Source organism: Apteryx rowi, unplaced genomic scaffold, assembly GCF_003343035.1.
Source record: "Apteryx rowi isolate R43461 unplaced genomic scaffold, aptRow1 scaffold_222, whole genome shotgun sequence".
Classification (NCBI taxonomy): domain Eukaryota; kingdom Metazoa; phylum Chordata; class Aves; order Apterygiformes; family Apterygidae; genus Apteryx; species Apteryx rowi.
In genome coordinates this window covers 652,047-714,763 of record NW_020448553.1, presented here as the reverse complement: position 1 = coordinate 714,763, position 62,717 = coordinate 652,047, and the positions used below count along the sequence as shown (strand labels likewise).

Sequence of the window (62,717 nt, the reverse complement as noted above, 5' to 3'; positions counted from 1 at the left end):
GGCCCGGCCCGGCTCGGCTCAGGCCACGCACGCCCCAACAACGGCTCCGCACTGAGGGCAGGCGGCCGCGCCGGCCCCTCCCGGCGAGGCCACGGGGAGGGGAGGCGCTTTCCGCCGGACCAATCGCCGCCGCCACGGTCTGTGACGTCGACTGCCCCGGCAACCGGCGGCGACCCCGGCGCGCCCGCGCGGCGGAGGGGGCGCGGGGAAGGGAAAAGGGGCAGGGGCTCGCCCTGCCCTGCCCTGCCCTCCCTTCCGCTGGCCTCCCCGCGGCCGCCTGTGGCGAGCCGGCTGCCAGCCCTTCTCCCTCCCTTTCCTGCCTCGTCCTTCCTCCCTCCTCTCCCCCACCCCCCTTCCTCGGCCTCCTCTTCCTCCGCGCGCCGCGCCGCTTGCGGGGCTCCGCTGCCCGAGCCGTGACCCAGCGGAGCCTCGCCGCCTCCCCGGGCGAGCTGCCGCGAAGACGCCACGTCCCGCCACCCCCTCCCTCGGAAGGGAAATGCCCCGAGCGGCCGTAGCTCTGCCCTGGCCTGAGGTGCCGAGGGGCGGAAACGCGGCCGCGACGCCGCGGTGGAGCGGGCGGGGGCGGCGCGGGGGCAGCAGGGCCGGAGGTTGCCCCCGGCGCCCGCCGCAGGGAGAGCGCGGGAGCAGCGGCCGCCCSCCGAACGATGCGGGCTTCCCGTGCTGCAGGTGGAGGTAAGGCGGCTGCGGTGCCTGCCGTAACTGCGCCTTGCGCCCTTACACACTGCGGCGCTCCTTATAAATGCTTTGGGTTTGCTCATCCTTTAAGGATGGGTAAGGTTATCCTAACCTGTTTTACCACAAAATCATTCCAGTGTGTTTCCAGTCTCAACTCTGTTTTAAGCTGTTTTGTCCAGCCACTTCATTACTTGCTTGTTTAAACTAATGTTAAACATGAAGGCTAAATGAGAATTTAAATTAAAAACTTATAATGACTTGATACAAATTATCAACATTAAGTCACTCGTTTCATTTTTACATGTACAGTCAGATTCCCTGGAACACTACATTTATTTTATCTCACTTGAAACTAGGCCTGGTTAATAACTCATTTTGAGAATTTTCTCTTTAAGGAAAGATAGTTTCAGTCATCCCCAAAATATCCGTGAACTGAATCAAGTTAAGAAAACAGTTTTTCCAATTAAAAAAAATACCAAATGCCAAACCCACATGCACCTAGATTTACAAGAGGAGTTAGGCACCATTTACAAAATTACTAYTCTATAGAACACTGCCTGGGATACTGCATAGGGATAGCGAGATGTGGCTTTAAAATACGCTGTTTGCTTAATTCAGAATAAAGGTATGAACCAACCTTTATCAATTTTCCAACTCATAAAGTATACAGTAGTCTTAGGTACTCTCTCCTATTGAAACTGTTCCCATTTGTATAAACTCCTTAAATATTAATTAGATTGATATTTAAACTTACTGACATCCCATATGCATGCCCACTGGGCTGTTAGGATCATGATTCTGCCTCTGGCTGTTTTCTGAAAGACACCTAAACCCATTTGCCAGGAAATAATCATTTAACCAACAATGGTTGGTTTAGAGTCTTTTTGTAATTCACAAAAAGAGCGTTTTTATCAGCCAAAAGAGATATTTCCCCCACTTTGTCACAGAGACAAAAAAATAGTCGTTTTCTAGAGAATCACAAAGTCATTAGAAAAAATGGGCTAATTAATTTATCAGCTGCTTTGTTTTGCTGGAGTAACTGAATCTGTTAAAGTATAGATCAGTTTCTTCCCTCTTACTTATTTTCTTAATCTGCTCTGTTTTGCACACCTGTATTCACAGCATAAATTCCCTTTGCTGCCCACTATATCTCCCTTCATGTTTTCAAACCTCATGTTTTATTGCATAAAAATACCAGGTTTTGATTCAAAAAGTTACAAACTGTTCTGGTTGTGGAAGAAACCTTAAAGATGTTAAGTACCCTCAAAAGCCAGTGGCAAATAGGGAGTTCAAAAAGGTAGAATCATTTTTAAAGCAGGCTAAAGATTTTTTTTTCAATGTTTGTGATTAATAGTACTCCAATCCCCTTCATATAAACTTTCCAAATTCTTCCCTTCTGACTCTTTCTATATTTTTCCATATATATTTCACTTTGCCATATTAGCTTCTTAGTCTTCTTAATTAAGTTGATCTAGTGCAATGATCAACTTTGAAAAGAATCATTAGTCATTTTGATACTATTTCTCATCATACAGAATTTATGAAGAATGATCCCTTTCAAAATCCATCTCTGGTTACCGTTGCTGAAACTGAAGTTAAAACGACTTTCAAAAAACCTGATAAAAGCAGGTAATATATTCAGTTCTGCTGAGACTAAGAGAAAATGTCCAAACACTGACCACCAATTGCAGATAGCTTGTGGCTTCAATACTTTTGAGAGCAATATAAAATTATAGCTATTTTGAAAGAAGTATCTTGGAATTCTTCAAGTAAAATCCACTAATGATAATGTGATTATGTTTATTTAAAATACATATTTAAGAGATATCTTACATTTAAGTCAATATCTAAATTATTCCAATCAGTTTTAACAATGCAGGAAATTTGAACAGTCATTTTTATTCTATTCCTTAAACTATTGGAAGAGAAGGCCTGATACTATCTGTAACATTCTTAAAAAGGATTTCTTTTTATTTCTAGACTATGAGATGAGTTTAAATGTTTTCATTAAAATCATTCAGTACCCCAAGAGTAAATATGGAAAGTTTGGAAAGAAAATGATGTATTTTATAGCATAATACAAAATTCAACTGAACTATGAACATGCTATAAGCACCTCCATACTTATGACTTAATCTCTTCTCATTCTTCCATTTTCATGTCTCAAAGTCATGAAGAATTACTTTTTCTCGATAAGGCATTAGAATCCTTCCCTCTTCTCCAACACTTTAATTAATCCAGGTCACACTAGACTGCCAGAATATACAATAAATCAGATAAATAATTTTTAAAAGACAATACTCTCATGGTTTCAGAGAAAGCCTTAAAATACAAAACAAACATAAACCAATTCAGCAGTGCTTGCCTTATCAATAAGCCTGAACCARTATGCCAGAGAAATTTCCAGTGACATGTGCAATGACTGGTAAGTTAGATGACCAGCGATGACAATTTAAATCTTAGTACTGTTAACTTCGACACAAGCGTAAAGAAGAAAATAGAGGTTTACACGCAACATTCCCATTATGATCTAAAAGTACGCATGTTTGGGAGATATTAGTATTTTTTTCTGATTGAAACATGACATTTAAATGGCTAGAGGATCGGGTTTTTAAGTGAAACACCAGATTTTGTATATGGTTTCCCCAGCTGGGCAGTTCCTTTATTTTAAGAATAGCAAGAGCTACAAAGGTAAGTATGGCATTTCCTTTCTCTGCCCTGAAGTTGCCTACACATGCCAGCAGCTATCACTGAATTAGGTACACTAAGTCACTAAGCTATGCTTTGCAAACTGTAGAAGCATATACAAGAATGTAATCTGTTAAAATAAATCTATGTTCTGACACTAATTCACAGTAGCATCCAAGGCCTGAGGCATGAACCAGTTGTTATTAGCATTTTTAACACCACTGAAAGACCAACATGCTTTACAAGCCCAGCAGAATTCACATGATCGTAATCTGAATAGCTAAACAGCCTGTGATTTTGGTGTCTCAAATGAATACAAGTAGACCAGTGGAAAGAGCTTATTAAGGGACCACCTCTTTTTTTTTTTTCTGAAGATAAAGCCTTATCTCCACCAATTCAAGATTTTGATTGCTCTTCAGTCTATTCCAGTCGTTTTTTCTGCCTGTTTAGTTCAGGTATTCTGTATGGGTTTGTATAGTAACAGTAGTTTTCTCTGTTAACAAAGCTGGCTTAAGGGTTTCCTGCGCCCTCCCCCCAGCCCAGATGCTTGTTCCCACCTCTGCGCCACTGTTCGCTGTTTGCTAATTCAACTCTTTGTGGGCCACATTATAAATCAGATGACTGAAATGATCCAGATTAAAAAAAAAAAAAAAAAGCTGTTCACACACATATATACACATACACACACACAAACTCAGATTTATTTCAGTGATCCAATTTACAACACAACCCAGAAACAGCTGCATCGGCACAATCAACAGACAGTGAACTGCGATGCAGGAGCAAAAACAAGAGGGCATAGCAGGCAGGAAACTGCCTGGCTTAAACTGGCTTTCCTATTGGAAAAAAAACTTTGTATAACTATACCCTGAGAGCTCAAAGAAAACTTCCCCAAGCAGTGAGGCTAAGCAGAGCKGAGGGAGGAATTCTGTTGCACAGCTGGCAAGACTGTTTTGAGGACTAACACAGGAACAGAGGGCTCCACTGCAGAAGCAGTGAGCCAGGAGGCAGCAGCCTTGCTCTGAGGTGCTGCCTGGTGTTGTATTCTGTTAGGCAAGTGATCTGGTCACTGGCTTCCTAACTGTTCTGTTTTTAAACCAAATTATTTCACAGATCTAGTTTAAAATGTGGCCACACAAACAGTTGGACCAGAATGAAGTGGAGAGTGAGAAAAGATAACATCCAGCATAAGAGTGGGAAAAATAAAGGGGAACAGGATCACTTTATAGCAACTCTGCCCACTGAAAGATTTGTAAGGAATATGCCGTTTGTGTAGACCAGCTGTTACCTTAGGCCAGACATAAGTCAAAGTAATGAGAAAGAAATGTGGGAATGGAAAGAGAAGTAAAAGCAACAGAGATAAAAACAGAAAGCTGGTTCTGTTATGGGGCATGCAATATAAAAGAATATTATTTAGGAAACAGTTATGTCATTCCTGGCCTTGGCAGCTCAGTCCTCCCTTTTAGTTATGCTACTACTCTTTTTTTTTCTTATGTTACATAATTAGTGCCAAAACCAAAACAATCCCTGCCTACTCAGCATGCCATACACTGTGATGAGATTTTCCAAACCCAAAAGTTACTTGAGGCCACATTAATATCATGCAAGATAAGGCTGTGGGATAATTAAGGAGGGTTCATTTTCAGAATATCAGCCAAATCCTAATAGTATAAAGTCAACATATGAAAGGCTTGATCTTTATAAATGGACTCTTTCCAACATAAATACATAAAGTTTTGCTGCATGACATGATAATAGTCTGTCATTATACTTTAATGCATATTTTCTTGTAAGAAGAACATTGACATGGAGAAACACTGTCTCAGGTAGAACTTAAGGAGGCACAGGAATTAAGAGAACAAAATCAGTTATTAGAAGGCTGTTACATTCTTATTAAATAATATATTCCGGACACCTTGCAAAATGATCTGTGACTTGAATTGAAAGTGGATGACTTTCCATGTCAATTTTGTTATTACTATTCCAAGAATGATATTCTGGTATGTTATTCACATATGGAGATGCTCAGTGTACTCAAACTGAAGATCTCAAGATGATTTATAGACATATGTACAGCTCTTTCAATATTTTCATTCAGGGAATGTTATTCTAGTCTCCCAGAATGGGAACTCTCACTGTATGGATGATATTACTAATCTCCAGAGAGGGGCATATCTGAAGATGCTGTGTAGATTAATGTAATTCCATCAGTCCATCATTTACGGTAATCAGGGATTCTCAGGATTGCAGTATGTTCTCAAGACATGTGGGTTAAACCCCCAAAATAAACAAAATAAGAAACATGATACTGAAATGCTGAAGGTCTCATACAGTTTTCAAATGGTGATGTTGATTCCTTTTTTTCTTTTCTGCAGTGACTATCTAAGATCGATGGTGCTTTTTCATTTCAGGATCTTTATCTGACACATTAAGCACTGCTTAGCAGTTTACTGTTATTTGTATTCACTGAAGCAATTAGTATCTCTTTTTAATTTCAAGTACATTTTCCTAGAAGTGTCTTATAATATTTTTTAAAATTAATTCACCACCAGGGGGCAAAGAACTACTTCTCCAGAGAGAACATTTTATATCTCGGTTTCATAGATGCATGACCCTAACAAGGTCCTTTACTACTTCACAATAATTGCAGATGTGATAACAAAAAGCATGCAGATCTGGAAATACACCAGAGGGAAATCTTTACTATTTTTTTCCAATTTAGACTGCTATAACTTTAAGAAAATAGCTAGAAGAGCAAACTGGAGRACCATAAAGAGGTGGAACAAGATGGCTGCTATACAACAGCAGCTTCAGTTCTTTTTGTGTATGTGGTTTTATCATCAGCCTATCAGGTCCCACACTATGCTGTTTAAAGCTGTATCTTGTATATGAAAAACAGAAACCGTCCAGGCACTAAAGGAAGTAACAATAGTAATTCAGTAATACCTGTAACCAGTATCCTAACACTTACATTCTATTTCAGTTGATTTTAATTCCCTGAACAATTCTTTTCTGTGCTGCTTTGTTCCTGCTTGGTCCCTCTTTCTTGTATTCTTCTTTGTTTTACCACAGAAAAGCTGGTATTAGGAATAAGAAGAAAAGGATTTTATATGACAAAGRAAAAGAATGAGTTTAAATAACACCAGATAATTTGCTTATTGCTATGAAGAGGTAAAATCTCAGACAATTCAATTCTGCTCTTCAGTATATAACACCGATCTTCCATTTCTTAAAATGGTAGGTATGGATATTTGCAACATTTGCTAAGATATCACTTACAAGACAGGAAGATAGTAGCACCAAAAGATGCTGGAGAAGAGAAAAACACTAAGTCAAAGTCAAAGACAAAAAATACATCTTTATAAAAGAAGTGTAGTACATATAACTATGACCATGCACAGAAAGGCTGCACAACCACAAATGCAACATACCAAAACTATAAAGAGAAGGGTTTGTAACAGCAAATTTATGCAGGAATTAATCATGGGAAACATTTGTTTTGGGGATATCACTTCAATAAAAGATTGAGAGTCCAGTCAGGGAATTTAAAGATACAATGGACAAACATAAACTGCAATATTTACTCAAGGTTGATATATCTGTACCATGGAATTTTTTGTGATAAATTACTATCCAGTTCAAAACTGAGGTCAATTACTCTGAACTTGGCTGGGGATGTTCAAAAATGTTTTCTTTATAAAATAAAAAATAAATTTCAAGTTATGTAGTTTTTACATTTCAGGCTTGCTTTAACAAGGTTGGTACTCTGTTGTTATACAGTGCAAGGACAGCAGAACTAACTAAACACATGGAAACCAAAAACATGATGCGTTTGTACACAACTTTCTAAGGACAATCCTGTAAAGACTCTTCAAATTTCTGTATTTTAATGATGCACTTAATTGTGATTGGAAAAAACATTTCATTGACGTCAGAAGTACAGAAAGATCTAGATTCTGTATTCCAGTCTATACAGACAGAGAAAATAAATTACTATAAAGGCCACTCTGGACTGGTTAATCATAAATACACACATAGCAGAGAAAGTACATAGCTAGAAACCAATATATGAAAATGAGGTTGCATTATTCCATGATTATATTTACCAAAAGCACACATGTTGAAATTCTACCCACAGACATATATGCAAAGACATACCTGCTAAAATAAACATTATACTATCTGGTGTAGCTTTTCTTATATGATGACAAGTAGAGATATATTTACTTCTGGCAGTCACTTTTATAAAATAAAAATTCAATATTAAACATATTGCAGGATCTTGCTGCTGGTAGATTAYATTTGATTTTTCCTCAAATCACTACATAAATGGCCAAAATCCTTCCTCTGTCTGTACAGGTATGACTTCCATTTGCCCTCAAAGAATATATTTCAGAAAACAAAGCAAGATGTGTTACTTTTATTACAAGTGTAAACCATTATTTGCTATATTTTCAGAAAAAAAACTACTGTTTAAAGCACCTTCTGTGTGAAAATTCCGCAGCAGAATTTCTCACAAAATCCCATTGCCCTGTACAATCTCTCCATAAGTAAACTCCTCAGAACTGCCTTGAGAACTTTAACAGCTCTCAGCAATGTGCAGTTGTTGTTGTTGTTAGATTTTAAGTTCTGCTTACTAAAATTACATCACAGGCTGAAACAAGAGAAAAATAAAAATAAAAATTTCCCATACTAAGAGCCTCTCAGTGAAGACAAAAGTTGTCCAAACATGAAGATCCTGAATGGTCCAGACCTTAGAGAAATAGGTCACTTCTGGATTTTTCCTGAAGCATGTATTTTTGGACAAATCAACATGTATGCTGTGAATATTCATTTACAGTCCTCCTTAAATATTATTTGTTACTTTAAATACTTAACTTTTAAAATCTAAAATCCAAATATCTAAGTTTGTCTTGCTGTTTATTTTTCTCAGAACGACTGTAGTCATGCAGGAATATTTTGTGTTCTGTCCATGTCACTTAATCACTTTTTCTTCCTCCTGTATTTGCATTCTCTCTCACCTCCTGTGCATCTACTGTGTCGTGCTACCAAATAAATATTAAATATGTTGTCCTCATTTAGTTCTTCTTAACCAGGCATTCAATTCAAACAACAAATACTTCTGTGGGCAAATATTAGACAAGGAATATGTAATATAGAGTGTTATTTAGCAAAATATATTTAATGAATTCTGTCAACTACCAGATATAAATATTGACTTCTTCTTCATGTGGCATGTACAGGAGGAAATCATTTAGCTTGTGGATGTTCATAATATGTACTCTTTCAGTCACCGACAAGCTGAGAAGATAGCTTAAAAAGCACAGAGTTGGAACTTGCACAGTGGCATTATCCTTTTTATGTGAGTGATACAAGACAAAAAATACTATATCTAATAGCATGTCAGTCCTCCCAAAATCAAGACTGTCCATGAAAACTGGGAAAAGCAACCGTCTTTAATGGCTGTGATAGACAGATACAGATCCACGGATTTTTTTTTATTCATGTTGCAGAGGCCAAGCATATAGTCTCTTCTAATTTAGCCCATGATGCTAGCTCAAAAAATCTCTCATATCCTGCAAATATTAAAGAATTTGAGGTCAAAGTCCTTTGTATGTCTAGGATATCCTTCAATACAAATACTTAAATTAAAGAACAGCCCCATAGCCCTTATTCCATTTATCCCAGACTTGATTTTATAGTCAAATTCTATTTGTCAACTTTATTTTAGTAGTGAAATATTTATTTTGAAACAGTAGACAAACATCAGACTAAAGAAGTTTAATCCATACTAGATCAAAGTGCTGTTATCTATATCTACAGGCCAATGAAGGAGTCCATTATGTCACTTAAGCACCATTCAATGCTGAATAGGTGAAATATTCTTGCACCATGGAAGTGTGAGAAGGAAATCTACCTGCAGAACCTCCTGCTGGGTACAGGCTGCTCTCCTGCAACTCTCATGTCATTGACAGAGAGGTTACTGGCCACCAGCCATCAGTGATTGCTGTTATATCAAATGTAGGGCTAGAGATTGTGAGTATAAAGCCAGGACAGTCCTGGTTAACTACATTGCATGCACACAGCTTTGTGCATGTGCAGCAAATCATATGCCTGGCCAATGAAGCAGACACACTGAGCATGTCCAAATGAACTGCAGTTGTGAAACTAATTGCTATCAACAGAAAAATTTGTGTCCTATATGATTATTGTACAAGACAGAACTTTCATACTGGACACCCCATATTATAAGGGATGTCTGTCAAAGCCAGTCAAGAAAGACATGACCCTGGCTCTTCTCTGCCCTATGTGGTGAGAGATTTGCCTGAGGGGAGTAGAGAGAATACAGTAGCTGTGCTCCTGATAGCACAGAAACTGCAATTCTGCCTGCCCTCCAGGTTCAGGCACAATGAGCAGCTGCAATGGCCAGGCGATGCTCCCCCTTTCTGGCACCCTTCGCCCACCACTTGTACAGTCACCAGTGGCCTCCTCTCCCTCTTGCTCTACATTGGCCCCTCATCCCTCGGGTCCCCTCGGTCGTCTGCTCTGCCTGACAGGGGTGCCAACATCAGCAACAGCTACTTGGCAGCAGTTGTGGAGCAGGGACCTGGGTGTGTTTGTCCTCAGCTGGCATCTCCACATGCTGGGCAGCACCCTGAGCAGGAGCCCTTCTTACTCCCTCCTGTTAGATGCCCAACAGCCACTTCCAATTTCTCTGTCTGGGAGCACAGCCTATTTAGGCCACAGAGCTTAGAAAGGAGTGTTTGGTAGCCTTCCCAAGGGTAGTCATACCGGACAAAGTCTGTGCAAAAGACCTGCATTACCATCTAAGTTTCCTTTAACAGGGTAGCTTTTCCTTTTAAAAGACAGGACTTCGGGGCAAAACCAACCCTGTTCTGTCATCAGGTCCAGCTGAGAATGGGTCAAGTATTCTAACCATGAAAAAACAAGCAAAAGTAGATCAGTTGAGTAGGAAATGCATCTGTGACTGCCTTCCCTCTGCAGTACTGACAGAGAGAAGGAAGAACCCTCTGGATGCTGCAGCTCATGGTAGGTAAAGAAATTCTAATATTTTTCCAAAGTTTTAAGTTGAAGAATACAGTCCAATGGCCAATCACAAGAGGTATAAAATAATGAGGTTTTCTGCTTAAAACATTAACTGTGGTTTTGGGGCTCTTTTTGATTTTGAATGATTCTTACTTATCTTGGGTGTATATACAACTGTTAGTGTAGTCTGCCTTCCCAGCAGTAATCAAAAATGTAATTTAGGCCTTTCTGCAATTGAAAGCAAGCTAACTTACCCCGCCTGTTCCCCGTGTTCAGGCCCAATAGCAGACTCTGTCTCCACTCTCCACGTTACTTTTTCCTGTTCCCACTGCTTACAACAGTTTTGATCTCCACCAACTCTCCCTTTGCCGACCCACAGGCAGTTCATCATTGCTGACAATCCCAAGAGCTGACAGTTTTAATCCACACACCTACATCTATCTAGCTGCCTTCCCCTCTGCTTTGCTGCTTCTTCCTCCATTCCGTGTCCTCACACATTTCTTCCTAAACTTGGGAGAGGAAGGGGAATAGACAGTTGTAGTAGGACAATTTACTCCTCTTCCACACTTAGGGAGGCAGGGAAGCTGCTTTGAGAGCCTGCATCCCCATTTCCAAATTCAATGTTCTTTCTCCATGGCTCTTCATGCTCTCCTATCCCCTACTGCTGGTAAAAGTGGGAAGCAGCTCCGGAGAATTCCTAGGAGACACCTAGGTTTGCTTTCTGAGAAACCAAGACTGCCTACTTCTACATAGGAAGCGGGCAAGTGGATAAGGCTCCTATTTAGCAAAGTCATCCCATAGGTAGGACCAAAAATTCACCAAAATGGTGTTGCTTCCACAACTACAGTGCTTCTGGTCTGTGCCAAAATCCCATCACCTGTGTGATATTTTTAGAGTGCAGGAATATTGAAATCAAAACCAATCTGGAAGGGGACATGGGTGTGACAATGAATCCTTCCTGAGTCTTCTTGTCTTTATAGAAAATGTTAAGTACTATTGTAATCAGCCTTCTAAAATTAATTTCACTCCATGGCTCACTGTTAATCAATGTCAATTTACCTGAAAAATACATCATTTGCCTCATGGAAAAGAATATTCAACAAACATTTTGCAATAGTACCTACAGGACAACTGGACACATTGTCTCCTCCATATTAAGAATTATATAAAATACCAAGGGCAGTCATGATCTTCTGGCCACAATTTAAGTACAACTTGTCCTATGCACTAGGCTACTTTATAGATGATTCTGTCTCACTCTTTTACCAGTATTTTGGAAGATTGTCTCCTGAAACTACCTCACTCCACAAAACCTTGTACACACTGCAAATCTATATGCCTGCTAAGAGAGTGATCTAGACCTAAAATGAGAGGTATCAGACTGGTCAGTTTAAACGCCTAAATTGCCTTTAGCCATCGGCTCTCTCAGCCAGAGAACTGTAATTACCACGAAGGTTGGGAGGCACTTACTGTTGCTGCTTACTTTTTGTATTTCTCTGTTATATTTGGAGTTATTACAGATTATACTCAAGTTACTACAAAGTGTTATTTCCCAAGTGAAAAGACTCTTCACAAACTATTGTCTTACTTCCTGTTTTCATTTTCAATAGCAAGTTACCAAAACATTTGTTAGAGAGAGAAGAAGCATAAAGATTTATTTTGGAAAAAAAATTTTGCACCTGAGGAATAAGTAAATAGGCTCTTGTTGTCTTCTGTTTCCATTTTGTTTCTTTCCTGTACATAAAGTGAAACAAAATGGTGGTATCTCAGCTATGACGATTTTAGAAGTATAGTATTTAATTAAATCTTTCTTATGTCGAAGTACTGTACCTGTACTGTATGTGCTTCTTGTAGATCTGAGGCTTGGCAAGTTTCACTCAATTAGAAAGAGATCAGTCATTTGGGAACTGAAAGCAGTTTTCTGGAATATCTCCATTAAAAACAACACTGAACAACTTTCTGAATGTAAGAACTCCTAAAAAGTAAGTCATTAAAAGCCATTTTTTAAACTTGGTCTTTTAAATTCGGTGCATAAATATACCATTTAGTTCTTTCCTCATTTGACTTCAGAGACTGTTTTAAGTACATAACACCTGTGACATTAAATAACACTCATGGTAAAAGGCACTTTAAGAAGCCTGTAGCATTCTGGTTTCAAATAGTTCCTGCTACAGTCAGTCAGCGCTGTTCACAAGAAGGAGTAGGACACATGGATTTTTCTCCTGCGTTAGCTTCTCTTTGGTTATAATAATGATTCATCTTATAAATCCGGATTTGGAGTTCTATTTCATTACCATCGCAGAAAACCATGCAGTACCAGCAATGGAATAGATACATGAGTAGAAGAAAAGAGAAACCACTAAGGACTCCAGTATGGCTCCGACTTTTCAGAAATACTCTAGACAACTGCAGCAAAGTAGGGAAAGAATTTTTTCTCTTCCTGAGAAGATGAAAAAGTGGTCTAAAAAATAGTGCCGGTCAGCTGCACCAGATTTGCTGAATAGCTTATATGCAGCTAAGGAAGAGAAAGACAGTTGTTACATAGCATTAAAGAAATGTGCAATATTCTTCAGTCACAGAAAGGTAATCTTGAAGCGGCATGAGTTTCACATAAGAAATCAAAAAGGGGGAGACGTGCAGGTTTGTATGTACTAAACTGTAAACCCATAAAAAGGTGCAATTGCAAAACAAAATGGAAGACTCTAAAGATAAGTCTACAAAATACTATCAGAGTGGATTTGCAAGAAGCCACATAAAAGACTGCACAAAGTTTTGAAAGAAAATACAGACCTTTGGGCAAATCTGTTATGTTTATAATAAGTAAAACCATTTTGCAAAAGTCTGCAGACCAGAGCTGAAGAGAAACAAAGAATAGCTAGAAAGAAGAAATCATAGCAAAAATTATTCAAGAAATTGCTACATGCAAAGACTGGATTACTACTTTGAATATGAATAGACTGCATACTATTTACAGTTGGACAGAACACACAAGTAATACAATATTTGAAGTTACAGCAAGGCTTTTGAAATTAAAATCTAATTGTGTTGAATACAAACAAGAAAAAAGTTCACAAGAGGGTAATTGTACTGTGGTGAATGTGAACTGCATGCAAAGGCAAGACAAAATTAGGAAGAGTTAAACTCTGCAATTGTTTCAGAAATGATGCACTGTATCTGTTATAGGACTGGAAATATGTCAGATGCTAGATGAAAGAGCAGATATTATAGAAAAACAGAAGTCCAAGGAAATAGAAAACAAAAATACAAAGAGAAAGCAGAACATAATCAAATGTGTAATTGAATAGAGAAATAATACATAGGAAAGATATCTCTAATTTTTCTTTGAGATATATGGTCGAATTTCACTCATATTGCCAGTGTAATTGTACACAAGCATAGTTAGCCAGATAATTTTTGTCTCAGTGCAAGAGTATGCCCATAATATCAAAAGTATGCCAGACAGCTCAGTCCTGAAAGCATGTAGCTTAGGGATAGCTGATAGAAATCACTCTCACAACTAAGATGAAATTCTGACATTAATTAGGAAGGCATTTAGGATGGGTATAAATGGTAAAGTCCAAAAGACATAGTATACAGGAGTCCATATATAAAGGCTAACATGTCCTTTACTCTGCTGACTGAAATAATAACTTCAAGGCTGTTTTCACTGAGAAATCAAGAATGGAACAAAAAGTTGTTTGTCTGGCAAGCATCAGACCAAAGATATAAGGACAAGCTTACATGGCAATGAGGAATAAGGCCTGATGGGGAGAAACTCCCGGGGGTTTAAGAAACCTTCATCCAACCTTTCCCCAATGGAAAACCCTCCGCTTATAGACACAGAGTGGGTATGGCTGCCAGGGCACTTTAAACAAGCTGATCAAAAAGTCCTGTCCTCTTTGTCATCATCATATGGCAGCACACCAGCCGCATGTGCCTGGTGGAAACTTCGTTGTGGTTAATCAAGATATCACCAACCAGGATAAACAGGTAAATGGTAATCCAGAGAGCCATTGCCTACTGCCAACTGGAGGCAAGCTTCGCTCTAGGATGTCTTGGCACTGAAAACCAGTGTTTTAGGACACTGTACCAACAGATTAAGGGGTACTGGAGCTAAAATTGCCTTCATCCATGAAAGAATCACTACAATCATATCTTGTCTTACCTAGTGGATGACTATGGTCATGGAAGAAATTTCTGGGAAGGTATACTCCTCTGACCAAGGAATCAAGAAACCATCTAACAAGAACTACAGAAACCAACCAGCTCTAGGGCAGAAAGGCTGGTACTTCAGAAAGACTGGACATCAAAGGCATAGGGGATTACCTCTGGCTAGTGGTAGAGGATATCCAGCAAGTTGATTCAGTGGATTTTTTAAAAAAGATATAAAGTATTCCCATTAGTCAAAGGAAGACTTTTAAAGTAATTAAGGATTGAAGGGGCATGGTCTATACAAAGAACAAGTCAAGCTAAGTACACACAAAATTCCTCTGAGGTGGTCACCTTAAGGTGGAGAACTAATGGGATAACAGAACCCCATAATCATAAAAAAAAAGAGTGAGAAATCTTCAGTCTGCTCTTGTGTCTTGAAGAACACTCTGGAAGCAGAACCTGCTGAAAAGGGGTCTTCCTCTTACTCCACCACTGTTTTAAAGGAACAGGTTGGTGTCTCAGGAGCCCCTGTTAGCTTGGTCTTGTGATTTTGCTTATGGAGTTAAGAGTTTCTCCAGGGATGTTTAGCAAAAGAGGAGAAAGCCTGCTTGACTCCCAGAAAAGATGAGGAAGAGCTCCTGTGCTGAGTCTTGCACTTTCTCTTCTGAAGGACTTTCAGCGTAAAGAAATGCTCAACTTACAAAGGTAAAGAATACTGCCAAGTCAATAGCCAAGTCACTTAATGATACATAGGAAGCACAAGCAGAAGCTATATAGAGAGTCAACATCAAGTAAAAGGACCTCTCTATAAATGAGTCCAGGGAGGAATATAGTGAGTACCATTATAAGCCATGCAGCTGAGCAATGTTAGAGTCACAGCTGGCACCCACACACCATTCAGTTATTCTGGAAAGTCTTCTGAGTCACCATTCCAAACAAGGAGGTCTTGGAAGAAATGCTTTGAAATAAAGGTGAATGGCCAACCCTTGTAGACCTACATCTGTTCAAACCACATCTTGAGAGCCAGCGATTTCTTTGTCAAAAGCTTGTTTCTTCTTTTTGGTTGTAGCAATTTAAACCAATACAGGAGCTGTCAGCTGGACAGCTCATTCTCCAGACTGTTTGAAGAACCTACTGATTTCCTTATTAACTGTTCTCAGAGATAACACCAATGATCCCTACAAGTCCAGGACTTGAATCCAACTTTGAACATCTTCCCAGGGATATGTACTTCCCTCAGGCAGTTAAGACAACAGCTGCAGCCATCAAAAGTGGAAAAACAGGTTCCCCAGGGGAAAGTCCAGCAGCCTATGCCAAGTAAAGGAAGCAGGTAACTTCAGAGACAGCTGGTGAAGTTTCTCCCCACAAAAAGCTGAAAACCTGAGCAAAGTTTATATATACATATATATATTTCTGTGTGTGTGTGTGTGTGTGTATGTATATATGTATGTGTGGAGGTGTGTATATGTATGTATACACACACACATATATGGAAAGTCTATATTTATATTGCATATCCATATATATACATTTTATAAATAAGCTATTTTTATGAATAATTATATATGTACAGAACTTGGAGCAGGGATCTGAGGTCTTGCTCCAAATCAGACAGACTGCTAAGATGGGGCCTTGAAATCCTTCAAAACTGAATGCCTGGAATGAGGAGAGGGCTCAGTTTGTGCTTCTCCCAGTGTGCTTATCAGTACATGACAGTGTGAAGATATATGTAGACAGGTACTCAACAGAGAAAGCCAAACTCACAGCAAGTTGACAAAAAGCATAAAGACAGTAAGAAGATAAAAATACTAGTTAAACATGCCAAAGAAAAGGAAAGACCAGAACTTGATGTTGGAGACCAAAATGTTAAGCACAGGGTTTTCACAGTATATTCTTCATTGATAAGAAAATGATATCAAAATTGTTAAAAGATGGTTTAGAAAAAAAACCTTGGAGTTCTGACCTCTACTTAACTAAATTACAGAGCAGCATTCTTGAAGTGGAGATTGATTTCTATTAAATACTTCAGCAGACGACAATAGGACTACTTGATTATGCAACCATCTCTGTTAAAAACTGTGGCACTGTAAATTCTTTATAAACACCAAAAAATCACTATGGTAAAGTATATTTAGGGAACCACAAAACAGCATGTCATATATATGTCATACATAGCAGCAAAACAGGGGCTCAAAAGKCAGTATTCTCTCATAAAGATGCTCTTTGTCACAGACAGAGTGCAGAGTAGGACACATCCCCAGCTTCTGTCACAAAAGGAAGAGGAAAATTAGTAAGATACTGAATCTAAAAATTCCAAAATAGAAGAGACTGTAGAGAAGCCAAGGGATGATCAGTTAATCTGAGGAAAAGACTATGAGCAACACAAACTAAAACTCAATGGATGCCTGCTTTACAAGAATTCAAGTGTAGGTTTCATAAGACAAAGGTGACCAAACTGAGATTAACTGAGAACTGTTGAAATACACATTCTTCTTTCAGAGGGGAAAAGACCTACGGGTGGCTGGCCTTTTAAAAAGATTTCAACATCATGCTTTCAAACAACTACTGTTAGGGTCACTAATCATTAGCTGCCTGACAGAATGGGAGCCTTTCTCTCTCCTCTACACATTTCTCCCTCCTTTATGGGTTAGTTTAATTTTTATTTGTATTAAGGACTCAGTCACTAGTGCATAAAAACATGACACTTAGATGGGTAAATACAGGTTAGGTTGCAAAATTTTATATGCCCCAAAAATTAAAATGTTAGTCTTCACTTTCATATTTCTTTTTTCTTAGCTGTAAAATGGGAAGAGTAAATTTAACAGTACAGCTCACATGAGTCATTAGGCATCATTAAGATTTCTACAGATTATATTTTTTAACTACCAAGTGTTATTATTATTATCTCTTTCTCTCTGATGAAGGGATTTAGAATATCTTTCAGCATATTTCTTATCACGTATTCCTTTTTTTTAACTCAGACATTCAAATTGTGGTTTCTTGAAAGCTCTGTATAATATCTGGGTTGATGACACATCTTGGGACTCTCCTAAGATAGCCCCAAGTGTTTTATGCATATACTAAAATTAACATTCTTTGGTTTAAATTATAATACAACCCCAAATCCTAGCTCCTAGGCTAAGAACTGCAAATGCATGCACTTACTCCTATGATCTGGGGGGACCTGCAATTTATGAGTCTCATCCTCTAAATTCATATTATGTAAAAAGCTATATTAAAAGAATATTATTAAGGTTGTAAAGACAAATATTCAAAAGTTAAATGCCAGAATTAAGGCCAACTCTGGAACATCTTATTACCCATTTAGTAATGCTCACTTTGACATTAATTTCTAGRTATGAAAGTAAGAGTCTTGCAATGGACGCTTAAATGTTGCTTTATAAGATTTGCTCATCGGAATATTACTGTACCTTCACATGTCAGCACAATTTTCCAATTTTTTGTGAACTGCACTTCTGCATAATTCAACACACACACATACCAGTTCATGAATGCCATGACAAGCCCACTGTGCTCCCTACACATGCCTTTTCTCCAGTAACTGAGTTTATTATTTTGATGGCAAAATGAAAAAGGTGCTATGGAATTTATGCAGTGTAGTTTTCTTTTGTGCACAATAATATTCTAGACTATGCTGACAATTTTAGGGCTTTAAATCACCAGAAGAACAACTAACAACTCTTTATGATACCACAAAATGACTGTATTGTACTACGACTGTAAAAGGCTGATGTGAAAATTATAGCTGAGGTTTTACCTCTTTTTTTAAATTCATTTTTCTGTTTTCAGGCTACTTATAGACAAATTTTGACCGCGACAAGCAGTGGCAGTGGTTGAACAGAATCTTTCTTTACAATAAAAGTTAATACCCTTCAGCTTTAGCTAATTTTGAACACAAGGAAGCTCCTTAGCTAAAGAAAAATCACAAAATGATAATTAAAACAACAAAAATTTGAAAAATTCTCCATAAAAGCTTCATAAATATTGTGAGCTCCTTTTTCCTGCTAGCACTGTTTGTTTGTTTGCTTGTTTGTTTACAAATTTTGATCTAGTAAAAGCTTGCATGAAGGGAGCCCTGCCAGGTCATAGGGATAAAATACTTTCACCACTTACTGATTTCCCGCTCAGCACTAGACTGCATTATCAGTCACAGCTTCTGTTCCCCCTCTTTTTTTTACCCCTAAAATTATCTTAAAGCAGATAGCCCAGGAATGGTCTATGAACCACGGGTATTCCCAGGAAGCTCCACTCTGCATACCTTAGTGGGTCTGGAATGATCTGCAGGTGCTAGCTTGACCTCTCGCCCCCTGCGCAGGTGTGGGAGCCCTGGCTGGGGGCATCACTAAGCAAGCGCTAGGCACCAGCTGCTCGGCAGGTGGCCGTGCAGGGAGCCTGCCTCACCCTGCCTGCCAGCCCTGCGGGGAGGCCCTGAGGCAAGCTCCTGTACACCGCCCTGGCGTCCTACCAAAGGCGGGAGGAATGGGAAAGGAAAGGTTTACCAAATAGCTGTAAAAACATGATCCAAGATGTAAGTTGGAAGCTAATTTTCAAATCCATATGACATTTTATTTTACTTTTTGAAAAAAAAAGAAAAAGATTGCCCACATCTGGATTGCTTTTGGCAATTTACATGAGTTTTTTCAAAATGCTGTTTTCCATCCCTAAATCTATGGGGCACACTAGATACTTCATTTAGATAAGCAGCTTTTGGTCTTGAATGACAGCAACTCTTCATATGGATTTTTATTATGCAGATTAAATACTCTCTAATTACACATAGTGGAATACTTCATAACAGTCTACTGTGTTATGTCAATAATCCATTATGATATGAATAGAAGCTTGGTAAAACTTCTGCAGAAAGCAAATGAGCGCTTATAATCTTGTTGGAAAAAGCACAACAATCCTATTGACAAGAGCCCAATGGGACTGCAGAGATACAGTCTCATGAACTGCTATTGAAATGCACAGAAGAGTCATATGGTACTAAAGAAATGTAAATACTAATAAAAACACAGAACTTCGAACTTAAGGTTAACTCTCATCCAGATTCATTCCTTGTGCCAAAAGGAGCAACTCCACTAAATCCAGTGGTACTTTATCCCTTCTTCCTACAAACAAGTTGGGACCTAATTTTCGATGCTTTTGTCTTCATTGCGTAGTTGACTATATAGTGATAATTTGAATGTGTCCCTTAGTTCAGCTCTTGAACAAGGGCAATTTGAGAGGGGAAACAATTCTGAAATGGAGTGAGGGCTACCCCATGGGGTACCTGAGGTCTCTTCTGCTACTTGCTGTCTCCAGTTTCTGCTGTTGCCTCCACTCAGGCACTGAGTCAAGCAGGCAGTGACAATAGTTAAAAAGGGATGGGAGGACTGAAAGCRGAAAGGATGGGGGATGTTTAAAAGCCATGAAAAGCAAAAATAGACATTTTAGAACTTTGCCCTGACCTGAATCCAAATCAAGTACTAAGCAATCTTAATCAAATACAATGTTATTTCTAGTTTATTTTGGCTGAGCCAAGATCACCAAAAGGTGTAATGTAGACCAGTAAAATTCATCAGCTGCTAATATACCTATCTTGTAGTTATGGAAGTACAGAAGAGCCACTCTACTGCACATTCCTCTGTGCCTCTCCGCCACCATCTTTGTCCACCCAAATATTTCAGAAAGTACCTTAGTGTCCAACAGTGTTAAATATCATGGGATATATCCCAAGAAATATTATTGCCATAAATAGTGCTCTCAGTTCTGGTGTAGACACAACACTCCAAATTCAATTTTCATTGCAGCTACATTTAGTTGAATTAGCATAACCTGACATGAGCAACTTCAGTACTGAAATCTGAGTTAACTATGTTGTGAAGATACACCCAGTATTGATGTTGGACCAGATCATTTTAGTGAGCCAGTTGAAAGAATGGCCCTATAAACAGTTGTATCAGGCTGATTTGAGGGTAGAGTAGTGATTTTTTGGTGTTCAGGGCAAGAATAAATGTCTGAGAATGAAGGAGTAGGGGGAAGACTAAGGGAAGGAGGAACTTCTTAAGGCAGCTTTGTATATGATTATATTTCGGCATTTCATGAAACTCTAATTCTAGGAATTGAACAGATCTCCAAAAAGGTATAAACCTAAATGACAAAGCAACTACAATATCTAGGGGGTGAATGAACTACTCATGGATATAAACCCTACTATTTTTTGATAGTTTCTTCTTAATTACAAGTACATCTGGTACCATAATCCGTTACTAAAGCCTCCAAAAATTAAGCTCCATTTTCAACTACTTGTGGCTTTGCTAGTCTTAGAGTGTCCAGGCTGAAGTAGCTACCTATATAGTTTATTTTTGTTTAAATGTTTAAATGTCTTAATGTGTTTAAGTGTCTTAATTTTGTTTAAATGTGCTTTGTTTAAATAGTTTTGTTTTCAGTGAGAATAAGAGAAAAAAAGTTCTCTGACTATATTAGTACATTCCCGTGATCTTTTCTTTGAAAGGCTTCAAAACTCTCAGAGCTTTGGAAAAAGGACTTTGACACAAAGCCACCCCTTGGCAACCTGGGGAAGAAACACTGAAATATGGCCAGTTTTTAAAGAATGTTACCAATTGCATGAGATCAAAAAATATAAATTTGATCCTCTCAAGAATTCGAAAACGCTGACATCAATCTCCCAAATTAGAAGTTCAAAAAACAGTAAGTTTCAGAAGCTTTTCTTTTTAATGTTTTTCACTTCCTTTCACTTTTTTTGTCAATATCTACATAATCTTTTTAAGTTAAAAAGCCAGACTTTAATGCATCTGAAAATATGCTTCCCTTTGGCTGCTCAAATAGAGATTCAAGGTACTCTCTGCTTATCCTTAAGAGCCCTTTTCTGCCACTTTTCTTATAATTGTTTCGACTCCTTCCTTTTTTCCCTGAGTCCTTTATTCCCTTCCAATATAAGAACTACAAAATGCTGCTGAAAAATTATAAAGACATACAAGAAACAAAAATCACTCTTTTTAGTGTCAAGTTTTCAGAATATTTTTCAAAAAATATCTACACAAGATTCAGCTATCTGTGGTCTTCACACCATCAGTTACTCATTAATTGCTGGGGGGTTTTCAACTCATGCTGCGCTTTCTGCCACTTAGTGACAAAATATTAAGAATCTTTCATTTTTGGAAAGCTCTGAATATGCAAAAATCGGTTATTATTTATACTTTTAATTTAAGGCTCATTAAAATAACTTTTCAACATTACTGACCTTGCTAATAAAGTATGCTCCATCTAATTCTAGCTCCTGTGTGACTAAAGTAGGAATGTACTGGCCCCTCCAAAGTGTTCTCCTTTGCTTCCAGGCTCCTGTGTGATCATACTGTGAATCTGCTACCCCCCAGAGTAACTAAGCATGCCTTTTCCAACCAAATACACAATGGTGAAGTTGCACTTTCCCAGTAATGGTTGCTCTGAACAGGTAGAGAGAAGAAGCAGCACGTCATTTCTGTGTTTTCAGTGACTTGCATTGCTTTCACTCCAGGTGCATAAGGAAGGAGCTACATGAATCAGGGCAGACAGAGCTGGGAAGCCAAAGGAGTCGACCTTGACAAAGTGACTGGTAAAACTGGGACCAGCCAGGCAAGAAACCTGGGAGCTGAGAGTGATGACAAAATGGGAGAGGAAGGAGGACACAGGGGACTGGATTTAGAGACTAGTTGACTTTAGCCTGAAGGGAACCCACTGATATTAGATGAAGAGCTAAGAGAAGATGAGTGACAAAGTTTTGTATACAGTTGTTCTGTAAAAAAGATAACATATCACTGATTAAAAGCTATCGGTAACACCTGTGAAGCAAAATTTGCAGTCACAGGTTATATCTTTTATTACAGCAAATGACATCGGTGGAGAGAAAGTTTTGGACATACAAAGGCTTCTTCAGGTCTGAAATAGAAAGAGCAATCTTCAACATTACGTACAAGTGCTGGGATTAACTAGCTATGCTAGTCAAAACTTACATACAACCTCATAAAACCTAACAGGAGTTACACAAAACCTTGATTGTGGCACTTCCTAATTTCTGAATACTTGATTCTGCAAACTCAGTAATACTGTCATTATTATCATGTATGTTATACACCTGTATGATGCCCAGAGCTGATCACAGCAAATGGTGAAAGGATATTCCARAGTTTCATATGAGTAAATTTGTGGTAATTCTCAAAACAAAACCTTCTTGTTCTTTGATATAGTCATTGAGTTTATTATACAAAAATCACAGTGAGGAAAAAATAGATGGTTTGTCTGCTGAACCATCATTTATTGGGTTCCTTTCACACAGTTGGTAATGAATGTTGATCATATCTTATTAGCTGAATACACAGTGCAGTTTGGTGGGTCTTCTCACTAGCAGTAAGGTAGATTACATATTTGCTATTACCTTATTAACCTTTATTGCTAGTGCTTTAGTTTATCAAGATAGAGTTTGTCACCCTTCAATCCTGTAATAAATCCAATTCAATGCTTCGTAGGTTGTTTCATTTCATTGTGTTCCCCTCTTTAGCTCAGTATTGTAGATTGTTACTCATTTTGAATAAAGCAGCCTCCAGATGAAACAAATAAAGTTTATTTACAATCTAACAGTAATAAAAGTCTATACAAAATAATTTACAGGTTGCTTTTACTTGTCTTTTGATTTCTAAGCCTTTAGAGTATACATGAACATGTCTTGTAGCTCTGTTCTGTAAGCAGGGACTTACTTCATTTTAATTAAAGTTGGAATTCCCACTGTAATCATATGAATTTTAAGAGTTGGGGCTTTAAAAAATATACTAAATATTCTGAGACTCTCAGCAGAATCATGAGTTAGCAACACTCAGCTGCAGAGCTGCATGATGCACGATGCATGATGAAACTGATTTTATCACATGGTTCCACAATGCATCATATATTTTTATTCATTTTTTCATGCATTTTTAATACATTGTCTGCTCTTTGGGCATTAATGCCTCTCCCTTCAGGAAAGCATAACTTTCTAAACACCTGAGCAGTTTCAAACATCTGCTATTTAATTTTTACCAGCCTTCCAGAGAGATACTTTTTTCTCCCCCTCAAATGTGTATTTTTTTCTGCTGAAATCATACACTTCTGAGGTACAGCATATGCACTATTCAGTCTCAAAATGTGAGTAGCTGAAGGGCTAGAAATCAGATCTGTATCATCTTAAAAAGGAAAGCAATACAGTTTCCTTAYAGGACTCAATGCTTGCTTTTGTTACTATTAAGTCAATAACAGATATCCACCATTTAAATGTTGACACTTTCATTAGTAGAAAAACTATTTGAAGTTATTTTAGAATTGGTTTGCCTTCAAGTCCTGAAGCTCTAACCCAGTCAAAGATATTAAATGCATCTTTTCTGGCATATAATTCTATTGATATCAGTGTAATTCCACACCGTAATGTGCTTAAATATTTTGCAGATTAAGGTCCTACAAACATGGCTATATAGGTAGAGAATCCCAAAACATCTTAATTCTAATATAGCTAAAACTTTATTAAAAAATAAAAGTAAATGTGTATGCATATATATGTGTGCATCTATATACRGATATATACACATATCATATGATAAAAAAGTTTGTATTGTTACTTCCTTGAAAGGATTTGCATGACTAGCTGAGCTTTGTGAAAGCTGTATCTATTGTCCTACCATGTAGCTGCCAAAACACAAAAATTTTTAAATGAACAGAATAATTCTACTCCCCTTTACTTAGATAATTGGCTAAATGACATAATTCAGCTTCATATTTAAAAAAATGAGGAGGTCTATATTAAAAATTTTGAGATGAATCATGGACCACTTGAAGGACCGTAAACAATTAATAATGATAAATGGGCTGCAATTTGTTGAAATAGATGCAGAGAGGTATCTAGGGAGATGCTGAAGATGTCAGTGTTGAAACGATTATACTAAAATCATAAATGCTCTAGAAGGGGCAGCTGATTAAATGAGAATACAATATATAGGAAATTTTCAAATGTAAGCAAATTCAGAGGGAAAAACAGAACCAGGATAATCAAAAGAAATTAGCACCCTGAGGTTACTTCAAAAGAAATATAAGATAATAATATGAAAAAGAGTAATTACAAGCACAATTATCTTCCCCCTCACACAGTTCTGTTGTGATATACTTATGGTTTAAAATACATTCAGGAACTTAAGACACTGTTGACATCATGGACCTGATGCACAGGCTATTAAAATGAAAGGGAGCCTTTCCATTACTGTCAGCAACTTTGGATCCAGCCTTACATGAATTTCCAGATTTGAGGTGGAGTTAATGTAGAGAGTAACAGAAGTTGGAATAAGCTAAGGAATACAGAATAAGGATAAGGTAATCAATCAATGGCAAATTCTCCCTGTAGTGACACAATAACCATATGATTATGCCCATGTTAGTATTTGCAAACATAGATGAGAGTAAAATGTTTAAAATAACATTTATATTGTTTTGTTTTTTTCTTCCATCAGAACATCAGTATACACAGATCGATGACTGTTCTGGGATTATTGTTTAACATGCAAACTTCAGAACACAAAAGTCATTTGTTTCCTACAGATTTTCTCCATGTTGGAGAACAGGGCCATAGTCAAACAGCTGAAGTGAGCCCTATGTAAAGATATGAAAGTATGAAATTTAATTTTCAAATAAGATAATCTTCCTGAGTCCAATGTGCTAAGCATAATAAATGAACAAACACACAGCACTTTATGCATAAGCAAAAATAAATCAGCGCAAGGTCCCTGTAATTCATCTGGCCAAGAAGACTTATTAGACAAGGTCAAATTATATGGAAATCAATCTTCATAGAGTGAATTTGATTTGCATTAGTAGATAAATGTTTATCATAATTTCAAATCAAGAACAAGAATATACGGTAATTCCTTTATCCATGTTCACAGTCTTTCATACCTAGGGACATACTGTTATGTAGCTGTGCTCATGCTTGGCTCAGCTAAGGAAAAATGCATAGAAAGGTTGCTCTAAGCAGAGATAGGTAAATCTGTCTTTTTTCTAGTTTTGGAAAAAAAGACTGTCCTGAGTTAACCAAAAGCTACTTTTTAACTAATCAAAAAACAGGGACAAAAAAATGTTTTGTTTTCCTTTGTCCTCTCTTACAACTCCAACAGGGAGGACAGCTGGCTTCAAATCCTTATTCTAACTTGACCAGATGAACTTGACCAGGCCTCATTTCCCATTCCAGAGGACTGTTCTAGACATGGACTTCAGCTTGCAAGTAGTTTGTCATCCTGCAACGGACCTCCTCTTCCTCAATTATGTGAGCTGTGCTCAGGTATGCCTATGAATCTAGTCTGAAAATCAAAATATGTGGTTTGGGAAATGCCAAACTGAACAATTTCAGTGTTTTTGTAATGTGTGGGTTGTTTTTTTTTAATCCAAAACTATTTGCCAAATTCAACCCATGCTTGTTTATCACATTGGTTGTCTCAAAATTACTTTTGGTGGATGAATAAATCATTGAAAATACTGAATCCCAGTCTTAGTTCTAAATCTCTTTTTTTCCCTTTGGTCTTGGTCTAGGTAAAGGCCTACACAGCTCGCAGTCTAATTTAGAGCACACTAACGTCCTAGAAGCCTGAGCTGTTTTACATTATACTGAGGCAGAAAGCTGTGCACTCTGTTCCAAATGTTAATTTTCAGCTCACTGAGAGGTAAAGAAGCGTTTGGTGAAATATTCATGTGAGGGAATCCTTAGATAATTTCTTCATCTTCAGGACCCAAAGCAGCCAGACATAAGGTCCATAATAAAACTTCTACATCTGAAGTGGAATATGACTAAGACTTATGATCTCTTTAAACTTTCTACTAAAATTTTCCACACTGAGCTTGATTCTTTTTTTCCTACAGTGGCTTTATACTGAGGTAACACCACTTATGTGAATGGGGTTATTCTGGATTTYCGCTGGCATCAGGCCTATCTGAATATGACAATCTGTCAACGCTGTAAGATAGTCCTAGATCACATACAGGCATCTATTCCCATAAGAGCACTAACAGGAGTTCCAAGTTTAACCTGGCGTATAACGCTCGTGCTACAAGTACTGAACACTTGCTGACTTCTAAGTGCCCACAGCTCTCAGCCCTTGGTGAAGCCAGTGGGACAGGAGCGTTCATCGCCCTCACAGGATAAGAGGCGCAGTTTGCYGTAAATACCTAACTTGTACAAATCCAGCTTTCCAGCCTTGGCCTGATTCAGCATACATAGCTAAACTGAATTTCCCATTCTAACCTTTTACTAATTAAAAAGCTTTAAAATCTGAATTGTGACTCGATGTTTTTCAATTAAATTCAAATAATAGGGCTTCTTCACATCAGGGCCAAACTCTAATGCAAGCTGTCTGGCTGCGACATAAACAGTGGAGCTGAGCCAATGAAAAGCAGTGCGTGTTCATGCCGCAGAGCGAGCCCTCTTCTTGGGAGGCTGGAAAAGCCTGAATAAACAGCTGCGTCCTTTTCATTTGCTTACTCCTTCCAGAGTTTTTATAACACTACCACTACTTTCTGATCTATCAAAAACATGATAAATTATTAGAACCTACTTTAAAAACAACCCAAAAAATGTAACACTTTCTCAGAAGCTGGCAAACTGACACTGAAGAACCCAACCCACTGCATGAGTGCAGATTCCCATCTGATCACTGCTTCCTTGCCACCTTTTTTCTTCCTTTTCTCCCCTCTCTTCCTCCCTCTTTACTCTTTTTTTTCCCCTGTGCTAAATAAATACAGGCCTGCTAGTCTGAGGAGATGAGCTCCTTCGCCTCCCAGATCAGGAGGGCACAGAGCCTGTACGCGGGCTGTCACACCAAGCAGAAGCACCTCCCAACAGTTTGGGGAGGCTTCCCTATCAGACTGACGCTCCCCAGGACACTTTTAGATTAGGGGTTTGTAATTAATTGAGCTAGAAATTGGTTGAGAAAAAACAGCTCTCACCTGCATGCCTGCAAAGTATACCATGGCCTTAAAAACCACCTGTGTGGAAAGATCTCAGATTACACTTCATTTGGGAGACTGTGCCTTCAGCACTGTGCTACCCAAAACCAGGCGGGGAGACAGTGCCAGTGTCGCCACCGAACGGATCAACACCACCACTTCCTGCGCTGCTTCTGTCTTAGTGGCAGGACTTGGTTGCAAAGAGTTATCAGCCTCCACACAAATGGTCATATAAGATCTCACAAACGTACAGCCCAAAACAGTATACTTACAGGTAAAAAACGAAAGCAACAGAATGGAATGTCTTCGACAAAAAAGAAACGTATTGTAAAATTCTCACTGCAAAAATAGCTACAAATGTTTGGGCAGCTCTGCATATAAGTACATGTTTTTACACTGCATATAAGTGGGGAATATAACATCACCTAGAACACTGGGATTGGCCATCCTTGTTTTCTTAAATAATGCTAGAAATATATTCCAGTATGTTTTACACAATAAAAATGCCTATGTAAATACTTTGATCTCTTATATATTTCTTGTTTAAATACACCTCACAGAAAGTGTTGCATAATTATAACTAGAGAACTACCTCTTTGTAATTAATAGTCCCCTTTGGTAGTTGCCTAAAAGAGTTTTTCCAAAGCAGAGGAATCAGTACATTTTACCCATAAAAATAGGCATTTCTTCTGAAAAATATTAAGTCTGGCATAGAAACTTAGAAAAGGTGCATCTGTGCTGTTTTGCTAACAGCCTCTGTGTCTCCTCTTGCCCATCGCACAAGAGAGAACTGGGATGGGCAGTATTAGAGCAAGGAAGTGAAAAAAAMCATCGTGAGGGCTGATACAATGGTCAGCCGAATACAGGCTTTCTGGCTACATCCCCAGTGTTTAGTAACCACAGCTGCTCTCAGGCTCAGGCATGCTGAGCCAAAAGGCAAAGATCAATTGCCTGCAAACCATCACTTCAGCTTGTCTCTGCTTACTCCAGTTGTGTCCATGCTATACTTTCGCAGGAACAAACCCGGGCTTAGCAGTCCGTAYGCCTGTGTATCACCTCTAGCACTCACATCGTTTTGAAAGGTTTGCCAAAACTGCTCTGGGATGCACAGGGGAGGCAGATCTCTGTCAGGTTGCTCTTTAAAGGGTAAATCAGCCGAAGATGGGCTATGACTTAGCTAATCTTTGGAAAGTCCTCGCAATATGGAATATGCGCTTGCATGCCAAGTGTGCCAGGTCTCGTCCCAGGCAGCTTCGGAGACCAGTTTAGTTTTTTCTGTTTTATATTCAGTCTGGCCAGCTGTCCTGTGAAAGACCATGTCTGTCATGAAATACGAGATTTCATGCTTTTGTTCACTTAGAAAATTTATCCTGCAAAGAACATCCCAGAAGGTACCAGTGACTTTCATCTCCATGATCTAGGTTCCCTGCTTCTGGAGAGCCAACATCATTCCCAGAGACAATGTCCAGAAGGGAGAGAGAAAAAAACACAAAAGAGAGATGATCCAGCAGCCAGCAGGCTTCGTGATGGGATGAAGAGGGCAGGGCAGGGTCTGGTAGCTGCGACAGGGTGTGGGAGTGTGTGAAGACACCTATGAGGCCTGTGGGCTTAATTCAGGAAGGCTAAGAGTGAAGCAAGCCCTGCCAGGCTGGGGCTGGTCTGGCAAAGCTGAGCCCAGGTCTGGGCTGGAGTTCAGTCCATGCCTCCACTTCTTGGCCAGAGCCCCTCYGGGGCGCTCTGCTCTTGCATCGCACTGCAAACCAGGATACAGGCGCCACATGAGCTCTGAGCCAACCTGTCAGTACAGCTCTACGTATTTTACATATCATTCTTTTTGATCCTTAGTTCCCTCAGAACACCCTGAAATGAAGAGGTTTTGGGAGGACTTAATACCTTACAGGACCGTGCCCTTAAATTTAAATCATTAGGCAGTGCTTTGAACTATCCCATCTAGATAGAAGCTGATCACATCTCCTAATACTGTCAATGCCTACTTCTTTCATCACCCCCCTTTATTTCTAGTTAATTTATGTGGGAGGAAAGACCCTTGGGAACTAGCCTTTAATAGCACAGCTGCAATCTGCACTGAGGCTGGGACAGAGAATCTTACTCAGGGATTTGACGTCTGCAGAAGTGTGTGGTAGTCCTGTATGGTTTCATATTGTCTTAATAATATTTTTATTGTTTATATTGTCTTCCTCTGATCAGTGAAAAAATGAGAATCGAAAAGTGGGCAAGTGGAGAACAGGTTTTTGAATAAAAAATAAAATTTAGATATAGATAATTATTTGTCTGAATAAGAGATCAGTACAAATTAATATGTTAAATTTATGATGCATATTACAAAAAAAATAGGATTCATTTGCTTTAAACTAAAAGACAGGAAAGTTACTGGCAAACTAAAAATCTGACTTAATGATTTCCTATTATTCCTAAGGTATCAGAACATGGGAAGGAATCAAGGAATTTTTCCTAGACTTAAATATTTCAAAGGCCGGAACTGTATTGTTGAAACATTTGCTGTTCACTCCCACTGCTTCCACTCTATAACATAGGAAATGAGCCCACCATTAAATGTTGAAAACAGAAATACTTTATCTTTTTTTTTCTATTTTAGCTAATCAAGATCATTCTGGTTAAAACTCCATGTACCTCTCTAACAGTAAAAGCTCTGTTCAGATGTCTTGAGCTTCTGCCATGTCCTCCAGATTTGCTGCATGGCTTGAGTGGTAGGCTGTATATTGTACCATGTACAACAATATTTCTTACAGATGTCAAACACATGCAATAGGAAAAGGAACTGGCTTAGTGATCRTGTAAAAGTGACTTTTATGTTAAAGGGATTCCCTTTTTAAAGATGACAATATTGAACAAACAACATACTGAATTTACATTTATTCTCTGGAAAGTTTATACAGGAAGAAGGGAATTATCTTGCACTAGCTACCCAAAGACCTTCCCCCCCTCTTATTGAAATATCCACATTAGCATTTAAGTAGCACAACATTGATTGCAACATATTACCATGAATGTGATGTATTTATAGAACAGTTTAAACTGCACTGAATCTGCAGCAACCTCTTTTTATTCAGGATAACTGCATCCCATGACTTTCCCTGGGTACCAGTACAGGAAACAGACATACTGAGCATCCATTGGCAGAGTGTGTGTGTTGTGCATGTGTGCACAACTGACAGACACAGAAAATAATTCACAGAAGCAAACTCTGGAAAAACTGTGCAAGAGAAAAAAAGCCCATGAGACTGTCAGAACAACCAGTGGGAGGAAAACCCTAATAAAACCCTGGAGAGAAAACTTTCTAGGAAGAGCTAGAAAAAGACTTGAAACTGTGGAAAAAGGTCACCATTCCTCGCTGCCTGATTTCTGCTGTGTTCAGGGATCGGGACTCTATACAGTCTTTGAAAAGGATCATAAYAGCATCAGAGAATTATCTGACTCCATTAGCAATTTGTTATTATAATTTGTTACTATAACAACTCTTATGAGGCTGATTTTTGGTTATCTACTCAGGTCAAGCACATTACTAACCCTTTGCTCAGATCTTCTCTTATCAGATCCCCAAAATGTGTTACCCAGTTGCTCCCTTCAACCACAAAAATGACCCTTTTTCCTTCCTTCCTTTGGTGACAAACAGGCTTGATTACATTTCTTCACATTCACACAAGATGAGAGTAGGACTGGAGAGTAGGAAAGCACCTGGCTGAGGAGGCAAGGCCTGTTTCTAGCTCTGACTGCTGCGATGTTAGTGGCCACCCTTCTTTCAGTAGACACGGGAACAGTGACCTTGGCCGTGCTTTGGGAAGGATCTGTCACCTGAAGTCTCAGGCCTATGTCCCTGTCAGTGCTGTGTTGCAATAACCTGTCACCATATGTCTTGGAGCGGAGAGTAACTCTAAAATAAAAGTACAACCACTGCCATGCAGGTTTTTGAAAGAGCCTACAGCAACCTTAAACTGAAACTTGTTTTTTTTTAAAGAGTTTGTGCAGAGAAGAAAACATTAGTTTGCTATGTTTCCATGAGTGGATAAATACATTGCTAACAGTTTTTCCCATAGATTCAGAGTGAAGGTGACTCCTTCTTCCTGTCTTTGAACCTTGAGTGTGCTCATGCTTTTGCTGTCTATTCAGGCTAATCCTCAGATTTCTACACAGACCTCAAAAACTAATTCTGAATTATGTACCCCCCCTTTTTTAAGGTTCCCTTCTTCTTCCTCCACATTTAGCCTTTTATTGCTCTTTATTAAAAAAGAGAGTCTGTATTTAGCCTTAGTTTACTACTGTTTCCAAACCATACACAAGTTTTGCACTATATGATGGAGATTCTTTGCAAATTCCTAGCCCATTAATATTTTTAAATGTTCAATTCAAAGAGGAGCAGAAATTTAATTTTTGCAATATGATATAATGTGTATACATACATGTATTATATGGTCCTATTTTATGTCTTTCTTATGCTAATGTAAAGACAGTATAGCTCCACCACAGTCTTATTCTTACACTACAAGAGAACAACTGAGCCATACGTATGTATTTCTCTGATAAGTGATTGCCTGCAGTATATGACTGACACTTACTTCATTCATCCTGACTCATAAATATCATCCCACTGCCTGTTTATACTGAAGTCTTGCCTTCTGCCTTTTAAATACAGCCTTTAGTAGTGGGTAGTTCAAAGTTGCATTATAACCCAGGAAGTGCAGATGAGTCACAGTCCTTTTGCAGATGAGCCTCAGCGAGCCCATCTTCAATGATTCCACCCGAGCGCACAGCTTTTGCCCTTACAGAGTGGGTGGGAAGACAGTGCTGCTGGCATCTACGCTGCTGCTTTAAGTGTCTGAAGTCTCGTTCTGTCAAGGAACAGAAACAAAACCTTAATCACAGGATCCTAAACAATCACACCTAATCAGCATGACACAACTCCCAAGCACGGATTACAGAATACTTACAGAGAACTTGCAAGTCACTTCACAGTGATTACACGAGTTAGGCAAATACAGGGGAAAATGAGAAATTTATCAACGTTTGAGAAAAATGGAGCAGCTCTCATAAGTGTAATGAAAATCCTAGATCAAAGTAGCAGCTCATGAGTCAGATTTGGCTGCCAGGACTGTGTCATCTGGCCTATTACCTCCTCAAGCACCTCCACATGCCCAAACACTTACTCTGTAAACTGTCGCCCCAGCTGTGTCAGAGGAGAACACTGCTCTGATGGAGCTCCAGAGATTGGCTTACAGAGGTGCCCGAAAGCTGACATTTGGCTTGCAGCACTGGACCAATCTAGACTGGACTTTTATAATTGACTGGCTTACTTCTTTGCACCTCTTTGTCACCTCCAATACAAGATTTGCTATAATAATTTAAGATTATTTATTATTAGAGCAACCAGAACTCCTGTTTAGAGACCAAGGCACCTGGCACTAATACAGAACAAAAGGACAGTCCCTACCCCAAAGTTTACAAGCCAAGTATATTCCCTGGAAACAGTCTTCTAATTGAATGAATATCAACAAGCTGACTTGCCTTTCTCAGTGTAAATCACACGCTCCCAAAAGAAGAAAAAGGAACCCATAAATGGTTCATATTCTGCTCTCAGTTACCCTATGGCAAGTCCGTGCTGGAATTCTGCATCGGGTCAGGTCTGCCGTAAGACTGTTGTACACTCTTGGAAGAACTAGGAAGTATTAAACATGCAGAACCTGGCCAACTTTTTTTTGCATGTTTACACTCTTCAGATCTTTATTTCTCTGAGGTGGCAAAGGACATATGGCGAATCAGCATAAAATTTAGCTCTTTATGTGCAAACCATTCATTTTGTATTTCCTTTTGCCAATTTAGTAGAAGCAGCAYGTTTTATATAGTCACAGCTGATAGTAAGTGAGTCAGTTTGGTCTGATGCTTGTAATTCTGTCAGAATCTCAGTAGCAGTTATATATTTTACCCCGACATTATTCCTTGGACAAATAATGGTTAAGCATTTTATTCTTCCGTCTCTTTTCCTCTCTCCTCTGGCCCCATCCCCATTCTACTAGCTACTGCAGTCTACAGTGAGCTGCTTTTTCCTCCTCTTTTCTCCTCTACTAAATCCTGACACTCTCTTCAGCTGAGTCCTCTTTCTCAGTATCTCAGTGACTGTGTGAGGTGCCTCTCTCACTCTCTTTGGAAGTAGAATTCTTCGACTGTAACTAAGTTGATACAAATGCCTTCATAATTTGATACCAATATGAAATATACCCTTTGTTTTTTGGATTGTAACAAGATAAGGGTAAATGAGGTATTTACATTATTTCATCTCAGGGCTCAGGCTTTTCTGAAGTTTGCATTTCCTAACTTAAGTATGCTATAAACAGAAAGATATTACTTTGGGACTGTGACATTACCTGTACATCAGTAGACTATGTGACTCCAATACCAAACAATGGAGACTATAGTGATAGTGTTAAGTTAAAATAAGTTGCAAATCAGACTGACAGCTTTCAAATATATGTCTATTTTTATATTTTTATCCTCTTGTTCAAAGGATGATAGCACTGAAAAAAGAGAAATATTCCATACAATTGTAKGAATTTCATTCCATCCTTCAGCCTGATACATTAACACCTCCTACTGCAAACTCTTCACATTCTACTTTCTCCAGAAATAATGCTTAGAGACATGTAAAGGTCTTAACTTTGAGAGTAGTTAAAGTTATAAAGCAAGAAAGTTGTGTAGGAAGAAAAACAATTTTGAACTTTGAAGGGAGTTCTCTCTGATACTAAATAATATAGCTCTAAGTTTCTGGGTTTTAGCTGAAATTCAGCTGCATCCCCAGTTCGAAAGGTGCAAAATTGTGCCTGTAGCCAAATGACTATTCAGTTATTTATATTCTTCATACAGTAATCCAATGACCGTGACTAGTAAAGTGGTACTGAAAAGCTCCTCAGCTGTAGCTCTGGCCATACAATCAAGTACCAAACAGATGTGCTCCAGGGGAGACCCTAAGAAAGAACTGCTGCTGACTGAGCATACCTGCTCTATAGGCTAACTCAGGGGAGCGAGACCTTCTACCATCCTAACCAGGAATATAAATAATATAATTAGCACAGGAGAACTCCATATTTTCTCATTATTAAATTAAAAGTATTTTCTTTACATACTTTTTCTTTTTCCAACATGCCAATGCRCACTGGCAAGTGAAAACTGTGTCACAAGTTAACAGAGTGGAAGCTGGAAGTTCATCTTTTGAAATGGGGGTCATTATCATGACACAGAGGGAACTGGCAGGCAACTATACCTAGCAAAAGCTCATAGTTTGAATGTTTTGCGAAGATGCTCAGGTATGGAAATAGTTAATGCAAATGCAGCTGTCATAATTAAGTTTCAGATTTTAGCATTCTGCTAAGATGAAAGGTCACTATTTTCACACCATCTGCAAACTCAGGAAGACAACGCAGAAACTGTCTACTGTCTGCCTGCATTTTGATGTTTTTCCTCCCAAGAGCATGGAGATAACATCCAGCTCTCTGTAGCTGCACCACAAGTGACAATAGCACTGTCACAAGCTAGCAACACTTGGTTAAAATTTGCTCAGTGCTTATAGGTGAAAAGCAGCCAATAAGTGACTGTGACAGGCACCGTGGAGGTAGGCAGAGAAAAATACCTGAGAAGCTTGCAACCGCACCTCAGGCTTCTCGGATTAACACGCATCCATTAGCCATCAGACYGCAGCTACCAGTGCTCCTCCACTCCTTGGTGCTGAACCAGGAATGGATTTAGAGCAGGGAGAAAGAGAGGGGTAATGAAGGGGTCCTTACTTCTCTCATGAGCCTGGATCCCCTGTTTCTCTGCTGTGGTGCTAGAGCCCCTTGCGATGCTGTGCTGGGAAYGAGTGCTACCTGCTACCCCAGGCAGAGCGCAAAAGAGAGACCAGCTCTGCCCCATGGCCCTATAAGCCAAGATGCTGCTCGTGACAGGGCTGATGCTCTGTCCCCAGGGATGCCCCATGGCAGGCAGAATGCAGCAAAGGGTCTGGGGGGAGAGGTAGGAGAGGGAGAGAAATGGTGCTCATGCTGGGTACGTTATAGAGTGACGGACACTGACGGAAACAATGGTCATGGTATAACAACCCAGATTGAACAGAGGGCTACAAACCACAGTTTTTTTTCTTAAAAGTGAGTTCRCAAGATGAAGCAAAGTTCTGTAGCGGTGGTTGGATTCTGCAGCCAGAGCCCCCGAATACTTAGGAAATTTGTAATATAATCCCTTCCTAGCAAAATTCCCGAGTGCCGAGGAACTTGTCCACCTGTAAGGATAAATTTTCCACTCTGTATAATCCTCCTCACAAACAGACGTAGAAACTGCATTCCATGGGACACGCAGGGAGATTCCCAGCACACTGCTTTCATTTACGCAATGCAAAGTCACTCTCTTCTGTCAGGCTGTGCAGTAGTAAATATAGCTCAGCCCTCTGCCATGCAGATGGGACTTTGTCAAACCTTTTTTATGAGTTGTGAAAGCTAAGAAGAAATACAACTCTCTCTCCCTTAGCTATGCTAGGTCTCCAGGTAAGCCAAGAGCAGCAAAGCCTTGCTATTCTTACAACCTCGAGTGTTTGTGACTTTAGGATAGATACACAGAGAAAAATCTATTAAACAAAAATTATGCCAATTTTTATACAGTAGTTTTTCAGAGTACCTTGCAGTGTAATATCAGCAAATGCATCCTGTGCTCACAATATTTTTGTTAAAATCTCTGACTTAAAACTTCCTTGGCTAAGAGACTCCCTCCAGCCCTAACCTTCTATCCTTCTCCTCTCCAAGTGCTTTTTTGTCTCTCAGTTCTCTTCAGGGACCTGTCCCTCACTGTTTGTCATCAGGTTGCATCCTGTATCCCTCTGTGCCTTTAGGGTGTCTTCTTTTTTCTCTGTTCCAATAGCTCCAAGGTCATTCACTGTTCTCAARGGAACCTGGCTTTTTCTTCAATCCCCAGACATCAGACATCTCCGGACCCCTCTGTCTATTCCTGTCTATCTTCCTTCATGGTTCTCTCTTTCAGTTTGCAAAACCTTCACTCTATCAAGTTTTAAGCAATAATATTTCAAGGGAATGGACAGGAAATTCCCAGGCCCATAATTAAATTTCACATGCAGAGCTGTGCATGCCTTAGTGTCCACACTGACAAATACTTCTCATAATGAGCCACAGCTAGTACAAATCAAGTGACACAAAAACTAAAATGATTGGAAAGAAAAGAATGTKACTCAAATACGTAACTCCTTTCTTTTAACACAGAGAGCTTTTCATTTTTAAAAATCTGCTTGAATACAGCATTCAAAACCTTAACAAACTGATTAACCGGGAACCAAGTCAGTAAAGGAGCAGCAGCACTCTGTGTTATCATGTGAGAGGCCCCAGTTTTGGAATGACATCGGCTGATGATAAATGGCTGCATCATGGCCACGATGCCACAAGTCTCGGTGGAACAATACTAACTACACTGCCCTTACTTGACAGCTGCACTAAAATCTCTGTAAACAAGAATTGCTCCAGAAGGCCATTTGCTCCTCTTCTGCTGAAAAAGCTGTCTAGGGAATACACACAGTCACTAGCGATGCCTGTGTACCGAAAGGCTCTCTCATGCATGGCTTCACGGTATGCTCCCCTCCCCTTCTAGTGCATTTACAGACGTCTGTAGCAGCAAATGGCTACAGAGGCATTACTCTGCCACAGGAAAACATGTCTGCCAGGTGGTTTAATAAGCAGTCAATTCAATCATGCCAGCAAAGGCAGCACATCTCCTAATACCTCCCCTTAAGAAAAGGAAAGGTCATGATGATCAGCTAAAGGGTTGGAAGTGAAAGGGCAAAATACTATTGAAAACAATAAAGGCTGTACATTTTATATTCTTGAGTACTATTTTGCGTTTGAATTCTTTGTCAGTTGAGATAAGAGGAGACAGAATAAGTCCTTGAAGTCCACAGCCGTCTGTGTGCCATACCGTCTGCATGTTTCATGAATTCCAACTTATGGAGCTGGCTAGAAACAACTCCTTATATAAAAAAAAACAGTTGTGTCACAAAAGTTTTTGTTTTCAAGTTTTAAGAACTTGTGTCTTTTCTTTTTTCCCCCTTGTTTTAAACAATTAAAGAAAAAAGGAATCTGAGATGAGTCCTAGACTTTCCAATGTCTCAGAAGAGGGGTATTGGGGAACCACCCATTTGCTTTGCTCCCTTCACACACTGACACATCTGAGACCAGTTCTCTTTCCAAAAGGCCCCAGCCTCTGTATTATCAAATCACAGCCTGAACTACACCTTAATAGGAACACTTTTCCCACTCTTTCAAGTTCTTCAAATTGCATCTTGAGAAGTACAGCTTGCCTTATAAAGAAATTGTTTTTTTAAACATAGCCAGTGATGAAAATGGGTGTTTATGACCTTCTTATTGGCAGGAGTCAATGTGTAGAAAAGCAGTCTGCAACACTAGCCATACAGACAAGGCAAGGTAAGATGTTGTAAACCAAGTCCAATTTCATTCTTACGTTATTCAAGGGGCCCCATCAAATTATTACCGCTATTCATATTCTAATAAAATTTAGAGGGCTCATTCAGGTTTCAGGTTCCACGGTGTTATATTCTGTCCACATACAGGATGAAACACTGCTCTAAGGATGATGTTCAAAATGAAAAGAGTCGGGAGAATTTGACAGAATTTATTATGAAATATTTTCAGGCATATGCTCATTTTAAATTTTCTTTTGTAGCTGCTAGTATCAGAGAAAAAAGACATGAAGCCAACCAAGAATTTCATTGTCTGTAAGCAAAGAACAGAGCATAAATCCAATTTTGATAATCCCACATCACAGTGACAGCAATAGCGCTGGTCCTTGCTTGAACTGCCTCTCCCAGTTCCACAGGTGGCCCAAGACACTTTCTTCCTCCAACTAAACAGAGCAGGATGGATGTCCCAACTATTGTAGTGGCCCTTTGTGCCCTCAGGTTTTGCACACAAATGGCAAAAGCCAACACTTTGTACAGGCGTACACTCACATGGGTAGAGGTAGACATGTAAGAAATGGCAGTGCTGACTTCAGAGCATGGGAAAGATACTGATTTCATGATGGCCTTTCAAAATCATTTATATTTGTTATAGTCTAACATGCTATTAATATGACAAAAAATAAATATTGTGAAAAAATGGGATTGTATTTCTCTTTTAAGCATAATATATTACTTTTAGTACTAAATATTTTTTTCTTAAAAACATTATAATAGTTCCTGATTGTTAGAATAGGTGAAAAACAATCCCCATTATCTTCCACGGGGCGCTTGCAAATGTGAAACAATTTATTACTGTTTCAACTTCCCAGTAAAACAGATTCAGAACTCTGATTTTCAGACAAAATTCCTTCTTCCCTAACAGCTGCAACACTTAAAAATTTAAACTTAGGCTTTTTTCTTCTGGTTTCCAGAACTGAAATGATTCCCAAAAGTATAGACACATACCCTTTTTTCATACAGAGATGTATATGTAAACATCTATTCTGCTCTCTGGTTTTGCTAAAAAATATACTAGGAATCTCATATGTTGATTAGCAGCTTTCTCCTAAAAGAGATGCATCTTCAGCAAAGATTTCCTTTCTCCCCAAACTCTTTTAGGCATTGGAGATACATAAGCATTGATAAATAAACCAAAAACAGTTTCAATCTCTACATTCTTTATGAAAAATAAGCAGAAAGATAAATCTTTAAAAACAAACATCACAGACATTTTTAATGCCTTCTTCAGGCATCATGAAGAAACAAAAAATGACAATGCTCTTTTTTTTTCTTTTCCATGTTACTTTTAAAGTAATTCTTTTCATTTAAAGGTAAATCGTTATCTACCTACAATTAATGCTGAGTTAATTGGCAGGTTACAAAAAGACATTCAGGTTTTAGCCCAATTTCAGAATATGGAGAAAATTTACAGAAAGCATGGGAAAAATATTTCAAAATATGAGGGAGTGGATCAGACAAAATTCACCCCAGGGTTCACACTGCACCCTCTCATTGATCCAGCTCTCCAACAGTATCCCAAGAGGTCTTGCGTCTTTGCACAGTCTGACACATCCTCCGGCCACTTCTGAGTTAACACGACACACCATCAGGGGCGAAAGAGATAGAAGAAAGTTTACTGAAATTATTATTAAGAAAGAAATCCAGCAAACTAAAACACTGCACCCTTATCCACCTTTCTGTCAGGTTGGATTACGGCACAGGGCAGAGAGAGACGACTTAGAGGTCAAAGGACCCCAGAGCCCTGGTGTCCAAGCATTGGGCCCCCGCTTCTCTCAGGGCAACGCTGCCATGTGCCCCAGCAGCAGCAGAAGGCAACAGCACAGCAGCAGGGCTTTTTCTGGCTACTGCAGAAATAAGAGGAGCTGGATTAAATTTAAGTAACGAAAACCAAAGCATATAAAGGTCTGGGCTGCAAATTTTAAAGCAGTTCAGCATACGTGCTCCTCCTATGCTGACCTACACTGTACCTTCAGCCGCAGATCCACCAAGTGCTTGTTCGCAGATCTGAGCCCAGAGCTCCACCCGCAGCCCAGGGATCAGGCTCCCTCTCAGCCTCATCAGCAAGCAAGGGAGACAAAGGTTCAGGAGAAGGGCCACACCACCACCCACACTTAACCACGCCAGGCACTACCTGAAGGGCACTCTGGCACAGTGTCAAAGCCTAGCTTTCATTAATGTCTTGATTTGAGCTCACTCATTGAAAGAGTAAAAGAGAAGATCATAAGACGCTTTATATTATAGCAGGCAGCTTTTGGCAGACAAGCCCCACAGAGGCACAACAGTGTCCAGGAGCCAGAGCTGCTTTCCAGAGCTGTGCAACTCTGCTTCCCTCTGCTGCACGCCATTTACACACACGAGGAATACTGAGCAGGTTATCTGACAGCATCCCATCATCTGCCTTTGGTAACCCTGACCTGCTTGGAGAACAYTTCAACTTTGCAGTCAACTACACTCGCGGTCAGCTTGCCAGAGGTTCATCTATGTTGAAGGCAAAAAATAGTAGGCAGGGAGCTGCTGAACAAAACTGGCCCTAATAAAAACCCAGATAGAGCCACGCACTGGGTGACCCTACTGCCAGACTCACCACAGGTGACACAGCTCCACTTTCAAAATGACTCCCCACATACCAGTAAGCTGATGCTCCCGGTGAGGTGGGGTGTGATCAGTAAGGACAATGTGGGAACCTGCTAGGAGGGCAGCGCAGCCTTTAGCCACCAGCATACCAGCGGTGGACTTACTTTAAACTGGTTGTCCAGTATAGATCTTGAATAACTTCCTATTTGAAACACTGCCTGATTGAAATAGTGTATGATAAAACTTTATCTATTAAAACATAAAAAATACAGTAAGCAAATTTAATTGCTTCTACAGCCTAGTGTACTAGACATGTTTATCTCAATACAGGTGTGTATGGATCCACATCAGATGGGTAAGAAGGCATGTAGAACTGGTGTCCAGGTGGGCAGGCTACTTCCACCCAGCTGCAGACACACACACAACTACATAGGAGCTTACTGCATGGCTTCCCAAGTCTAYGTCATGTCAGAAAAAGATCTGATAAGACCAAGAAAAGGATCGTTCTCATGGAGAACAGAGACAAACAAATGTTCCTGTAAAGCACAGGGGAGAGGAAGTACAGTACTCTGCTTCACCACACTAGAGCCATACACAAATACTGTTGCCAGATTTTTGTAAACAGACAGGTCAGGTGGGGGCAGTAGTATTTTTAATTTCACAACACTTGTGCTTAAAAAAAATCTTACATTCGTATATGCATATTTTTTGCTTTTCTGGTAGCACAGCAGATTTTACTGCCTTTTCAAGAATAAAATATAAGCAATGGGTTGTAAAAACCCTTGAGATTCTATACTAACAGATACAATTTGCAGGTGACGGACCTGCAGGAGAGTGCAGCAGCTGAACTTAAACTTTCTGGGTTTGATTCAGAATGCCACCTCAACATTTGCAGTCTTTTCTGCATTCTCTCTGCCCAAGGAAATAACCCAATCGCTTAGACAGCTTTGCAGGCTGAGTTTCCAATGCAGGAACCCCGTCGTCATAAGTTTGTGAAGAGAATCTAGCTTCTCATGAATATGCCTGGAAACCAACTAAGTCAACAAACAAAACCATAATACATTGCTGGCTGAAAAGATTTTGCAGTTGAAGCTGGCACATAAAAATTTTACATATAGCAAATATTTTAGTACTTTCTGGTTCCTCCCCTTGCTGCAGCAGTTGTATCCTCCTGTTATTGCATCACCCTGCTGTTGGAATATTATTGGCAGCGGTACCGTGCACTGGCCTTTTATTCCCTTTCTCTGGGTCAATCCTTTATTTTTTTTTTCACTCTGAACATTATTTATGCAAGTGTGACCTGCAGTTACAGTGAAGTTGGTTGCAATAAGCGGAGTGCAGGGCAGTGGTAAGTCCCATTCCAAAATCATTTTGAATTCTAAAGGCTCCATTTAAGGGATAATGATGGGAGCAAAGAGCATTTCTTCAGGATTAATCACTGGCTGGGTGAGATGATAGCCCGAGGCAAAGCCACGGGCCATTAACCCCTGCAGGTCACCTTATCCCTACAGGAAATGCACTGGGTCAAGTTCACTGTTGCTATTATAAACTCTTATTGGAGAAAGAGGTTACACTCCTATGTTTATATATGTCTTCCATTCCCATGTTTGTAATGATAGCGGATAGCTTTTGGCAGTGCCTCTATATTGTACCATGGAGAGATGTAATAACAAGTTCTATTGTTATATTTGATGCCAAAGACACAAGTGGATTTTTTAATGTTTACAGGAAGCATTTAAGGTTCTTGGTAAGGAACGAAAAATGAAATGACAGAAAAATAACACATAAAAAAAAGACCCAAGAAAATGACATTAGACAAAGGCACCCACTCTTTAACCAGTGTAAATCAGCACATCTCATCTAAAGCCAAAGGAACTACATGAATCCATGCCAGTAGAAGATCTCAACCAAGCGTTCTGGTTGAAACATGCTGAATTACATATTTTAGGCTTGCATCAAATACCATTACATATGAGGCATTACATAAAACAGCAGTTTGACACTATTGCTAAATGGGATGTATGTGCTTATGAGAACAATATTTAAAAGTGGTGCACAAATTCACTATTATTCAGACATCTCCCAGTCCCGTAAACTTTATTCAGCTCCAATATTTTCTAACCAGGACACCAGGCAAGTGTCTTCCAAGAAACCTGTTGCAAGGTTGCCTATGTAGTTTTATGGAATAGGGCTGTGGGAATTTTGCCCACTGGGAAGTTTTCCTAATGCTGACATGAATCTGAGCCACAGAGTTCAAAGTTGGATCCAGAACAAGACCGTGCAGGAGCTTCAGAATGTTCAAATCTGAAGAACCGCCTCAATACCAAGAAAAGGAGAACAGTAAACGTCAAATAAGAGCTGGGTTTCTATGCTTCATGCCTGCCGGAGTCTCTTTGGAAATGTAAAAGAATCTCAGCTTTCATAGGAGAAAAAACAGCCCTTAGCCCTCTGCTAGAGAAGTGTGCTGAGGACACGAGCATTTCTTAAATCCCATCCCTTGCAGTGGCTTGCTTGCTTCCCTCGCGGCTGCAATGAGGACCTTTACCCATTTGGGATTCACAACCTGAAACTCTCCTGGCCTGAAACTCTCTCTCTAACTACAGTCCATCTTCCAAGAGGTGGAGCAGGGATCACTCTTTTTATGATGCCACTGGAGTTAGCAGCAATAATCCTTTGTATAAAGGAGTTTCATGATTAAAGACTTCCACAGGAAGAGCAGGTTTAGGCTATTGCTCCACAGACTGAAGGAAGCTCAAACACTCTTCTCATACCTCCCAAATGCAGGGCAATTCTGTTTGGGGGCATTTTGCCTCTTTGTTTCAAAGGTGTGCCAAAGTTCAGCAAAGACCTGAAGATCCACTGAGCTAGAGAAAATGGGCAAGAGCACGTCTCCATATCTAGTGGTTGAGGTGATGCCCAAGATGGGGAATCCTAGCTTCCAGTCCTGGCTCCTAGAACAACTGGTACATTTTATCCAGTTTTTACTATATGTAAAATGCATAAGCAGCCCTTGTAGCAGGCAGGATGCCACATTCTCCACGAAGTAGACAAAAATTTCCCTGCAGTGAAGAACTGTGGTGTTTTTCCCATCAATATGCCTTTGTCTCAGAGACTGTCCTGATTCCCCCCTCTTGGGGACAGGAGCTCAAAGGAGCACCACTGCTTATTACAGTCTCCACATCCCACGGAAGCTAAGGAAGCTCCTTCCTGCCCACAGTCAGCTGCTTCACCTCTGGAGAAAGGTGAAATTTCAGATGTCTTTCTCTAGCACTCCTAATTTGCTAGTATAGGCGGCTCCCTGACCATCACATGGGTTTGTTTATATCCCATTTTGAGGCGCCTACCTCTCCTCACACGCTGTATACAGAGTCTAGACATCTAATACACAGTTCTTATTTCCCTAAAGAGTTTTAAAGTTGCACAGGAAAACATACTTCCATCATTTCCTAATTTCAGAATACTACACTTTGCAGCCTTAATGTTCTTTTAATGAAGTTTTTGGGTGTAATACAAACATGCAAACATTTTAAACATATGGTAATAAACTGCAAAGTAAATATAATTACAGTGGCTCTCACCAAATGGAAAGCTTTTTGTTTTACTGTTAATTGACTAAAAGGATTTGCAAATGCTGAACAGAAAACTTTGGTATCAATATTTAATAGAGTACAATAATAAGATACTAATCATCTTATGGTATTAAGTAGCTAGGTTTTAGATCATACAATATGATGATCAAGCATACAACTGCTGATGCTGACTGCTAATTAAATCCTAAACCAACATTAAAATAACATGAAGGGCCTGAGTTAAACCAAAAAGAAAATCTGTACCTTCATTCACTTTCTTCACACATTACTGTGAGGAAAGGCCTGTCATGTGAGGGAGAGACAATTGCTCCTCATAGCCCTGATCCCTGTGAAGATGGAAACCTGTATACGCCAGACTTCAAAGGGAAACCACAGCAATTTCATTAGGAGCAAGCTTCAGCACGACAGCCAGGAGCAGGACAAGGCAAGGCGCTACCTGTGTGTATCGGGGGAGGTGGAGGGCATGGAGAGTTTTCCACCCCTTGTCCTCCTGCAGGGAAGGTCATAGTCTCTCCTTTGTGGCACTGAACCCTCCAAAGCACGCAGAAATGAAGTAATTGAGGTACTAGCTTACTGTTCTTTGGCAAGGTATTGCTGCAGAAAGAGGAATTTAGATCTCCCCACAAAGAGTGCTGTAATGACAGGGTGCTGAAGCCCAGCCCCAGTGGCAGGAAAGCTCTGCTTCAGCCCTTATTCACTCTGACATGTTTAATCCAGGGTATAATTCTTTCAGGAAAAAGATCAGAAACTATGCAGTTCTGAATCTCTGCCCTGTTACATTAGTTTTATGCTGATTTAACTCGGTTGGACTATACATGTTACACCAGACTACAAGGTTGGTGGAACAAGACCAACCTTTTTTTCTGGCTGCCTCTATTTTATGTTGTATTTATTTAGCATGTAAGTCCAGACCACACTGAGAAAGCCAGTTCATAATATTCATCATCTCTTCAGTTACACAGACCAATTATTCTAACTTGTAAAGAATATAATAAATACAAAAGCAAAAACTTTGTGAAGAGCCATCATCAACAGCTATTGCATATTTAGTTACAGCTTTGCATATCTGAACCAGACAGAGGTTCCTCCCTGCTCTTCTAAGACTTCTCAAAGCTCCAGCAAAACTTTTGGGCCACATCCTCCACTCATGTATGTTGGTCAATGAAACTCAGGCCAATTTAAACCAGCCAAGAATCTGGAAATGAGAAATGGTTTCCTTTTATACAATGAACAATAGTTCAGATGCAGAAGCTGTAGATAAGTATGTACACAAAGTTTTAGACTAAAAAAAAAATCCCATTAAATGACATGTTTTTATGTGGCTTGTTATATTGCTTATTATGTTGTCTGATGACCTCAAACTAAAATAGCTCCAAATATATTTGTTTGATTAATGTTTTCTACCTTCCGTTTATGGTGTCTTATTCTCAAACAAGTATTTTGCTTGTTTTACTCAGATAAGTAGTCTGATAGATTTGACTCAAGAGAATATTATAGCACAGGGGAAAGCAATTCTGTTGCTCTTAAACTCTGCTTCCAGATAATCAGTCATTCTGTCTGTAAAGTTTTTAGGAAAAAAGCCTAAGTGATACAGAGTCACATTTGCAACACTCTACTTAGGTTTGTATTTTTATTCCTAAAACCTGACTTTGAAAACTTCTACCTTTACTCTATAATGTGAGCCAAATATATACTTCACCTAGAGTTGCTACATAAAAATATTATAGATCATCCAACAATATGAGAGAATGTCATTGTATTCATTTAAAATAGATATTTGTAATAATGTGTTCTATCATATTTTGCTTGGGGCAATATATTTCCATGCTTTATGAAAATATTAATTCTCATTAAATTATAATGTTCCTGTCTGAAAAAAGCAGAACTAATTAACTGCTGCTTTTGCCTACATTAAAGTTATTGCTTACTCCTGATGAGTCCTGTAAATGTTTCTACTTTGTTAGGCCAATGGACTGAAACTTTTAGCAGGAGCACTACACACACACACACACGTAGGTTGGTTTGACAATGACAGGAATAAAGGCAGAAACATGAGAGTCATTTTTGCACTTTTTTACTTGGGTAAACCTCCCATAAGACGAGCTATTAAAGAATATAAGCCTTCAYGCTCAAGACATAAGTCAAACCTCAAGCTGTCTGGGGTTACAAAGACATTTCCCCCATGCTAAGGTTATTCCGTAATAGTAAAAGTACCAGATTCTAACAACTTCCATGAAGCATCTGATACTTGCTGTTGTCAGACATGCTGCTGAATTAGACGGGCTACTCCTCTCATTTTTTCTGCATGGCAACCAATACTTGCCTTTGAGACTTAAGTAAGCCTTGAAACAAATATTTTCCTCCTTTTACACAAAATATGAAGCTTGAGCTGGTGGATAGGATCAGCACAACGTGTGTCAGACATTTTATATCTAACTTAGCCCTTCACCAGTAGGGCAGCAGCCCTGCTACCCTTCCATGCCAAGGGGAGCCCACGTGCAGGTTCCCTCCAGGTCAGTAAAGAAGGTCTGTACCGTGTCCTGCAGAAACTCTGTGTGTGTGTGACTCTGTGATCTTTTACAGCTGGTGATGTACCAGGAGCCCACACAAGTGGTGGACCAGTGTTTTGGCAGCCTATGTGGGATTTGGAAGACTAAGATTCAAGTTCCTATTTTGACACAGTTTTCTTATATGGCCTCAGATCAGATCACTAGCTCCTAGGCAGTAAGCATATTTAAACACCTAGTTCCCAGTTAAACCGCTGTGATCATCAAGGCTACCAGCACTGAATTCCCTGGCATGCACTAACAACTGGTAAAATTGCTGTGGCAGCTTCCAGTACCAGGGGGCTTCCAAGGAGGCAAGACTAACTGTGACATCAATTTATCACCACGGAAAATGAACAAGAAAACTGTTAATCCAATCCGCTAAGAAAAGCTCACTGACTTAAATAGCAAGCAAAACACAACAGTTAGGCTCACAATTGAGTAGTGCTGAAAAAACAGTGTACAAACATTTTTATATAGGAGAAAGATTTTAAATCTACACACACAAAAATCTCCCACGATATGCCTGTACACTCATCTGAGCAAATAACTGGAATGGATTGTTATTGCTACTACAATTATTAATTATTATTACTACCATGACCAAGAGCTACTCAAGACAAGTATCAAATGTTTTAATCAATCCATATAATAATTAGAAGAGAGATATTAATTAAATAAATTGTAAAACTGTGTAAATCTTGTGAGTTCAGATCATAGTTATTACATTATTTACATTGAGTAAATTATTTCTCAAATTATTTTTTCAGCTTCATTATTAAAACATTTTTCAAAGCCTGTTTTTTGCTGGGCTTTGCTTTTTTCTTGTAAAGACATTTTGAGAAAAATAAAATACCTAGTAATAGTGCTCCCCAGAAACTAAATAAGATTCTCTTTTTTAACATTCAACTCTTTTTACCCCCAGAGAAATAGCTCAGTTTGCATAGGGTTCTGTCACAAACACATTTTTTATATTGTCCATTGACATGTTGGAAACAATTCATCAGAAATTAGAATTTGCAGCCTAAATTCACAAATATACACAGTATTTCTACTAATTATATGCAAATTTCAGTTATTTAGGCATTTAGGACTGTTTGAGAGTTTGGAGGTTTATCTACAATAAACCAGTATAATCTGAAATACTGACAGCTCTGAAACACCAACAAATTTTCTTATGCTCTGTCATCACTGTCAGTCGCAGCTAATAACTGGAGATCAATTCTTAAAATCAGCCAAACATTCCAGCATCCTGGAAAAAAATCTGTTCTCTTCTACATTAAAAAATTTACAACATTTTGCAGAACATGTTGCAGTGGCAACATTTCATAATATGTCCCTTCCTCAATTACTTCACCCTTGTCCACTTTCTTTCTTTCAGTCTCCAAGTATATTGCACATATACCGTAATACCATGTTATTGGCAGCTCCAGAAAGGTAACTAATTCATTTGTGTAAGATAAACCCATAGGTTAACGGTCAAATGCACTTTACTAAATAATGTGCAGGAGGGACAGTACACAGTGAGGTGAGTAATTCTGTTCTGGGCCCCCAGGTGACTGCAAGAGGAAGTGTCTCTAAGTGAGGAAACGCCATACAATTTGAATTTTCTCAGCAGCAGAAGCGGCAAATAGGAGTTAAAACACACTCACGTAAAGCAAGCTAGACTCCCTGTGCAGGCAACCGCCAGAGTCCTGGGCTCAGCGACTTGCGGTGAGAGCCATCCTTCCTGAGAGGGCACCGGCATCCATCGCGCATGCAAATGCTGCCTTTCCACCGCTCGGATCCTCCCGGGAGAGCCGTGCCGCTGGCCCAGAGCTTCTACAACAGCAGCTTCCCAAAGCATAATGTTAGAAGTTTTGAAAGCATTTGCAACCAATTTTATAGTTAATTAAAAGCAGATTTGCTCTATTCAGTCATTTGTTCTATAACTTTTTAACCTTTTTTGTTTTAAAGTTTAGATTTTTTTCTGAGTAAGTCATGCATAAGCTTTAACTGTAAATAGGTTAATTGAGCTCTGATCTTCCTCCAGCATCTGCTAGCAAAGACGAACAATTTTCAAAAAGCCAGGCCTAACGTGGATCGCAACATTTCAAGGTGAAGCCCATCACTTGGCATTGCCAACAGAGAATCCCATGCCAAATCATACAGCTAGTTAATAGTATGGCATCAATTCCTCAAAAATTTCCATAGCAATAGTTTTAGGAAGAGATCCAAATACCCCATCAGTAAATCTTGCAGAGTAGGTGATACATTTACAATCGCCATATATTTCAGTTGCCTTTCTTTCCCATATGGTTACACTCTACAAATCTAAAAGTTACATAAACTAGATATGCCACAAAGTTTGAAGCTATACTCTTTCCTCTCTTCAGAAAAAACATGGAAAGAAATTTTATGACACAGAATAATCACTCATTTTTTTCTTAACAAGAAAACAAATCATTATTCATGCTTTTCTTTAAAGTTAATATTTCTAGCAAGAAAGAAAATTAAGTTGGCAAAAGAAAACAAAAACTCTCTAGCTTGAATTTCAACCCAGACTTCTCCTAACTTTGGAGCACAGTCTTCCCCAAAATATTCATTTCTCTGTCTCTTGAACAGCCTCCCTTATGCTCTTCCCCTGAATGTGCAAAAAAGGAGACATCAGTTAAAATTAACCTCTTGTTCACCAGGAACCGATTAATAATTTTTTTCCTTCCTTTACTGTATGCATAGAACACACTGGATTTCAAAAACAGTTCAGTGGGCTGATTTGAAGAAAAAAAAAAGAAAATGGTTTGTTAAAAAACAACTACAGTGAATTTCTACAGTGAATTTTAAGTATCAATACTAAGAAGACAGCCAGGTCTTGTCTTCATTTCTGCTGACTACTGAAGTTTTGTTGAGAAATGGGTGGTCTACGTTTATTAAATAAGTTTACAGAAACTTCACTGTGCTTTGAAAAACAACTGGGAACACAAAATAATCCTTGGTATCTGCAGGCACCTACACACAGTGCTAGCACTGGAAGAATCAATTCATCCTACAAAAGCAGAGGTAACCAACTGCATAACATGCTGGTATGTCCCAGAGACACATAACAGATGCTATAGGAACCCCGAGAAATCTCATGTTTTGGGCTGTCCTTTGCAGAAAATATGTCTGTTTTACCTAAAACAAGAGTTTAAAACCACACTGTATCAACCTGTGAGACATGAACCTATGACCAGCAAAGTGAAAAAACATCACGTGAACACAGTTAATTTTCTGCCTAGTCCTGAAAGCAAGCAATGATTCATTCATTACTACCATAGATACTACCAAATTCTGCTCATGCATTAGGATATATTTTAGATAGTACCTTAAACTGACCTTTAGAAAAGCATTCCTAGGTAACACACAATAAAGTGAACTGTTGGAAATTTCCTGTCTGAAACGCAAAAAAAATATGCTGGTCTCCAGTAGCTTCAAATCATTATTAAAAAAACACTCTGCAATTTTGTAAAACAGGGATAGCATTATCATTTAGCATCATCTTTTTCAGCTTGTAGAAGGCAACGTTTAGAGAATGCAGATCCAGTTGAGTGGCTGGCTCAGAGGCAAAAGCACAATCTGTACCCTCCTGCTTATAGCAATAATCAATTCGAGATTGCCCATACCACATCCAAGCACTAAGGATCAGCGATCACTTGTCAGTCATTACACACAGGAGAAAATGCGTATTCTCCGAGAGGACACTTGCATTTTAACATTATTCTTTCATCAGGAACACATCCTAACAGCCTCTTGGTTTTTCAATAGTTATTGCCTGTGTTCTGCAAAAAACACCCTGTCTCATTTAGGCAAACCTGCATTATGCACTAATAGAACAAATTATTAGTTTGATAAAATTATATTAAGCTGAGTAAGTCTAATCAATTTTTACAGCACATACAAAATCCACAGCATTCAAAAACATCATCATAATCTTGATATAAATTAAGATCCACAACTCTGTGCCATATGTGCTCAACTCACCAGTTTAAATAAGTTGAGTTCTATACAAGGATGAGACTCTTCCAAATTCTTCTCCTTCCTTGCATTTAAAAAAAAGTGCAGAGCTAGACATAACAGTGTCCTAAGGGGGAAGGTTTAAAAAAAACATGACAGAAACCTGCAGATCCTGTATCAAAAATAAATACTTAATTCTCATAAATATTCGCTTCCTAAACCTGTTCCAAAATTCACCAGAATTCATATTAGCTTTTTCTTGAGTTTAGACAGTGTGTTTAAAGGATTGTAGAATAGCTACCCAAGGAAATTAGTAAAATCCTGTTGTTTTAAAATGTAAAGCTGGATTTAAGTAGTGGAATCTGATTGCATACAACTCTTAACCTAGCCATTAAAAGTTAAAGAAAAGCCAGTGGGCATTTAAAATATTGCATTTCTCTCCTTCCCACAAGCACAACCCACAGCATGCCTACCAGCTCAGTGACCACTATCTCGGGGAGTGCTGCTTCCCAAGGTGTCCTTCCTGTGTGGGATTCTCCTCCTGCAAGCGCTTGTTCGCCCCCAATCCGCAGCTGTCTTTCGGCTGGCTGCTTTACACATCAGTGAGGCTCATGACCTCACATATGGCCACTTTCCTCTTTGACACTTTGACATCATCATTCAAAGACTGGTGTTATCATGGCAGGTGCTTGAAAGCTGTAACAAAGAAACTGTATGTTTTTGCATTTTGAGATGAACGTTTACTAAACACGTTGCAACCAGTCAGCTCCTAGTCTGTGGAAATCAACTGTTCATGTTCTGGGAAAGGCAAAGGATTTGTGGTCAGTTACTGTACAAATCACGGAGAAGGAAAAAGCATCTATAGCTTGTTGCTGAAGCTAGCAGCAAGCACAATTAGAGATGAATGAAAGCAGCGATACAAAACAAGAATGATCAAAGAATGGTATCAAGTAAAAGGAAAAGTAAAATATGTCTTTACTTTTTTAGAGAAAAAAAAATGTATTCATAATACATTCAGCCCTCAGGCTGCTGGCAAGATGCCCCTACGAAAAGATTATATATTACTGAAAGCAACAGACTGGGAAATACAAATCTTAGCAATAAATACTGCACAGGCAACAACAGGCGAGCTCCCTTACAAGCCTACCCACCTTCGTAACAGACCAAGTAACTGTGACCAGTCACCTCCTGCCTCCAGCTGCCACCTGCAGAAGGAGAAATAGTTCGTGCTCCTGCTGCAACTCACACGAGCTCCAAGGATACAGCTGTGAGGTGCTGACCAGGTCTTGAAAAGCGACCAGCATCCAGAAGCCCCGATGAGGCGGATACCATCGCCTAAGCCCAAGACTGACTCTCCACACCCTCTCCTAGTGGCGCATGAATCTGCAGGTAAGGAGCTGACTATCTGATTACCAGGAAATCTCTAAATCTAGACTTTTTGTTCTGTGAATGCCCCGAACTACTGCCACTGGGTGATGGCAGCTGAGCAACCCCAGGCCTGTTGCGTGCTGAAACCCTGAGTTTGCTCTAGCAGGTGTGTTGCTACCATGTACTCGCTGCACCAAATTTAGCCTAAAACACAGCGGCAATGGCCATTTCCCTTTGAAGACAGAGATGAGGTGCCCACCATAAAATGAATTAAATTTTTGCCAGGCGCCAGAAGCAACAACATCACCAAAAAGCAAAAGAGAGTGGTTCGGATGCTACTGCCAGGCTCAGAGGACCGAACCAGCAGCTCCAGCTGCCCCGGGGATGCCCCGAGGCCCGGGGGGCCCATCGCCGAGCCCTGGGGAGCGCTGCGGCCGCGGAGGCACGCGCGGGGCAGCAGCTCGCCGCTCAGCCAGTGCCGCCAGGGCCGCGCCAGCCCGCGCCTCTTCAGTGACCCCCAGCCTCCTCCAGAGCCCGCCCGACCCGCGGCAGCTCAGCCTTCTAGTCTAGGGCCGATGGCGAGCAGAGGAGGTAAAGCAGGATACGGGAACGTAGCTGCTCGATTTCACGTTGAATGAGGAAGAGGTCCGCCACTGCTCCAACCCAGACTTCCTCTCCAAGCATGTCTCCCCCAATATTTTGGATTACATTTTCAATCAATTAAATCGACGACTGCATTTAAAAAATTGACTAACAGCTTTACCGGAGGCCTACAGTATAAAGTACGCCCTCCTAGTTAAGTCATGCTACTGTTTCCAGTTTTATTATTTTCAAAATATTAACGATTTGTATTAAGCTGAGAAAAGGACTCAAGCTGCTAAAATAATTTTAAATACTTATTTTAAAAGGTAGCTGATGAAATTGATGCCACCTACCTTTCTTTTCTTTAAATCGAATTTGTGGGGAAAACATGATAAAAGGAGATTTCCTACAAAGAGTCTTCGGGAATTGTTCTGGCTCTTTCAAACGCAGTTTTAATGTTAAAATGTGTAAGGTATTCTGGCACRATTCAAATTTAACCTACACAAATTCTTGCTAAAATTAACCTCAGGAGTTATTATCAAGAACACAAACATTAATTTAGAAAAACAGCATTGACATATTTAGATTTTCAAAGTTATGTTTAGAAGCACAAGATATCCAAGCTCTACAAGGGATGCAAAACCATATTCATTCACAACCATGTTATTTCTAACAAGAATTGGTAACATAATTGTAAAATTGTGTTTTGAGATGAACGTTTAGCAAACATTCCTGCATTTAAGACCAAAATATATTTGCAAAAATATTTTCATTAAATTATATTCAAATTAATAATTAAAACATTTTCAGACATACGTTGTATTAGTCAAATTATTTTCAGGCACGCTGATACCAAAAGGAAGAAAGAAATATACATACAATGACTGATAGTCCTATTGCTCTTCACTGTTTTTACTACTTCATTTCTGAGTGCTGTCATGTACCTAGACATATAGGAGCTATGAAATGCACTTACAATTTATTGCCTATAATTAATTACACTCACGATCATTTACAAGGAAATAATTGTACCTATAAATGGAGACCTTTTAAAAAGAACTGCATATAACTTCAAAATTATATGCTTCGCTGAACACTTTCACTGTTTTACTTTCACTGAAAAGTTTCTTGTTCAAATAGTGAATTCTATGACTGGGCCTGTCCCAGGTCTCCGAGAGCTCCGACTTGAAACTTGCTGAAGAAGCTGCATTCTTCAATAACGCAATGTTAGCAACTCCCATGATTTTGTTGTGAGTCTTGAAACGTCTGTTGATTTTCTTAAAAGCCTCAGAACTTGGAACGAAGAGATTATGTGAAAAATTGAGCTTTCTTTTAACAAAATAAACATCCAACATCACAGTTCTGGAGAAAAGGATGAAAATGATTCTTGTGAAATCTTAGGGACTCAAAATGCAAAAGACAAAACATTTTCATGATAATGTTTAGGCTGATTGCTTGATTTTGTGGCCTATTTCATATTTTCAATTATGAACATTAATAATACTGTATTATTAATTATATTAATAGTGGGGGTTTATACAAAACATTAAACACTTAAAAATTTTGGCTTTATATATTCAGGCAAAACATAAAGCAAAGCAAAAAAGCAGTCATCCATCAGAATCAGAAGAATCCTTACAGGTTAGCAGAGCGGAATTTCTTCTGCATCCATATTAATAACCAGATGCAAATTCCATTGCTTATGCAAGTCACTGTGAAACAGAGAGATGATTAAATATAGGGAGGTGTTTGTTTAGGTGGATTTGTTCAGGAGAAAACAAAATGGCAGTTAGTATCAAATCCCCTTGTTCAAAAGAGTGAATTTGCTATTTTTTTCACATCTCCATGGACTGGGACAACAAAAAATCCCCTAAAGCAGGAAATCTGTTTCCCAAAGCTTTTTTTTTTTTGTTCTTTTTTTTTTCCTTTTTTTTTTTTTTTTAATCTAAGGCTTCCATTTATTTTAAAACGTGATTTCTAACTTCCCTGGTGCAAAAACCTAGACAATGTCAACCCACACACTGTTGTCTTGTTGAGTCTGTAAACAGACAGAATTAAACAATAGTATTGCTAAGTGAGAACTTTCTCCATTCATCTTAATGGACTGTTAATTATGACCACTTAAATGCCCACAGTGTTAACCACTTCACTGCTGACTGGATTTCACCAAAAAGTGCAGTTTATATACTTTGATTTATTCAAACATAGGTAGATGTAAAACTCATAGTCAATATATATTTAAATGGACTAAACAATTAATAAAGCTGTGAATACAGATTATACAGCCAGTTGAAAAATCTAATAATCATCTTCTGAAGCTTCTTCTTATTCTTTTTAAGGATTTGGGCAAAGTAGTGTTTTCAGCGTCAATAATAAAGTGTTGTTGTTTGTAGGGTCCTAGAGATTAAAATAGAATGGTGTTGATTTTGTAGTATTTTCTTCGATCAGCAGAAAGGCCAGTAAAGTGTAGTTAACTAATTAATACTGCACATCTTAAGTGGTTTGGCAATATATAATGTTAGGATATTATTACGGCTGGCTGATTTTTTTTAATTTCAGAAATTTCTAAAGAGCTATATGAGAAACCAAACAGAATTCAGCTTAAAAAGTCCAGTAAATCTTACAAAAATTTCTGATAGCTTTTAATTACTCCTGCCTATAAGCAGATGCTATTAATGGAATTAACAGACAGAGTTACAAATGGAATCACTCCTCTGGACAGAAGTAGTACAGAAGCATTTGTTTTGGGAAAAAAAATCATAGTGGTTTTAAAATAATTAAATGGAATATACCAATGTTTGGAGTACAGTCCTGACAGGAAATACATTTTTAATATTTTATGTACCACATAAATAATAATTTCCAAAACTATTTRAATCAAATTAATTTTGTACCACTAATTTATACTTTTCAAAACCTCTAGGGCTAGCTTCTTCTCTCTTGAGCAAACGTATTTGGTGTTACATACATGGCCTTAAGATTTCATGACCTCTCTGTTTCCCCACACTCCCACTGGCTTCAGCGGCTTTTTTAAGGGATGCAATACAGCCAAAAGGGATGGAGGCCGTTTTTTCTGTCCACACCACAGGTTTTCAGTGCTGCCTTCAGTCAGACCCTATGCTGACTGCTTCCTGCTTGCGCAGACCCCAGACTGGGGACAGGTAGTAACACAATGCTTGCCCGTATTTTCATTTTAATACCTGTAATACAGCAACCACCTGCAAAGGTATGCTGCACTCTGGCTAGCAAAGGGAAAGGCAAGTGTTTGTAACATTTAAAATATGCAAACCTATGTTACATACTTTGTGATGATCCCAGTCTGTGCTAGTGGTTACAACCACTGCAATTACACTGCTCTTGGCCACCATTATAATGAAGATACTCATTTTTCCAGTGTTACTGTTGTTTCCAGAGGACATAAAACAGCCAACACACCAACATATTGTCTAATGGTTAAAAACCAACAACACATCTGCCAAGAAAAGCAGCTCTGAACACAAAACAATTTTTCAAAACCCTTAGAAGCCCCAAATTGTTTGCGCTCAAGCGTGTGGTCAATTTTCTCGGTTTAAGCTCTTTAAGGTAGCGATATATTTTTTTAAATAATAAGTAGTTTTAAAAGAGCAGTCAAGCCCATGCGGTCAGTATGCAATGTTAGCAAGAACGCAGTATGTGGGCCAGCGCATCGGGTCTACCACCACTCGGGAGACCCCCCTGATAGTTACCATAGAGATAGTAGGAGCCACAAAGAGCTTCGATCACATTACTGGCTGGGAGGGGGTCAATTTGTATGCGCGAGCCCTGCTGGGATTGAAAGAATGCAGAGGAGGACAGGAAAGATAATAGAGAGAAAAATAAGTGAAGAGTGAATACAAGAAAAGAGGGGAAAAAGAAGAAAGAAAAAGGAGAGAAGAGAGGGAGGGAAGAAACAAAGCGAGTCAGGGATCTCGGATGCCAAAGCCAGCAGAGAGACCACGGGAAAATGAAGAGAGAAGGAGGAGAGAGAAAGCGAGTGAGAAAATTCATCTTGCAAGAGACGGCGCTCTTGTCACTCACTGACAGGAAACGCTGCCTCCAGAAGAGCTAATTCACAGGCATTGAGAGCGGGCAGGAACAGCAGGGATGCCGGCACCACCTGACCTGCGCTGCAAAAACTCATCACGAAACGCACTGAACAGCAGCAAAGAAAGGCAATGGCCTCGCAGGCGGAAAGGTGCTTTTGTTGCACTACGCTGGTGGGTTAACAGGCGGCTGTATGCCGGGCACCGACGAAGCGCTCGCCACAAAAGCCAGCAGGTCTCGCTCTTCTTGGGGCTCATCAGGCAACAGTATTAAAAGCTTGGGGCTTGACGGGTTCTGCCTCTGACATCTGTGGATCCCTGACGCTCGAGGGGCTGCTCTTCCTTCTGCGTTTGGCAACCGATTCGGGTCTCTGGGAAAGCCAAGCCAGCCTCCGATTCCTCAGCTCGTGTGGGCTCGCCCACACTTCTTGATACCTTATTTTATATGCTCTCAAAGATACGGACAGACCTTTCTTAACTAATACRACATCTAGGTCCCTGCTTCAAAAAGGCCAAAGAGAACAATCTGAATTGTTGTCTAAAACAGCAGACTATCCAAAATCCCAAACCCCAGAAACACTCACTGGTAGGGATGCACAAGGACTGCTGTATCATTCCAAAACACTGTTGTTCCTCCGTGGATTAGTAATGCCATGGCCAAAACCTGCTCATCTTTCAAAAGAATTTGAACAAACTCAGAGAGAGAGAGACAACAGGATTCAACTCATAACCATTAATGCTTAAAGAATGAAATGTGATTTTGTGGCATGTTCAGTGGGTCCTATGCCTCCCAAAAGGTAAAGGTGACAAGGAAAGTCCCGCTTTGGGGGTGTCAGCTATGCTGCAGCTTCTCCCGGTGCTTTGGCAGCAGACCTCCACGTGTGCCCAGGACAGGCAGAGCTTTGCAATCTCGCTCTGCTACTCAGATTCAGTATTCTCATTTCAATATTTATGCAGACCTCCTTCCAGCGCTAGAAGAAATAACCCCAAAGCTAGCAGAGTAGAAAACTGAGGTTGCAAACAGCAGCTTAATGGCTGAGTTACAAGTGATTTTTTCCTCAAGAGAATGATGATCTGCTTTTTTCTAAAATGCACCTCTTCTTCCTATAGGAAGTATCACAGTATTCCTCACCTTCAGKACTAGTCCATTCAGCTCCCTGAGACTAAGATAAAGTCTCCAAAATTTTCTCAAAGAGAAACAGATTCAAGTATGTTCACTGAAAAACAGCATAGATTTTGGAGAGCAACATTACTCACAACTTCCCTGCTGCACTATCATGTGTTCAGGGTATTACATAGACAAGACTAGAACTGACTATGCAGGGTTTTTTTATTATTATTATTAATTAATATTACTTTTGTATCATTCCACTTTTCAAGCCAACTGTCAAAACAACCATAAATTAGATTTGCCCCTCATATATTACCGCCAAAGTCAGCGGAGTTACCCTGAGTTCAACAGACTCGACCTCAAGTTAAAAGCACACAGATGTCTGAGTAACAGTAAAATTACTGATGTTTTAAAAGCCTCTAGAAATGCTGTAAAGCAGCATTTCCATGTATAACAGTTGTCACAATTTTAAGAAAAACGCATTATGCTTTTAGCTAAAAAAGCCCTCCAAAGCAACACAAAGAAAACCGAAAACAATTTTATTCAGGAATACAGTCTTAACATAAATGTGTAAACTATAGCAGGAAAATTGCATTTATAAAATTAGAAAGTGCCTTTGTAGGAAAACCTTAAGTYTCTTATGCATAATCCAAGCTCCCACAATCTCCTGTGCATTAGAACTACTTTTTCCCTTGCAATTTAGAATACAGAAACATTTGTAAAAGACACAGCACCGACCCAGCCACAGATAGATGGAAAGATTTCAGTTTGTTTCCAGCCCCCTGCCTCTTCACTTGCTGCCACACATGTTGTGGATCCTCCATTAAAGAAGCCTAGCAGCTTCCCTCCAGTCCCAGCCCAGCCCCAATAGCCTCATCTAAGACTGTTGAAGTCATTAAGAATTTTATGAACAACTACTAGACAGATGAGTCTCCATTTCCACATCCCTTACAATTTTTTCCACTACAAAAAACATTCCAAAAGCTGGGTAATAGGCCCCAAATGGTTCTTTTAGCACTAATGTGAACTGGAAACTAAAAAAATCCTGTCCAACAGGTAATTTGTACAAGTCTCTTAAATCTTGAAAACTGGGCTATTCATTTTCTAATAATAAATCTTTACTGCAACTAATCTTATCTTCTTTCCACAATAAACTCCTAATTACTACCTTTCCAGCCAGCATATCTGTGATTTTAAAGTGTGTGACAGTAGTAAAAGAAAGTGCTAGGTCTTATGCCCAAAAAAAGGAAATATTTTGGTTAGGCATACAGAAGAGCCTTGTTTTTTAAGCTATGAAAAAAATTATATAACAGAACAAGTTACAAACTGGGAGTGAACTATTCATAACAGAGAAGTCAAGGCCAGTTGTGGCTGTTTCTGCATCCGACAGGCTGACCTCTGTGAGGAAGCTCCACCTTCTTCTTCAAGAGACGTAGATTGTCCAAAAGCAAATGAAAAAAACAAGTACTTTTCCTCTTTCATTTTAACTTAAAGCCGGTCAAAACCAGAATGCATTACCAAATACTAAAGCCAAATGAACAAAACTTTTTTTGCAAATATTCGTCTAAATACAAAATTCTGTACATCATTAATTACTTGCTTTATCTCCCATTTATTTTCAAAGTACCTAAGGGCCACCAACCATGTGAGGCCCAACAGTACCAAGCACAGTGTGTTTAATGGCACAGAACTTTTTTGTATCACTTCCACTCTGCTGATGCTAAGCAAATTATGGAAAATATTTAAGATAACTTTTGAGCTTCAGAATATTTATTTTGCCCAAGAAAAAACAATGTCAAATAAACTATGTCTCCTAGTAAAACTGAAGATCTGAATTGTGAATAGCAGCTACTTGTAACTGCCTATTCTCATCGAGCTATAGAACAAGAAATATTTAGAGAAATAATTCGGCAAGTAATCTAAACAATAAATGTCTGAAAAAATCAGAAATGTTTGCAGGTAATCTGTGAACAGAAAGGAGACCAAAACTGATCTCTGTAGGTTTTCTACCATTTTACCACACCACTTCACAATGACCTTTTTAGCAGTATCACCAATTTAACTACATTGATTTCTGAACAGACCTGGTTACAAACAGCCCTCAGCTTGTCGAACCAGCGATTCCTTACCAATACACGCACCATTCTGTTAAGCACTTAGGAGCTGTTTGCAGAGCCTGGTGCGGAAATGACCCAACAAGAAAACAAAATAATCAGACTACCCTGGCCATCCAGAATAATATATGAAACCGCTAATTCCTAAGGCTGCAGTTTCTTGCAAGCAGCCAGATTCTCCTTGCCCTTCTGGAAGTGGGGCTGGCAGTATTCCTGCACCCTTCGCTCTGCCTGTTTACCTGTGCGTAGCATGGCACAGTCCAGTTCTCACGTTTTATCACCAAAGCTTATGATGATGGTAAAGGAATGTAATATCTAAGAGAGGAAAAAAGTCTGAGCTTTTCTCATATAACAATGCTTTAGGTATATTCAATACATATTTATGAATAAAGCTTTATTTTACCAAAAATATTAATCCGCTTCTCTTTTCCTGTGAACACATTTATTTCAGGCAAATACATCTTCTGAGTCATCAATAAATTGACATTTGTAACTCACCTGCTTTGATCATATTTCTTTGTCCTTTGCATTTTACAAGCAAATTAAAAAGGTGTCTCTCTAGTCCTTCTTTGCAACACGTTTCATCTCTGGAATCCTACATTCCTTTCCCACATAAACCGGAGTTTTATGACATTTAAATGCAGTTCCTTAAGCTTTCAACAAATTTGATATGGCTTTCCTCTCTGGGCCCTACAGCAATCGCAAAATTCACAGGATTATTTAATCTAGTTGAGATCTTCCTGTTCCTTAGATAATACTAGCAATCTGAGCTAACAAAGTGTTGTTTTCATTCCTAGCATAAGAGATGTCCTTTAAGAAGTCAGTGTCAGCTTTTCAAGGCTATTGTTTCCAGTGTATATTTTTTTTTCTTACAAACCCAAATTTTTTATTTTTGCCTCTGATGGAGCTTGTCATTTGAATTTTAGTAATTTTGCTCTCTCTGCTTTTCAAAAATATTATTCTGTTGAGATTTCTACATTATAAAATGACTAGTAAGCTGCTTGACTTTATGGTGCCTTCTGATCCAAATGATCTCAAGAAATGCTGTACAGACATCATCACTCCTATGAAACAGATGATAAATACATATTTATGTATCAAGTCATAGGGGAAAGGATGGCACTGAGAAATTAAAGAATAAATGTTCAGATACACAAAGTAAATCTGTATTAAGGTATTGAAATAACCAGGAATTGTGTATGCAGCATGTGAAAATACAATAAAATTTAGAAACTTTTCTAAGAATAATACAGTTCCTAACAAGAACCTTATCATTAGCACCTAGGATTAGATATTTTGCCCAAATTGATATTTATCAGTAAATGAATAAAATCAAGCAGTTCCGCCTTGCAATTCTATCTCTTAATTTTTAGTTAATGCTCTCCAGCCATCTCTGCATTATTCTTATTAGTTGTCTTTGGCTTTTTTTTAATCAGAGTTGTTTCTGCTGAGCTTATCCGCAGAAGGAGTAGGTCCAAAGTAAGCGAACAGCAAAAAGAAAATAAATAAATAACCACATGGAGCAAGCCTGAGCCTGTGTATCTGAACCACTGACTTATTGTTTCTGCTTTTACCACACACACCCCTTCGTTGTTTGTTGGGGTTTTAATGATTTATTTTAAAATATGTAAAGGCCCGACCAGCATTAATGGCCTTAAAATTCTTAGTTTTAAAAAAAGCTATTTTGCAGTTATATGAAAACAAAGTGTCTGAAACCAGCATGTTGTATTTGTTTTCACCATCAGTCTGTTAAAAAAAAGGCAGCTGTTAATCCATTTCAGTAAAAGTGGAAAAAATCCTGCGGACTTTCTAAGCCTAATTTCAGCCTAGAGTGATTTTTATGGCCAATGAATCTTTAGACTAATAGTTCATATCATGAATACACAACTAACTCTCAACCCAGGGCCCGATCCAATTTCCAGGATAATCAGCAGGAATATCTCCCGTGACTTCAGTGACAGTAACAATGCAGCATAGCACTAAAAATAAAAAAATCTTTACAAACGTATTCTTGGTGAATACAGACCAATTGTTTATGTTGAATGAGCTCTAAAAGTGTTTTTACAGTACTACATGTGACTTATATTGATGCAAACAAATCAATATAAATCGTGGGTAAAAAAAGCACCCTCACTTAGAGAGGTACTAAATTTCCAGCCCACAGTGTTCCTGTTATGATTATTTATTACCACTGCGCGCAGATGAAAGGCTGGGGTGTTCCTTCCCCTTTCATTGCTTCGTGCCAGCTGAGTTCTGCGAGAGGGACGGTGTTGGAGAGGGAAGGCTACAGTAACGTTAACTATGCTGTTTCCCTCCAACATCCATTTTGTTCCAAAGAAACACTTGCCAGAGATTAAAATATTCAAGATGGCTGTTTTCTGCACCCTTTCTGCGAGCTCGTTTTCCCTGTTTCAGAGATCCCAGACCCGCATCCTTACCGAGAGCGAAAATACCCCATCCCACACCTAACCTGCCTCTCAGGCCATTAAATACTGGCGAAAGTTCCGGGGGGGGGGGGCGCTTAAACCCCGCCGCGCGCCCGGGTCAGGCACGGAGCCCCCTCGGGGCGCTGTGTCGGTGGGACGCCCCTCGCCTGCCCCGACCCGCGAGGCAGAGCCCGCGCACGACGCGCGCGCCGCACCGCCACCCG

The 62,717-nt window shown here is 39.3% G+C and overlaps 1 long non-coding RNA gene across 1 annotated transcript; it reads left to right on the top strand.

Moving 5' to 3' along the window:
* Positions 1 to 12,367: 12,367 nt before the first annotated feature.
* Positions 12,368 to 22,559, top strand: LOC112965710. The gene is made up of 3 exons (XR_003253367.1): positions 12,368 to 12,413; positions 21,101 to 21,297; positions 22,124 to 22,559. It is a non-coding gene; the product is annotated as an uncharacterized LOC112965710 (long non-coding RNA).
* The last annotated feature ends 40,158 nt before the right edge of the window (positions 22,560 to 62,717 follow it).